Source organism: Canis lupus, chromosome 15, assembly GCF_003254725.2.
Source record: "Canis lupus dingo isolate Sandy chromosome 15, ASM325472v2, whole genome shotgun sequence".
Taxonomy (NCBI): Eukaryota; Metazoa; Chordata; class Mammalia; order Carnivora; family Canidae; genus Canis; species Canis lupus.
The window spans coordinates 37,669,527-37,741,615 of NC_064257.1; the positions used below are offsets into that span (position 1 = coordinate 37,669,527).

The following is a 72,089-nucleotide window of genomic DNA, read 5'->3' on the forward strand; positions in this document are numbered from 1 at the left end:
ATGGGAAATGTAAACAAATAAATAAAATAATTTATTCTGGCATAGCTACTAGTATACTCCTGATTTTTTTTTAAAAGTCCATATTTATACCATTGAAGGTCATCTCTTTAACCAAATGAACAACTTCTGGAAGAATAAGCATGGTATGATAGAAGTGGGCATACCACCAGCCAATTCTGTCTGCTAATGCTTAGTGATCCAGCTTGACCAGCCTTGCATTCCATCCCTGTAAGAAACAGATGATCCAAACCACTCAGCTCCAGCCAAGTAACTACTAAAATAGCCTGGGGACACTTAGTGTTGCCTGTCTTTCACACAAGGCTGAAGAATCCACCAGAACAAAGCTTAATTTCAATTATTCTATAGGATAAAAACTCAAGACTGATGTTATCTAGGTGTATAGATATAAAATTGTAATGGTTCACCTAAGAACATTGTTCTGGGTCAGCTGTGTGCGTGCCTATCTGACATGTCTTGCACACATAGTTTTAACTTGTCCCCATCTGATTGAAGGTAAACACAGTAGCCCTCGGCAACATTGAAAATCAAGACAAGTCTGTCTGTGATGCCTCGCCTCCTCTTTCTGTACCCTGCTATATTATGCTCACATACTCACTGTATCGGAAAGGATTTGTGCAGGAAAATGGAAACCACTCTAAGTATTTCAAGTAAACTGTATTGAAATTCAGAGAACTAGGTGTTTTTAAAATCCTCAGAAGGGTTTGAAGAATGGTTAGCAATGAGATCAACTAGAACACCAGAGAAAATGATTTGGGGGGTAAGAGGAAGGTTCAGGTTTAGACATTTAATTTTCAAATAGAGCCTGAATAAAGTAGCCCTTGTTTTCTCCAAGAACAAAAATTGCCTATCAAAAAGCTTCTGTTAAAGATCTTAACCCTTTCAAGAAATTGTGACCTCAAGAGTAAATTTCTAAAATGGTACATAAGCAAAGTCTATTCCATGGAAATAAATATTTACTCTAAAAACATCATTTGGAATTGGAAAATAAGTAAAGCTAATGTCCAGCATTTAAGGGGACTGCTATAAAAGAAGGAGCCTTCCAAAGATCAAAGATAATATAATAATTAATTCCAGCCTTTGTCTTTTGTTATAATAGTGTAGGTTTAGGTACTTTGGGGTTATCCCATCCCCTCTTACCTTTTCTAAGCCCTAGGAGTCTGTAGGTTGTTTATGGACCACAATTAGCAATGTTACTCATTACAGTAGCCCTAGATCTAACAGTCAACCTTCTCACATTCAAGAATTTGACAGTCATTCAAGGCAATGTATCCAGAATCACTTTATACTTTAAAAATAAAATTAAACTTGGAAGGGGAAAATTTTGACTATAATAAAGTTTAGAGTTTATGTGCTTCTAGAACCAAAACCTGTTCTATTTCTCTATTTTTGTTTGTAATAAATACTGATGGTTTCCAATTCTCTTTGAAGCTCTGCCCATGCTGGTATTCCCAGCCATTACAGGCACCTGTGGCAGTCCTTTGCTTCTTCAGAGCTGCACAAAGAATCTGCTCCCTCTTCACATGGTGCTTGGCCCTGACTGGCTAAGACCATGAGCATCTATAGAAGCAAAGCATCCTTGGGGGCTTTGATACTCTGCATCTTTTTTTGTGCCAAAAATTTTTAAAAAGATATCTTACTCTCCTGACTATTTATTGTCCCGCAAAAGGACTGGTTGCTCATTACGCAGAAGATTGGTTTTATACCTACCACCTAGTTTTTCTGTTTACCTTGCTTTATCAATATTTGTATACAAAATGGTGCAGTCCTTTGCTACTTCAATATATTCTGGATCAGTGTCCAAAGAACAGGGACATAGTGGACCATCCCTCTAATACAACAGTACTCTGAGTTTTTAATCCAGGTCCTACTTTCACAGAGGAAAAGACCCCATGACCTTCCTATCCTTAGCATCTCCACAGAAGAACAATGAGAATGAAGAATTAGAGCAGAACTAAATGACATTTAACATAATAATAACACAGTGATTTTCCAAAAGGACCAATCAAAGCAAAACCTTTTAAAAATCAGCCACCGGATGCTGTGACTCATCCCAGACCACACCAGTGAGGCACTGATAACAATGTATCTTGGCTACAAGTTCTTGAAGTTCAGAAATTCTACCCACATGTAAATATGTAAGACCAGAGTTTTATGACAATGGTAAACATCATGTAATGAATAGAGTTGTTATGACTTTGAACAACAGAAACAAATACTGGGTAACTTCAACACAAATTATCCAGAGAGAGGAAGAGAGGGAATTCACTGAAAGGGAAATGACAGAGAAATCAATGTGTTTGGAAAGAACAGGAACTGGGCAAACCTCTTGACACTTTGATCTTGGACTTCCAGCCTCCAGAACTATAAGAAATACATGTCTATTGTTTAAGCCTGTGGTATTTTGTTATGGTAGCCCTAGCAGATTAATATAGTCTAGAGATTGTTTTTTTTTAATAAAGTCTAGAGATTCATGTAACATTTTTATGTAAAAACTGATGAGAAGTCAAACTTCTTTTGATTGTGTCATGGCCCCATGTGCTCCAGGTGGTTTCAGACTGTGCCTTGGAGACCTGCTCCAAGAAGGCATGTTCAGCCAAGTTGACTTTCTCTTGGCAACTGTTCCAAAGTTGCTTTCATTTAAACCACAACACATCTTATAAACTAAAAAAGATGAACTGTCAACAATTATCACCAGAGTCATTTTCCTCAAAGATGCTCCCAGTCTAAATGAACATTTCACTGCCCAAGTATAAAATATGCCCTAATTTAATTCTATTTGGCAAACAAGTACCATATGCTATTGTTTGTGTTGCACTAAATTAGCCTCTGATAACACAGAGAAAAAATGAGATCCAGTCCCTGACTTCAAGGAACTCAGAATGTAATGGAGTAGACAATGTGAAAAAATAATTAAAGTTCACTATAATAATATTTATATAAGGTGTTACAGAACCATGTTTTTCAAACTAGAGTATTATTATTCTATAAGGGTACAAAAAATGATGCCAGAAAATACCCAAATTCATAGTGTACATATGGTTTGTTATCCCACAACTTCAATTGTAGTTGAAAGCTTGGAGATTAAAATTGTTATTTAACTCATGATAGATAAATATTATTTTTATAATTGAGTCTACGATGCAAAATTCAAGTTGGGATAGCAGACCCTGGGATCTACCATCCATCACTTCACCTTGCTATTGAAGCTTTTGTGGGTAGATGTTTGTGAAAAACATTCAAAGGGACCCAAAGCCTTCACTCCTTCCTCCCCCAGCTTCTCTGTATAAATTGATAATACAAATTTTTATGCTTTTTAATCTTTGTGGAATTAATGAGTGTAATACTATGTTGACTCTTTATGTTACCCTCAAGAGATTTTTTTTCTGTTATTCAATGTACCTTGAAAGAAGAAAAAAAGTCCCCCTGCCCTACTACATCTAGGTCCCCAAAAGAATATTAAGAACACATATACATATGAACATTCAAATCCTATTGAAAATTTACAAAATCTTCTTTGCAGAGTTTAGTTTTTAACAGAGAAAAAAAGTCTTCTCACTATAAGAGATATCTTTTGTATTTATAAGATTATATACCTAATAAGCATCTTAGCTACTGAGATAAAATTAATTTAGCTAGCATCTAAATGCATTTAGATACCTTCCCAGGTCAGAGACAAGTAAAACATTATTTAAAAGGAAGCGACTGGGCAGCCCGTGTGGCTTAGCAGTTTGGCGCTGCCTTCAGCCCAGGGTGTGATCCTGGAGACCCGTGATCAAGTCCCACGTTGGGCTCCCTGCATTGAGCCTGCTTCTCCCTCTCCCTGTGTCTCTGCCTCTCTCTCTCTCTCTCCCCTCTGTGTATTCTCATAAATAAATAAATAAATAAATAAATAAATAAATAAATAAAATCTTAAAAAAAAAAAAAAAGAACCCAGAGGGTGAAGGGAAAAGTATAAAAAATAATAAATAAATAAATAAATAAATAAATAAATAAATAAATAAATAAACGGAAACGACTAACATTTCCGAGTCTGAAAGTCTGTCAAAGACAGGTATTTATTAAATAGTAATTGGGTACAGAGGCCAGTTCCAAGAACAGTGGAGAAATAAGAAAAGCAATATAAGATCTGGTCCCAGCCCTATAAGAGGTTCTTTTGGAAAAACAAAACCCACACTCTGCTTCTTACAGTTTCTAATGGCAAAAACTCTTTTTAAGTTCAACGGCAGATCATGTCTTTGACTCTAGATGGAAAGCAGGTTAATGGAGTTTCAAAGAACCAGTCAAGATAAACCTAGTAAACCAACAAGGTGACAGGTGACATGATCTCAACCCCTAGCTTCTCTCTGCACAGAGTTTCATTAACTAATTTAAGGGAAGATATGTATCACAACAGTTTATATTTACAGTTAACAGTTTATATTTTTATAAACTGCACACTTTTTACTAAATAAACCAGCAAATTGTTCCAGGAATTCTCCTTTGTGGATTTAAGAGCAATGAGAGTAACTTCTATCTTTACATTATTCTTATTTGTGGCTCTTGTTTTCTTCTTTGTTACTTCCTTAGCTTGCTTTACTGGCATCATCAAACATCGTTTTCTTCCTGCAGTTGCACTCTAGAAATACCAGAGGAAGTGAAAACACAAAAGATAAACATAAGCCGGGTGACTGGGTGATGGGCATTGAGGGGGCACGTGGTGGGATGAGCACTGGGTGTTATGCTATATGTTGGCAAATTGAACTCCAATTAAAAAAGAAAGAGAAAAAAGAAAAACACAAGCCAAAAATGTGAGAGTCTTCTTAAAAATGAACTCAATAGTTTTGAGTACCAATAAGCCACGTGACACAGGCAGGCAATGATAAACTTTTTGCTATGGTATACACTGGTAACCATAAATTGATCCTTTTTTTTTTTAATGCATGTTGCTTTGTTCATTTCATATGGACATAAGTGATGTTGTAGATTATAAGATTATACCAAGATACAACTATGGGACTGGGCAAGATGAAGAAGCACACAAAGAGAAGAGAAATAAGAAATGAGCCATGATTTGAAGACTGGATGCTTATATTGGAGCTAGTATGTTCTTACAACATAATGAGTCATGAAAGATTCTCCTGAGAGGCAAGACATGTTTGGAGGGGGAATATTATAATCTTGAGCAAACAATAAACTGTGATGTGGCAAATTTCCTTCCTCATCTATATTTTAGGTCATTTTTGTACAATGTGAGAATAAATTTAGTGGATTCTATCTAGGGGTACACTTACTAATGCACCCACAAACCACAACTTGTCACAAGTGTAGAAGGAACATCAGATATCTATTGTACAGACTGTAAACTTTCTTTCAGAATTCACTGTCTTTCCCTAAAAGGATCCACATCCTCCCTATTACTGGGAGCACTTACAACAGTATCAACTATCTAGATATGATCCTTGACTTTCCCAAGATTATTAGTAATCTTGGGAAGGTTACTTAACCTCATAGGGTTTTTTTGTGAAGATTAAATATGATGTGGTATGTAGTGCACTTAACATACAGTAACTGCTCAATAAATGTTACAGAAAAAGACAAGGAGTGAGAGGTAGGTGATGACAGATAGATGATAGATTATAGATAGATGATAGATGATAGATAGATAGATAGATAGATAGATAAATAGAAGAGAGAGAGTGCTTTATTTAGTGTTTATTTTCAAAATAATGGTTTATATTACATGGAGTTACAAAGATGTTGCTACATGTGTGAAGTCACAGTCTAAATTTAGACATTTTAATTTAAAACCTTAGGGGTGTTGGTTAATTTCATAATTATGCCTGAAAATCCTATTGAGTAGCAATTCTATCTGATTGTCTTCTCTGTGTTCTTAGATTAGGGCATCCTCATTCTACAGTAGTTGAAACTTACAATTTGAAATCAGCATCTTTCATCATGTTGAGTATTTATTTTTCAAATCAAATTCACTTCCTTTTGGGTAGATTTTAGTAGTGATAGAAGACAAAGTCTCAGTGTATTAACACTGCCAGGAATAAATAACCTGTGTACAATTTAGAGCAAAATAACCTAGATAAAAACTTTTGCTTCAGTTATTACAGAATAACCAGTACCAGATTTGCTTCCTGCAAAAGACAATTCTACAACTGGGCAAAGTGTATAAAGTAGCTGTTTTAAGACATTGAACAGAAGGAAACACGCAACGTGAGGCTGAGTGGAGATTGGCAATCTCACTGAGCCGAGGAAGCAATGAGAAGAGTTCCAGGTGGCTAAAGTGACCGAAATTGGTAGGGCTACCTAATGGAAAGAGGAAGCCACACAGATAAGGTGAGGCTCCCAAAAAAGGTGAGGATTCATTGTAGGCTCTTGGCCCAGAATTTATATTTTACCATCTATCTGAGCATCCTTTAGCCCAGTCAGGTTGACACATAAAATTCACCATCATAGGCCTCCGCCGTGACTCCTCTACTCAGAGATAAACCTAGTCCATGTCAGGAAATCATCCAGGGTCTACAGAGGCCAACAGTTTAGAAGCCCCTCCAAGGTTTCACCTTATATACTCAGCAATCTTGTAACCTCCATTTTAGAGACAAGGGAACTGAGGCTGAGAGAGACTGATAGGGCTTTCAGCACAATCATAACTCTGCTGGTTCTGCTTCAGGGCTCTTCATGACACCACAGCTTTGGGTTGAGGAAAACAATGAGATTAGCCACCTGAGCTGGTAAAGGAGAAGGAGTTTTGGGGTGGATGATGACAATGTAACCATGAGCAGTTACTGGAATTCCCTATGTGAACTGTCGGGGGGAAAGAGAGTAGATGTGGTATTTCAGACATAGGATGGGAACCTGCATCTGGAACCACCAAGTCTCTTTTCTTTTAAAGTTCATTTAAATTTTCCTACTCACACAACAGAAGTAATATGTGTTAATTTTTTAACTTGCATAAATTGAGGAAAATTTTACAATATTCTATTAAACGCCAGGATCATCCTAAGCCAGAGCAAGGTATGTGAAAGTTCACCATATCTGGCTGAGTTTTAAAGATTTCAAGAGCACGTTCCTTGGGATTTGCTTGGTTATGCACTACCCATGCTTATCTAATATACTTGTGTAATTATTATACAAATTATTGATTTTGCAGGATTCATATTCTCTGCAATTTTTCATTGATTAGTCCAGGGTTGATTTTATTGAAGGCTAAACAAGGACCTCCAGGAATTGAAAAAGCACAAAAATGAATGCAATTCTGGATTTCATTGTATCTACTGAGCCTGATGTGGTAACTTTGCTAGCATTTGTGAGCTGAAACTCCTAAGTACCAGCAGAAGGCTAGGAAGCTTCTGGCAATTTTAAGAAAGATTTTTAAGTTCAATAATAAAAGTTTATTGAAAGCACCTCTGATTTTCTTGTCCTGCCCTTTTTTATGGGGTTGGTTGTTTTGCTAAATTAGGTTTGAGGTTCACTCGCTTTGTTATAGCACCACGTTAATGAGGCCAAGATGTCAGGCTCCATCTCTATAGTGACAAACTGTGCCCCTAACCTCCGGGAGTTTCCCTGGTAGATGAAAGCAGGGAGGATATTTCCACAAAACTGGAAAAACAACATTATGGCCTGAGCACTGAGACAGGCATTACTTTCATTTATACAAAATAGCAAATTGTTCCCCTCCATTAAAAAAGAAAACCCAAAGGAAATTATTAGTGTCATAGAAGAAATGAAGTTGCAAAAAAAAAAAAAAAATTAGAAGGTCCAAAAATGATTAAGAGAACCATACCCATAATTTAAAAGATGGAAATTTTCAGCCATTTGGCTTGAGATGCCCCAGTGATTACTCGGCATAAATGTGCTAAACAGTCCAGGTTGCACATCGAGTAATTAAAATCTGATTAATTCTTATCGGGTTAGAAAAGGGTGCTGCTTTTTACCCCCAAAACAAATTGGCAGTGCACCTGAACATTAAATTTAATTTGTCATTTTGCACATTTGACTGGCTCTATTATAATATACTTAAAAGCACATTTGCCGCTCTATCCTTTTTTGACATCAGTTCTTTCTACACTATGTACATTAGGTAAATACTAAAATGTAGATAGGACAAAGTACTTTTAAAATTCTCTCATTTAAGAACATCACAATGAGCTAATTGTAATTCAAGATATCAACATTGCTTCTTGGCAGTCACTACCAGAAAAAAAATAATAAAATGTGAATGAACAAATTACTGTTTAAACAGCAATACTTCTGATAATTAGCAGATATATGGAGGGGTAAATATGGGGGGGAAATTTGAAAAGGGAAAAAGGGGATTTAAATTTAAATAGGATTTTTTAATGTTTCCCCCATTGTGCAAAAGTCCATCTTTAATTCATATTACAGTGAGTAATTTGTAATGCTGTGTCAAAATAGATATGCAAAAAGGATATGCATTTGAATTTTAAATCTGATCCCTAAGTCTGAATTTAATATAGCGCCCTAACTGAGTCCTGTATGTAGAAGAGGAACTTTGAATCTGTTTTGAATGTCACAAGGATCAGCAATCATGCATAGTGTTATCATTGTTCATTATCTACCATGACTTGTGAAAGGAACATGAAATGGCATTAATCATTATTTTCTACTACTAATAATATACTTTCAATGCAAATTTCACCATTTTCTAAATATCTGGCAGGAGGAACTTCTCCTTCATTGCACCTACAAACCACCCCTTCTTTATTCTTGATTTGCGGCTAGAGGCTTTGGTGACTGATTGTTGTGATAAAATTCATCCCCCCACCCACAAGGAAAGATTTAGTCCTTCTGACATTAAAGAAAATTTGAACTCCTGATCCCAAGCCCAAATATCTAGAATCATAAAATCATTGAACCTCAAGAGACCCAGCCCTCATTTGTCAGAGACGGCAAAAAAGGCCCTTTCGGTAGACTGACTTGTCCAGGGTCACCTGGTTCATTAGAGGCAGATAGGGAAATAGAAGCCAGAGCTCCTGACTGTTCTTCCCTATGTACAAAATGAGCAGAATAACATCACCTTTACAAGCAAATGCTTTGGTATCAAACAGATGTAGGTTTGAATCCTGATTCTGCCAATTATTGTTTTAATTTCTACATGTCACATCATTGTGAGGATTCAAATGATATAATTCACAAAATGTACTTAGCCCTAGGGCTGGCAAAAAAAAAAGTAAATGTTCAATAAATATTAACAATGGGTGTTATTTTTTTAAAAATTTTATTTATTTATTCATGATAGACAGAGAGAGAGACAGAAACACAGGCAGAGGGAGAAGCAGGCTCCACACTGGGAGCGCAACATGGGACTCGATCCCGGGACCCCAGGATAGCGCCCAGGGCCAAAGGCAGGCACCAAACCACTGAGCCACCCAGGGATCTCCAGTGAATGTTATTATTAACTCATGTTGCCTTAAACAAGAACCTTTTTCCAGATAAATAATTTAATGTCTCCCGATATAAGTGTGTGTGTGTATGTGTGTGTGTGTGTGTGTGTGTGTATATATATATATATATATATATATATATATATATATATATATATATGCCTGATGGTGGACTAGGACCTTGCTGACTTACCTCTTGAATGCTGGTGATAACAAAACAAGTTCCATGTGAGATGTGAGGAAAACTGCCATAGCATGACAACAGTTTTCAGTTCCCTGCATTGATAGAGCAGCTTATAAACCACAGTGGAATGTATTATTGTGTTTCAACACTAAACAACCTTGTGGGATAGGCAGAGAAGACACTCTTAAATCCATTTAATAGTGAAGCAAATGGAGACTTAGGTAAGAAGTGATTTGCCTAAAGGTTATACTGTCAGTAAGGATGAAGCTTGGGTCAGGACCAATGCTCTGCCTCTGATATCTGCCTTTGGATGCTTGCATTATCTATCATCAACAGGGGAAAACAAGAAATTCAAAGAAGCCAACATCACTTAACGCAAGTGAGATCAATGTGTTTTCTACTGCCTAAAATGATCCTGGTGATCTTATTTGTCTGCCCATCCAACTCCCAGCATAAACCTATCCCCTGCAACACAACTGGAAAATAAACAAACAGGGTAATGAGATAAGGGACAGGAGCTGGTGGTCTTTACTCAATCCAGAGTTGCGTGTGTGTATATATGTGCATGTGCACACAAGTGTGAGTAGTCAAGGGAAAAGGAGAGGAGACAGGGAGAGAGAAAGATTGACTGGAAGTCTAATTGCTTAACTGGATACGTTCAGCTTGTCAGTACCAGGACAAGAGCACGAGAGCCCTAAGTACAGTTAAGTAGCTGTAGGCTAAAAGTCAGAAATGGAATAGAAGGGGGTCACTGTGGTAGGTACCATCTAGAAGGGGCCCTAAACCCTTGTTAGGGATGCAGACGAGTGTATCCACCAGAGCTCTGCCCAGTGAGAACACAGTATGTGAGTGAAATTTGAGAAGGCTTTGGGAGGTGGGACTCCACAAGGGTCTTCCTCCAGTGCTACTGTATTAATACAGACTTTGGGGTTTAAATAAGATGGCCATATAATTTATCCTCTCAATCAGGACATTTCTGAAAGTGAAATAGGGCACTATTTATAATTAGCTGAGACAACAGGTATAAACCAGGGCTGTCCCAAACAAACCAAGGCATATGCTAACCCTTGTTTCAGATGTTGGAAATTAAATCAAACTAGCTTAATCAAAAGGGCATTTATTGGTGCCAATGTTTGAAAAGTCCAGTGGTAAGTCTGACTTCAAGGATGCCAGGACCCAATGATTTCAAGATTCAGCCTCTCTCTCTCTCTCACTCCATTTCCTATCTCACAGTGACCCTAGCATCTGCAGGCTTACATCATGCATTCTAGCAACATCAGCTTTTCCTTCCCAATGCTCTACCGAAGTGCCGGGTCAGGGTTTCATTGGTCCATTCATCCAGTTGCTATGGCCATGAGGAAATGGAAGATTGATAGGTCAAATCCAGACCATAAATCCACCTCTGGAATTGGGGTAGGGGGTAAAAGAGAAGAAGAGTCATCTACCAAAATCACATGGACCAAGCTCAGGTAAGAGATTACTCCGCAACAGAAAAGCAAGGCATAAATTTACAAGAGGGAGGATTCTACTGGGCAGGACTTTTGTTTGGCTATTAATAATAGACAACATTTTTTTGTAGGATCCCTATGCGCTAGGACTCATGTTAATTGTGCCATATGGATTATCCACTTCTATAAACTAAATACTATTATTATAGACATAACTGCGGTACATAGAAATTAAGCAACTTGCACAAAGTCACAAACCAGGACATGAAGCCAAGATTGAAGTCTAGGCAGTTGGATTCCAGAGTCCACACTCTTAGCTCTTACCCAGGGTGCCATGCCTTACAGACATTGGGTTATGTCTTAGAACAAGAAAGAAAATGTTCAGAGCTACCACCAGTGGCCCTCTACTTTCAACATTTTCATAACTCTAAATAAATGTTGAACATTTATTTGATATTGCTAGTGTGAAGCTATGCTCAAAAATGCTCCTGCCCAGAGCCTTCCACGACACTTGTATGTTTTGGTCCAACTCTGAGTGGATTAGAAGAAAAAACCTAATACTGACACACAAACAGACACATAGATCAATGTATCAGAATAGAGAACCCAGAAATGGACCCTCAACTCTATGGTCACTTAATCTTCAACAAAGCAGGAAAGAATATGCAATTGAAAAAAAAACAATCTCTTCAATAAATGGTATTGAGAAAATTGGACAGCCACGTGCAGAAGAATGAAATGGACCACTTTCTTACACTAAAATAAAACTCAAAATGGATAAAATACCTAAATGTGATACAGGAATCCATCAATATCAAAGAGGAGAAAAAAGGCAGAAACCTCTTTGACCTTGGCTACAGCAACTTTTTGCTAGACCCATCTTCAAAGGCAAGGGAAAAATAAGCAAAAATGAACTATTTGGACTTCATCAAGATAAAAAAAGCTTTTGCACAGCAAAGAAAATAGTCAACAGAACTAAAAGGTAACCTATGGAATGGGAAAAGACATTTGCAAATGTCTTATCAGGTAAAGGGCTAGTATCCATACTATTCTATAAAGAATTTATCAAACTCAATACTACAAAATTTAAAAATCCTCTCAAGAAATGGGCAGAAGACATGAACAAACATTTCTCCAAAGAAGACATACAAATGACACATGAAAAAAGGCTCAACATCACTCAGTATCAGGGAAATACAAATCAAAACTGCAATGAGATACCACCTCACACCAGTCAGAATGGCTAAAATTAACAAGTCAGGAAACAACAGATGTTGGCAAGGATGCAGAGAAAGGGGAACTCTCTTTCAGTATTGGTGGGAATACAGACTGGTGCAGCCACTCTGGAAAACAGTGTGGAGGTTCCTCAAAAAGTTAAAAATATAGCTATCCTATGACCCAGCAATTGCACTACTAGATATTTATCCAAAGGACACAAACATAGTGATTTAAAGAGGCACCTGCACCCCAATGTTTATAACAGCAATAGTCAAACTATAGAAAGACCCCAGATGTCCATCAACAGATGAATGAATAAAGAAGATGTGGTGTATATATACATTACTCAGCCATCAAAAAAGAATGAAGTCTTGCCATTTGTCACAACATGGTTGGAACCAGAGGTAATTATGCTAAGCAAAAAAAAGTCAAACAGAGAAAGATATCATATGATCTCACTCATATATGGAATTTAAGAAACAAAACAGATGAATATAGAGGAAGGGAAGGAAAAATAAAATAAGATGAAATAAGAGAGGGAAACAAACCATAAGAGATTCTTTTTTTATATATAAATTTATTTTTTATTGGTGTTCAATTTGCCAACATATAGAATAACACCCAGTGCTCATCCCGTCAAGTGCCCACCTCAGTGCCCGTCACCCAGTCACCCCCACCCCCCCGCCCACCTCCCCTTCCACCACCCCTAGTTCGTTTCCCAGAGTTTGGAGTCTTTCATGTTCTGTCTCCCTTCCTGATATTTCCCACTTATTTTTTCTCCTTTCCCTCCTTTCCCCTTTATGCCCTTTCACTATTTTTTATATTCCCCAAATGAATGAGACCATATAATGTTTGTCCTTCTCCGATTGACTTACTTCACTCAGCATAATACCCTCCAGTTCCATCCACGTCGAAGCAAATGATGGGTATTTGTCATTTCTAATGGCTGAGTAATATTCCATTGTATACATAAACCGCTTCTTTATCCATTCATCTTTCGATGGACACCAAGGCTTCTTCCACAGTTTGGCTATCGTGGCCATTGCTGCTATAAACATCGGGGTGCAGGTGTCCTGGCGTTTCATTGCATCTGTATCTTTGGGGTAAATCCCCAACAGTGCAATCGCTGGGTGTAGGGCAGATCTATTTTTAACTCTTTGAGGAACCTCCACACAGTTTTCCAGAGTGGCTGTACCAGTTCACATTCCCACCAACAGTGCAAGAAGATTCCCCTTTCTCCACATCCTCTCCAACATTTGTGGTTTCCTGCCTTGTTAATTTTCCCCATTCTCATGGGTGTGAGGTGGTATCTCATTGTGGTTTTGATTTGTATTTCCCTGATGGCAAGTGATGTGGAGCATTTTCTCATGTGCTTGTTGACCATGTCTATGTCTTCCTCTGTGAGATTTCTGTTCATGTCTTTTGCCCATTTCATGATTGGATTGTTTTTTTCTTCGCTGTTGAGTTTAATAAGTTCTTTATAGATCTTGGAAACTAGCCCTTTATCTGTTACGTCATTTGCAAAATCTTCTCCCATTCTGTAGGTTGTCTTTTAGTTTTGTTGACTGTATCCTTTGCTGTGCAGAAGCTTCTTAATCACAGGAAATAAACTGAGGGTCACTGGAGGGAAGGTGGGGAGTGGGGTAACTGGGTGACAGGCATTAAGGAGGGCAGTTGATGTAATGAGCACTGGGTGTTATATATAACTGATGAGTCACTAAATTCTATCTCTGAAACTAATAACTAATTATACACTATATGTCAATTAAATTGAATTTAAATAAAAATTTAAATTTAAAAAGAAGAAAGAACATAAGAGCTCCTGGGTGGTTCAGTAGGTTCAGCATCTGACTCTTGATTTCAGCTCAGGTCATAATCTCACATAATGTGATCCAGCTCCACACTCAGTGGAGAGTCTTCTTGAGATTATCTGGGCCCCCATCCCCTCCCCCCACTTGTGTGTGCTTGTGTGCTCTCTCTTCAAATAAATAAATAAATCTGAAGGAAGAAGAAGAAGAAGAAGAAGAAGAAGAAGAAGAAGAAGAAGAAGAAGAAGAAGAAGAAGAAGAAGAGAAGAAGGAGGAGGAGGAGGAGGAGGAGGAGGAGGAGGAGGAGGAGGAAGAAGAAGAAGAAGAAGAAGAAGAAGAAGAAGAAGAAGAAGAAGAAGAAGAAGAAGAAGAAGAAAGAAGAAGAAGAAGAAGAAGAAAACAACTAGAACTAGTCAAGAAAAGCATCCTCTCTATTGATTTATGGCCCCAAAGTCCTGATACAAATTACCTCAGTACCTGACAGAGTCCCAAGGCCCTGCGGTCAGCCAGCTTCTTGGAATAAGGGAAACTGGAAGCAGCTTTATCTGTCTGGCTTCATCTGAATCTCTAGAATCCCAGGAGGAAAGTCACTCAACACAACTGAGAAGGTATGTTCCAAAGGCAGGTCCAAAGAATTCAAAAAGCCTTCTATTGACAAACAACAACAAAAATGTGACCTCAAAGAACGGGGTTTGGTGGGGGGTGGGCGTGGGGGATGAGGGAGGGATATCCTCATAGACTACTTTTTTATAGCAAAGAATTTCTAATTATAGTTATGCAAAAGGCACTTGAAAGATTCCAGAAATAATTTGCTTGTGTTGATGTGGAGCATTATTTGGCAACTTTTAATGCAAGTGTATTTAAATATATTTGGGCATGTTTACTTACACATTCCCAAATTAGACCTGAATAACTAGCTGATAGATATATAGAACAAAACAGCTTATTTGTATCAGAAAACCTGTTCAATCCATCTATCTTCCTTTATAACTGAGCCTCCATAGCCTTGATTTATTGGTATGTGGTTCAGGAAATTTGTCCCACATAGAGTTACAGGGAATCACTTTCATTTGTATGCTAACTGCTTTTGATTTTTTTTTTTTTTTTTTTTAGCATTGTCACTGGCCTTGATGATTGATTTTCATTCTAGCTAAACCAGTTGGTATTATACATATTCCCCAGTAGGAAAGAGATTAGCTTAGCAGACAGTATACTTCATGGCATGAAGAAAGTTCTGGTTCATTCCATTGACTTTTGAAAGTTTCCAAGGAATATGCCACATGAGCAAAGCTTCTGGACTTTTGAAGGAAATATTACAACAACACAAAAAAAAAACTAATTCTTTATTGAAATGATAGATATACTCACATAAAGGTACACACAATAGCCACACAATTACTCAAGAATTTAGGCTTGGGGGTCAAGACTCTGGGATTTGAATCCTGGTACCATCACTTACCAGTTATGTGACCCTAGGCAAATATATAACCTCCATAAATCTCTGTTTTCACACCCAAAAGTCAGCCACTAATGAAATGAACAATGTTAAGTTGTTTAAGGAATAAATAAAACAATGCCTGTGTAACATATTTAGCATGGTTCTTGGCTCATAAGAAACCCTCAGTAAATACTAGTTGTTGTCAATTGTTAAAGCTGCAAAGGAAACAAACACAAAGGTATCTCTCTGGCCACCAAACACCTCAGAATATAAAGGGAATGGAATGTAGAATCACCCAAACAAGATAGACAATTTCCATTTAGTCCTTTGTGATTTCTCTGGACACAGGCTAGAATTTATTCTGTTGACTATGTTCAACATACATTTATCACAGTAACCCAGTCAAGGAAGGAGGTGGGATCATTATTCCAAGCTCCTTTCAATTGATACAGTAGTCAATTTTCATTCATTTCAGAGATCACCTTCCTGACCCATATTATATCATACCCTGACCATGTAAACTAGGCCTTTGTCCTACGCATTGTCTTTCTGTCTGTATTTTTTGTCATCAATAATACCCCTAATTCTCCCACAAAAGACTGGTTACTACTTGTAATTTGGCAAAATCTGACGGTGGGCTTCACATTATACCTGAGGCTGGAGCTAGAGAACGCATTTCCCATCCTTGTCCCTCAGACTCCCCAGGGAAAATAGAAATTCAGGTTTATGGTATGTAATAGACATTGTGGTTTTTGTCCACTTATCCATGCTCTTTTCCTTGAGGAAAACCATTGGAGTTCTTTTGGGGAAGTCCCTCTAGCCCATTGCAAACAGTTACGAGGAGGCTTTCAATCAAGTCCCCTACCTCTCTGGACATAAAACCTGTACTAGTTTCCTAAAGGTATTGAAACAAATTACCGCAAACTTGGTGGCTTAAAACAAGAAAAACTTATTCTTTTATAGTTTAGGCAGACCTAGTCCAAAATCAAGAAGTCAGTAGGGTTGGTTCTTTCTGGGGAGTCTTGAGAGAGAAATTGTTGTCCCATGCCTCTCTTGCAACTTATGTTAATTGCTGACAAACCTTGGTATTCCTAAGTTTGTAGACACATCACTCCGACATCTGCCTCCATAGCACATTACTTCTTTCTCTGTGTGTCCATGTCTCCTTCTTTTCTGCCTCATATAAGACCACTCTCATTAGATGCAAAGTTCACTCCTTTCCTATATGGCCTCATCTCTACCCTACCTTAATTACATCTGCAAAGACCCTTATTCCAAATAAGGTCACACATTCTGAGGTCCTGACTGAACCTATTCCATGACATAGGCCAACCCAACTCTCTTTTTCTGGAAAATCAAAAGATTTGAAACTATTTGTAAGATGTTTATTCCACCAGCAGAATCCTAAAGAGATTGCCCCCTACAGTCCCTATTACCTACCTCCCAGAAACTTGCCTAATCCCCTATGTTGCATGGCTGAGCTATTCCAAGTCTCCTTCCTTCTGCTCATTACCCGACATCCTATCAATCAATTCCCATGTAGTTTAGCCAGGTAGAATCAGGTCCTGCTACTAGAAACCAAAAGAGTCTAAATCTGAGACTGCAACATCTAAACCACCTAAGTCCTGCAATGTAGAAATAAGAGCAATGGGATGTCAAGGCCTGTTTTTTTACACTTTCCACTAACTAAGTATTCCTTTGGTCATAACTCCTCCACTCATACAGTTTAGATTTTATTTTGGGGAGCTTTACCTGTTCTTCATAGTAATTTTTCTAGAAGTTTATGTGTAGGTGATAGTTCTTGGCATCCTTCCAAATCCTGAAAATGCTGACAGAGTGACTAAGCTAAGAAGTTATCTTGTAATCCTAGGGCAGACTAATTAAATCCTACACATTGACATTTTTGGCCAAAAAAAAAATGATAACTGCACTAATTAGCCCGTTAGAAAAATATTCATATTTCATTGTGCCAAATGAGAGGGGATTCCTTATAATTGTTCCTACAGGATTGCAAGCGACTGCTATGGACATGATTTAATTGCAGGAAACGTCATTACCTTCCAAGTCCCATCACCCACTTAAGTACCACAGAAGTTCCCACTTGAACCTGAGGAAGAATCAGAGCCGGATGGGCTTTCCAGAATCATGGCTCATTACCAGTGTGCTCCAAAGTTTTTAGGAATATAATGAGTCTTTGAAACTAAAATGAATGTGGCCTCTGACCTCCAATGGATCCCACCCTGCCTCAGGACACAAGGAAGCCAAATGCAAACAAACTAGTACAAAGAGTAAACAATAAAAACATTGTAAACTTTGGAAGACACCAAGGAAGTTGTATTGCCTGTTTATGAAGAACATTTGGAGCTTTTGGTAAAGTATTTATTTAAATAAAATCCCTAAGGATCTACTAAATGCCAGGCAGTGAAATTAAAATATCAGTATATGGCAGAGAGGTCAAAATAGAATTAATAACATGGAGGCAAATTACTCAATTTAACACAATTTAACCAATCTTTGGGGATGCCTACCATGTGCTAGGCACTGTAGTAGACCCAGCAGGGGATACAAACATGAACAAAAAAGAGGCTCTGGCCCCCAAAGAGTTTCTAATCCAGTAAGGAAGGTAAGAGAAGAACACAAATTCCAGAAATACGAGGGGGGGAAAAAGTAAATTCTGTAAGAAAACAACAAATAAAAATGCTAGCAAAAAAACAAAAAAGGATTTCATCGGTTGCAAAGATTAGGGAAGGTCTTCATAGGAGTAAGTAAAAATAGGGATGGTCTCTGACTGACACATATGTAAAAAAGATTAAACAGATGGAGAGCTAACCCAAGCAAAATCATACAGATAGGAAAACCCATGGTGTATTCAGAGGACAGAAATTATTTTCCCTAATATATAGGTCTCGGTCAAAAAGGAGACATGGTTGAAAAAGAAGATTGGAGCTACCCCAGGGAGGGCCTCAGAGTACAAGGTCTTTTTGATTCATGGAGGGCAAGGAGGAGCCACTGAAAGTTGCTGCAAGAGAGCAGTCTGTTCAGAACTGGTTTAGAAAGATTAATCTGCAGGCAAGGTACATGATAAATCAAAGAGAGATCAATCAGTTGAGAATTTGACTCTGTTTTAATCAGAAGAGTTGGAAAGAAAACAGGAAGGGTGGAGGGAGGACACACGTGCAAGAGAGAAGACAATGTCCACACCCAGAACAGAAGTTCCAAACCCTAGCTGCACAGTACAATCTCATGAGAACTTTGTTAAAATACCAAAAGCCAGATTTACCCCCCAAACCAATCAAATCAGAACCTCTGTGGTGGGGCCAGGCATTGGAATGCTTGAGAACTCACCAGTAGTCCAATATGCAGGCTGTGCTGACCCTCACATCAAGGTGTAGTCTAGGAACCAGCAGGCCCAGCATCACCCAGGATCGTGTTGGAAATGCAGATCCTCTGGGCACCCCACTCAGAATACACATGCAAGATGCCCAGGTGGGGGCCCGGGCACGTCAGACAGGCACAAGCAAGTGCTTCTGGGGCAGGCCCTGAGATGCTGCCATTAAAACCAGCACCCAAGTAAAGCCAAACCAGTTCACAGACCACACCTGAGAACAAATTAGCAATGCCAACTCTGTGCATGGCCAGGCCGCTGGCTGGGGCTTCTGCTGTGTCCCTGTGGTCCATTTTCCTCTTCTTTGCTCCACTTCCTAGTGTCAGACCTCATCCCCACCTCTGCACACCTGTCAGCAGCTTCACAGATCTCAAGAACAACTCCAGGAAAACAGTTTGGCTGTTCCTCAAAGAGCTAAACAGAACTACCATTTGACCCAGCAATTCCACTCCTGTGTATACACCCAAAAGAATTAAAAGCAGATTCTGACCCTTTAATGCTGATGTTCTTGCAGCATTATTCACAATCAGCAAAAAGAAAAGGTAGAAACAATCCAAATGTCCATTGACAGATATATATCTGTGAGTGGAACACCTGCACTTTTGCTGGACCAACAGACCTCATTAATCTGGAGTCCCGTCCGCCCCACCTGCCAGGGGCTTCGTTTTCCCCACTCACACTGTTCACACTGTTTTCAGAAGTGTGTTTAAACTATTCAGGGCTAGGAGTCCTTCTCTTTTCCTGTATAAATGTTTGTTCAGAAAAGGCAAGTGCAGTCTAAGCCATTGAAGTTCTCCACTGTCCAGCCAGAGAAAAACACAGGTTCTCCAGCCTCAATTGTACAGGTTCCATGTGTTTCCAGATTCTCCTGCTGTGTAAGACAGGCTAATCAAGAACACTACTGAATAGTTTCCTTTTTGTTTTCCTTGATAAACTATTAAAATAAAGCATCTATTAGTGTCTAATCTAATAATGTAAAATGAGGGGTGCCTGGGCGGCTCAGTGATTTAAGCATCAGGTCATGATCTCAGGATGGTGGGATCGCGCCCTGCATCTGGCTTTGTGTTGGGTGCGGAGCCTCCTTAAGATATTCTCTCTCTCTCTCTCTACCCCTTTGCCCCTCCCCACCACTCCACCCTCCTCTTTCTCCTCCTCCAAAAAAATAAAAATAATGTAAAATGATTCTGTATCCACGTAAATAAGATAGTCTATTGAAAAAAGATATTTAAAACCTAAAAAAAAAAAAAATACAATGGAGTATTATTTAACCTTAAAAACAAAGAAATTCTGACCCATGTTACAACATGGATGAACCTTGAAAACATTACGCTGTGTGAAATGACCCAGACACAAAAAGGTAAATATTGTAGGATTCCACCTATATGAAATACCCGAAATAGGCAAACTCACAGAGACAAAAAGTAGATTAGAGGTTATCAAAGGCTAATGGAGGAGAGAATGGAGAGTGATTGCATAAGGGTTACAGTTTCTGTTTGGGGTGATGAAAAAGTTTTGGGAATAGTGGTGATGGTTGCATAACACTATAAATGGGATTAATGACACTGAATTATGCACTGAAAATGGTTAAAGTGGTGAATTTTATGTTATATGGGGCTTTTTTCTACAACTAAAAAGAAGACAAACTTCATCCCTACCATTTACCTGGGGATTCTGAGCCTCCTGCTCCTGGTTCTGGACTCTACGCCTTACTTCTGGACTGCTCCCATCCTCCCAAATGGTAAACTCTCTGGTCTCCAACCTAAACTCACAATGACACCAAAGAGACAGAGTCTGTATTGTACCTTGATACCTCAAATCAAAACATCTGGCTTTTAGCCCCAGTCTCCAGGTACTTGGGTTGTCACATTCCCTTCAGTTTATTGTGAGACCACCATTCTCTCTGCGAGGCATGCTGCACTGTCCGTTCTACCCTCAAAACAATTCCAAATCAATCCAAGCTCTTCATTCCACCTTCCCAGAGGGTAATCAGAACACTCCAAATCCTAGCTTTTGTGATTTTGTCAAATAGACCCGCATTCAGTAAACTAACTCCTAAGGGAAGGAAACAAAAATTCTATTTCAAACATTAGAGCACTTTTAATACCTAGAACCCATGAGACCTAAAATGACCAATATGAAGGCAGTGAAAAAATGAGTCTTCCCAAGCACATTCTCTCCTTGAAACTGAGAGGATCCAGCTTGATGTTTGGTACAACGACAAATTGTTCTGGGCAGATTTTCCAGCATAATCCAATATCCCTGAGTCCCTCTACACAAATTGCCTACCGTGGTGACTTAATTTCATGTTTTTAGTTTTAAGGAGAAGGGATTTGGATAAATGTTCTAATGCAGTAATTAGCAGTTACATTAATAGCATTGATTTCCCATTATGTTGTCCCATTATTCTAATTCTATTTCTCTTTAAACAATTTTTCAGACTGTAATATTCTACTTAGATGAGCCTAATACCCTGAATAACCTCCCATCTCCATTGTTCACCAAAATTGATCATGAGTCCCATGCTATTTAACCTCACATCACACTTTAAAAAAAAAAAATCACTCTAAAGAGCTCTGGGTAAATATTCTCTCTTGAGAAATTTCCTCCAGGACCCAGAACCAACATTGCAATAATCAGAGCAGGTGGTCATTTGGCAGGGCTCTCTACACAAAGTTCCTTGACATCCCATTAATATGCCTGAAATCCTACCTTTGAAGAGCCCTTTTAGAGAATCTTTGGGGTTTTCTTTAGTATTCAATAATTGCTGAAAAGAATAAGCCATATCAAGCAACAACTTGGGGAAAATACCATTTATCAAGAGCATTTAAGATTAGAGTGAACAGTCACATGCCACTTACTCTACTTTATGTTTATGGCCACTATTCTAAGTGCCTTACATATATTACCTCATTTACTTCCCCAAACCTCTGGGTGGTAGATAATGTCATGATTCTTATTTTGCAGATGAGGAAACTGAAGCTCATCCAAGACCATCTAGCAGATAAGGAATACAGCCAGGATTCAAACACAAACAGGCTGGCTTCAGGATCTGTGCTCCTAACATCTGCTATTCTACTCTTTGATATGATTATTATTCAGTCATCTCATGAGGCAAGGATTTTATACCTGCTTGGACAGATGAAGCAGCTAATGATCAGAGAGGTTCAATAATTTACCCAAAGGCTAACAGTAAGTGCCCCAGTTATAAGGTAAACTCAGGATTGTCTGACTCCAGAGACTTGCTCTTTCCCTGCCAAGAATATAACACAACATCCAACTAGGATGGCTATTTAAGAGCAAGATCTAGACAACTGAGAAATGAGAAATAATGAAATAGGCCACATAGTCTACTCAGGGTAAAAGTGGTAGAAAGAAATGGCAAGTCTACTAGCTAATTGACAATCCTATTTGTTCCTCTTCCTAGGCACACACTGCATTTCTCAACATCCTCTGTTGTCAATGGGATCAAGTGACAGATTCCCAGTGGAATATGGACAGAAAATCTTGTAGCACCATCCTACCTCTTCTCTCACACTCTGGCTGCATGGAGAGGCTCCAAGAACCTAGAGGGAGGAGGAGCCTTAATAGTGAAGAAGCCTGGGTTCCTGACTGACCGTGTGGAAGGAACCCACTAGAAATAGACCCAACTAGAAATAGACCCAAAAGATTGTGGCAGCAAGGAGTAAACTTGTATTATTTAAGCCACAGAGATTTCAAATTCATCTCTTCTAACAACTGGTGTCAAAGTAACTAATAAGATATAGAAGCTGAATGCTGTTGTCAAAATCTTAAAATGTATGTTCTTGATTTACAATTGGGTTTGGGATAGAAGAGAAAAAAAAAAAACAACTCAATTTGCAAAGCTAGAGGTCATGTGATATGTATCCATGGAACATTTGGTAAAATTGTCCATGAAGTAACTTGGAAGTCAGCTTACATGCCTACTGACTTTCACTACAAATGAAATAAGCTGCCATTGGAGTTTTTGAGAGCAGCGTAACAGAATCTGACCTTAGTTGGTGGATCACTCTGTCTGCCGTGTGGAAAACAGACTGGGAATCAAGAATAGGAGCAGGATAATCAGTCAGGAGCTACTTCCACTGACCCAACACAAAGAGTGCATTCTTGGGATGAAGGCTCTCCTCCTACAGCCCAATGATGCTTGGTTCTCCTGAAGAAAGTTTCTGAACTGCCAGGCCAGAAAGAACCACTGAGAACACTATTGTTCCAGTCAATGACTAATTTCAAAAAATAAATTAAATATGAATAAAGAACATGTATCATGGTATTCAAATTCTTTCTTTGTTAAGATTTTTTCTCATACTTCCTTAACATTGTATTTACATTAAGAAGAAATTCTGCAGACGCCCAATCTACTGTAGGGGTCCTTAAATACCTAATATTTTGCCTGTAGAATTGTGACCTCTTTAACTCTAGGATGCACAAAAATATAAATATTCCTTAAAAGCCTGCCAACCACAACAGGGAGTGAGAGATTTACAGTTGACCTTCTTGAGTTCATTTCTACCACCAAAACTCCCCAGAGTATTAGCATGGTGTCCATAAAGCCAGATAGTAGGAAAAACTACCTTTAATAATGGAAGTTCAATACCTCTCTTTCCCAGCCCTCACACAGGCTCAGAAAACATGTTCCTACATGGACACAATACATTTATTTTTCAGTCACAAAGGCTGAATCGAGTTTATTGTCTCTCTGCCTGTGGTTGTTATCACATACTAGTAAAATTCTAAAAGATTCACAGGCCAAATTCCGATTCATCCAGTAGTTAGAACCACAGTGCCACATGCAACCACCACATGCACTGGATTCTGCTTAATTGCCTAAGTCAGAGGTGGACTAATTTGTTCACAACTTGTTTCCGATCCATGTCATTATCGATATTTACATCTTAGAAGTTCAGGTTCTTATGGTAGGAGTTGCTTGAAATTTTTTTAAAAAACTAGAATGGATGGCCCAGGAGCCACAGTTTTCCTCAAATGGAAAGAGGAAGAAGAGTCTGCCAAGTCAGTATTCAGATGCTGCTCACACTCACCAATGATGACATGATCCCTTGAAGGTACTGAGAAGCAAAAGGCAAAATGGGACACCTACTGTTTTCCTGTTTGCTGAGCATCATTCAAAGGTAGAGTCAGTCGTTATTGAAATAACTTAAACTGTGGAGAAAATATCAAAATAAGCCTATTACGCTGGGACCCAACCATTACAGCCAAGGAAATAATACAATAAATCCTTTGAAATGAAGAAATATAGCAAGAGGTACTTGAAAACGGAGAGGTGTTTTGTCACCAAATTGCAGCATTAATAGCGCTTTGATGCTCCTTGCTAAACTGTATATTTCTACACTCAAAATGAATATTAGGAAAATCATACTTATTTTATACAACTCGTTAGCGAAAAGGAGGAAAATAAGATGATGTTTTAAAACCACAAATCTCCTTTATAACCAACTATGAATCTGCAGATATTGGAAGAGGGAAGCAAATTGAAAGGGAAAGAGTAATTCTAAACTGTGTTACAATCTTGGGTGTAAATGAACTATTATCTCATCAGTAAAGGATGAGTCCTATTTGGAATATGATGCTGAAGGCTGGCAATAGTCCCTTCCTGATAATGAAACGAAACTAGGGATCACAGAAGAAGTTATTTCTTTTCGCATTATCAGCAGGATTCTGATGTCATTTCTATATACCTGTAGTATTTTTTTTAGCCAATCTTTCTTCCCTATAGATACACCCATTTATCTCAACTAATGAAATACCACTTGAATTTACTCTAATAAATACAACACATTCAAAGTATCAGAAGGAAATTGGCTACTCACAGGCACACTGCTCGCCAGGTAAGCTCTAGCTAATCACCTGCACCATTTTGAAACTCATAAATGCTTGCCTGGTGTTCTAGATGTCTGTTTACCCAATCTCATTTTAATTTGTTAAAGGATGTTGAAGTCATGACTCAGCCATAACATGGCAGCATTTGAGTATTAAACAAAAATGCAAATCTAGCAGCACACCCTAATGAGATGTAGCAAGCTCATTTTTCTTTATATCATTTCTAATTCAGTCTTGTTGGTATAGGAGAGCATTTGTGTGGCACATGGTCATGTTTAAACTTTATCACTCCTAAACTACTCCCACATTATTAGTGAACTTAAGGACTAATTCTGAAATCTGCTGGCTCAGAGACCAGATGTAAACACTTGGGAAAATATATTTTTTCCACATGACCACTGCATTGAAAAGGGAGAAATGTCTATGCCTGTGCTGTTCTAAAACTCCCTGCTCTGTCTGTGCACAAAAGTGACAGCTAGGTTTCAGAGTTCCCAGTGTCTTCAGACATATGCAATGAGTCTTTCTCATCTGTCTTAAGTTTTCATTGCAAATAATGCATAATTCTGTCATTAACCAGCAGGTGGAAGACCTCCCCAGGGGAACATAGTTGTCTTAATTTGGATCTTGGATAGCGGTAGTGTTTGGGAGGTGATCTCAGGAAACACCATGAGCAAATGAGGAGAGCAGGAGAGGAAGGGAGGAAGGAAGGAAGGAAGGAAGGAAGGAAGGAAGGAAGGAAGGAAGGAAGGAAGGAAGGATGGAAGGAAGGTAAAAGGTAGTTTAATGAGGGATTACTCTGTGGGCAACTGGGACTTTGTCCCATAGGGGACTCTGAGAGATTGTGGAGAAAACACCTCAGAACTGCTAAAGGGCAAGGAAACAGGATATTCATTTTTCTAAACCTCAGTGGTTGAGAACTGAGGGTTGCTCCTCATTAGCTCCTTAGTGCCTCCAGCCTGCCCTGTGTTCTAACTGAACACACGTCAGAAGCCAGAGAACGCCCTACGGCAGAGAGATGCACGAAACCACCAGTAGGTAAAAGAACTTCTATGCTGGTGGCATCCAAGAGAAGCAAGGAACATGCCCAGGGACTGCCAGGAAAGGTTTCCATGCTCTGAAGCAGGATGATGGCAGACTTGGCTTGAATCCCTGTTCCTTTACTCACGGTGTGACTTAGGTACATTACTCAAGATCTCTGAAGCTCACTTTTCTATAAAAGGAGGTCTCTGACGCTGATGTCTCAGGGTTATACTAGGGATCCAGTGTAATGAAGTGATACCTAATATAAACTCCCAGCATGGCCCTCGGCACACAGTAGGTGCTCGAGAAATACTAATTATGATGATTATAAGCTTTATTAATTACGATGCACAATAAATATCCTCCCAACTGCTGTACCTCTTCACAGAGTGGAAGAAACTCCAACCACAGAGCAGGGTATACAACAGAGAAATGAGTTCTCATTGAAACTCCTCATCTGAACTCACCTGTTACACCTGAAAGGAAAAAGATCATGCCATGAAGTCTGTGGGCTTCAGAGATCCATGTTATCTGAGGGACATGCTGACTCTGATTTCTATTAACCTTAACCCTGAGACCTACTCTTGCCCCTTTCCCTTGAGCAATGTTCTGATCCTCTTGGGCTAACGGTCCCACCAGACTGAATCACACCAGTCACCTTCGTCCCAACCCCTCGACCGTCGTTCCTGCGAGGTGAAAGAGACATAACAGTAGCTGTCATCAGGTAGCTTTAAATGTTCATTTAACAAAAGAAATAGAGCTCCTAGGTCCTAGCAAATGTCTGTTGATTTTGTATAATACCTAGCCTTTCATATTGTTTCCCCTCTCTATTAAAAGAAAATAGTAGAAAAAAACAAGTTCATGCTCCCAAGGTTACTCTAGCAAAGCAATGTCTCCCAAAATCTGGGTTCTATTACCATTTGCAATGTCAGTAAAGCCCTCATCTCCATAGACCCGTGGGAGATATGGCCCTTTTTCCTCATTGAATACATGGCTAAATGTCCCTAAACTAGTCCTCCTAATTCTGTACTCACAAATCAATGACCCTGTGAAGAATCAGAAATGAGATCAATGTGTCATCTTTTATCCCTGTGAGCCCTACTCCTGCCAGTTCAGAGAAACCATAGGTTGCAGAAGGAGAGAAAGAGGGCAAGGAAGAGAGAATCATATCGTCTATGAGTTTGCTGTATTATACATTTACTTGCATTGGAGTCAATCATCTTTCCATTACAACTGGTACATGAATAGTACACTTAATTATGCATATTATTTTACATAGAAAAGCCAAGGTGAAAGAATTATTTGTATGGCCCTCAACTTTACAAAGGGAAATGGAATGGTTAATGAAAACCTACCCACTTGGTGAACTTTCATATCTCATTCTGATGTGGCCGCATGTGTGAATGGCAGGCTGCATTATAAATAGTTGGTGCTCTGGCCTGATGCTGCAGCATCTAATGAATTGTTGCCTCCATAAACTTTTTATGTGTTGCACTGTAGAAGTGAACCAATTAAAAAGTTTTGCCAATTTGAATCTTCCACATAAAATATCTTTTGCAAGGAGATAAATGTCTTTGATGCCTTTGACTGCTTGGTGAGCTAAAACTTTATTCAAATTGGCTTTGTAATATCTTTAAATATACATTCCTGTGATGCTTTGCACTTACATTTGTACTAAATGAGTATTTGGACATCATTAAACAAGAACACTTGCTGAACTTTTTTGCTTCCCCTTTTGTAAAACAAAATTTCAGGACATACTTTTTCATTTGTTTGGGGCCTCCTTTTTATTAAATTTGTTTGTATCTCTAACTATCCCATTCTGACCTCTCTGGCATCATTGTGGAGAAATGCTTTGAGAAAAAGCTGATAGTTATGTTTCTGGAAGCCAAAGTTCTCTTTGCAAATTAAAATTACATTCCACTTTGCTGAACACTAAGAAAATCAGCTTTGGAAAATTACCTCGGCCCTAAAGATTGGGCTGCCACTTGCCAGTCAGACTCTGTTCCTTTAATGTACATCTATGAGCAAACATGCTTGGCTCTGACTCATGCTGGACTAAACAAAATCTCATTAATAGACTTGGCCTAAAGAAGCACTAGAAAAGACAGCTAATCATGTTCTACATGATGGGAAATGTCACACAAAATCAAAACAGAGGTGAATTTTTGGACCAGTACTTCCGTTAGAGGACTATACCCTCTTCCAAAAAAGAGTTTTGAATGTGTCAGAGCTGGTTTTCCAACTGTTCCGAGCACTTGACTGAAATTATTAACAAGCCATGTTTAAGATGAGGACCAAAAGAAGAAAGAAAGAGGGGCGGGTGGCAGCTTGCATGCAAAGACAGAAAAGAGGCACAGACAGCAGCAGGCACTGTAGTTAAGGCAGCGAAGGGGAAACCAATCCTACCTTCCAGGCACTCGCAGATTAGACGGGAGACAGATCAACAAAATAAAAGAAAACAAAACAAACAAACAAAAAAAAGCAATTGCAAGACAGTAGAAGTGTTGCTTGAATTGGGATTGAAGCAAGTAAGCAAAGGAACTCTGAAGTCAGCTTGGGGGAGGCAACATCTTCTGAGGATTAATATTTGAGATGAGGCTCCAAGAATGACTCATTCAGTAGACAGTTGTGGGAAGGACACATCAGGCTGAAGGAATACAGTTCTCAGGTTCAATATGACCAGAGCAGAGGTTCAAGAGGCTACAGGGAAGAGGTGAGGCTAAGTAAGTAACATGAGGCCATTTCAAGAAGGACATGAAGGCTTTGAAAAGGAACTTGGATTTTACTCTGGAGTTAGTCTAGAGCCAGTTAAGATCATTATGCAGGGAAATAGCATGATTTTACGTAATTATTAGAAAAATCTCAAAAAAAAAAAAAAAACAGGAAAGGAAAATAATCTACTTTGTTCATAGTATAGAGGAAAGATTTAAAAACTCCAAGAATATAATCAAGCAGATCTCTGGGAAGGACAGGATCCCTACCACAAATATAGTGATGCACATCCTAGGCCGTGACTTTTAACATTCCTCAAAAAAGGTCTATGGCAAAAATGCTATACCTATATCACTAAAAGCTAACATTAGGAAGGGGCCAACTGGTTCAACTTAAGGCTCTCTGATGGTCCAACTTAAACCTGGGAATAAATTCTAGGTGTAGACTTCCAACCAATTCTCACCAACATTATTTCTTAACTCAAGTTTTTGGTAAATTTTGCAAAGCTGTGAATCAAAGGGTATATACTCCTGACACCTTCCTGGCACATAAAGTTTCCCTATAGCTGATTAAGGACCTCACATGCTCTAACTTCGGTGCCATGCTATCTGTGACAAATGTATCCTTCCCAGTCATTTCAGACTGTGTAATTAAGTATGACTCAATACATTTAAAATGGTGAACTCTGGATTTCCTTCCCTACACAAATCCTGATTATCCAGGGTAGTCTTTCCTTTATCTGATCTCAACTTCTCAACAACCCAATCAATCCCAATTGCTTTCCTTGAGCACTTCCAGCAAGAAAAATTGAGAAAAAAAACATGAGGAGATAAAGCTCAGACTAGTAGGTCGTGTCCCTATTTATTCATGCTGAAAGAAAGTGATGTGAGGAAGAATTTAGAGTCTCCCTGGTACTTAGACATGGACATTACATTGGTGAGGTCTTCATTAATCAGATTATATTGTTGGTCTGTCTAGTAACATAATGCCTAAGACATCAGGTGGTTTATGTGCAATAGCCATGTAGTAGAAACAGAAGCTCAGAGAGGTTAATTAGCACCTTGTAAGCTGCAAAGTCAGAATTATTGCCCAGGTCTTCCTGAAGCTAAAGCCTGAGACATTCCCATAGCCCATTGCATCATCTTGGAAGTAATGCTCCTTCTTAATTCAGTTTTTGCTTTCATTCAGGAATATTACTGAATTTCATAAAAAATATAATATGAGCAAAAAACGGATTCAGACTTCTCAGGTGCATTCCCATACCCAGGTTTCCAAAGCTTGGGAACATGCTAAGCTTTTTGATATTCACATTTTTCATGTTTTTCCCAAAATCTTTTTTCCATTTCTCTAGATAAGTCAATTCCTATACCAATTTCTTATTTAAAGAGTTGGGCTTTATGTGTGTTATGACAGTTGAATATTCCATCTTCTTATAACTAAGTATAAAAACCAATAAATGGAAGTATGAATTTTCACAATTTCACATGAGAATGCACCTGCCTTTGCTTTCATCAGTTTATATGTGGTTATTAGTTCCTATCACAAATGGGTTCTGAGCTGTCAGAGTGATCCTTTTCTTCACACATACCCCAAACAAAAATTTTGCACAGAGCTATCGATACCCCCCAAGAAGCATGAAAAATACAGGTTTCCTGACAAGGAAGAAAACATGATAATTGATGACTGAGATAGGCTGCCCTTCTCTGGAGGTTTTTAATTACCACCTTTCATTTACATAACACTTGAAACTTCTCCAAGAGCTTTCAGGTACATCATCGCATTGTTTTCTCAGAACAACCCTGCAAGGAGAGAGCAAATATTACAATCATCACTTCCAAGAATAAGCCACCAAGAATGAGAGAGGTGAAGTGATTTGATGAGTCACACAGCTTGTTATGGATGGATCTAGTGCTAGAACTCAGGACATCTAACTCCTAGTCTATTATTTTTTTCTACCATGCTTCCATTATTCTACTGGCTAGAAAGATCTGCTCTGGCTTCTCGTAAAGGCCTAAGATGTATGCAGTGGTATCAAAATTAGTTTTATAAGCATTCCTAACATAAGCATTTGTCATTTTTCCATGAGACACATCAAAAAGGCTATGGTTTTTGCTAGAAAAGATACAACGGGTGGGATGGTGGGTCTCCATTCCAGCAAAGCCTGCTGGCTTTGGAGTCAACTCAATCATTTGCTAGCTAAGCATCCATTAACCTCATTTTCCTATAAAAACCTCATGTTCCTATAAAATAAGCATGATAATAGAAACTTTCTCGTGGAGTTACTGCAAGGATTGGAAGAAATGATGCATGTAAAGCATTTAGCATCATGCCTGGCACGTAGTAAGCGCTCAACAAATGGTTGCTGCTATTTTTAGAGTTGTTGGTATTGTCACCACCATCATCATCATTATTACTATAGATCATGGTGAGTGTAATTCTGAACTCTGTGGGTAAGAAGCTCCAAATACTGCCAAGATGTCATTTGGGGGTTATATTGGCCTGTACTTTTTGGCCCTGACTCAAATAATGAGGTTTGCAATTTCATTGACTGGGTGTGCTAATTAGAAGCTTTTTAGAGATTTCTCTTGTCCATTGAGACCACTAAATAATCTCCACATGGGTCAAGCTCTGTAATCACCCCGTTGCCTCATTGATTATACAAGTCAGCAGTTGGAGGCCATGATGGAAGATCTATGGCGAACGTAAGGAAAAGAGTCTAAAGACCCCAAATCGAGCTTGTCTGTGGGCTGGTGCATTCTTTCATCACACTCAAAACTCATCTTTTATCTACATGATAATTAAATAATAGGACATTTTCCTAACCAGCATCCTGCCCATTTTTAAATACATCTTTTATTAGATGGTAGAGCTTATAAAATATTCATCAACACAAGCTACTGCAGTTTTTTTTTTTTCTGCTGACCTAACCTCAGAGCTGCTCAAGTGGAAATTAGATTTTTTTTTTTTTTTTTGTTAAGTCGCTGAAACTGTCTGCATTTGCTAGATTTCCTAAGGAGCAGGAAAAAAGTAATTCCGTAGGTTTAATAAGGGCAACATACATTCTTATTCCAAAAAGACACACAAAAAGGGGGCAGAAATGCTATTGAGTGAGGATAATTGATATTGTAGCACAGTGTTCTGCCAAAGCTCATTGTGTTTTGAATGGGTGCACAGGTTCTTTGAATCCCTACCGAGAATAGCTTGTGTGTCTTTCACATCTTACCTTGAATTAAGGAAGACTTTTAGAGACCTTGTGAAATGTAAGATGCTTGTGATGTTAATCAGCAAAAACAGACATCTGATTGCACTTTCAAGAACAAGAGAGAGATTTTGTGGTTTTATGGTTTTTGCTCCTAACTTAAAAGTAGGAAAACCTAATAACTGTGCTTTGTCTGCACTGTTTTCAATTCATGCACATATTCCCTCTTCTTTTCCTTCTCTTTTTCTCTCACAACCTTTTGCTCCTTTATTTCTCTCTTAATTAAAAAGTTCAGGGTTCCAGAAGGTTATGAGTTTGTTACTGAAAGCTTTGCTTGTTTTTTTTGTGAGGATTATAACGCCAGGACCTCAATGTACCCTCTCCATAAATTCATGTCTTGCCTCAGTATCCGAACTTTGCTGCAGATACTTTTTAATGAGAATGTTCATCAAAACACTAAAAATAGACTCGCACACTCAATCTCACCAAGCAAGTCTCTGACTCCTCTACAGCGAGAGAGCAGCCTGCCCACCTCCGTGACACTCATCATACACGCCCAGCATCTCAACCACGATACAAGCCCAAGTTTAGTTTCCCTATTTTAATTAGGGTTTAAATTTCTCTCATTAAAGAAGAAGGAAATCGGCATAGCATTTATGTCACTGAAGGGAAGGCAACTTTTAGCTACACAAAAGAGCTTGAAACTCCTTTATGTTAACAATTACTGCACCAAGTTTTCTTGCAGAGATGTGTTTCCTCCCCACTCAGACACTAATTTTATGATAATTGAAATTTATATTATTGATTTTAAGAAAACTGAACCATGTGAAATTAAAGTGTACTACACTATTATCTTAATGGTCAAGTCTTCTGTTTGTAATTTGAGGTCCTGGGGGGCCCACACCAATAATCTGCTTGAAACTTTTCTATCTCTGAAGTAACCTTAGCAACAGGATAGTGTCCAAGTGGTCTTTCCACTGATATACTTTCCATTTGATTGGAATGTTTATCTCTGATTTGAGATAAAATAGAAGTGGTGGTAACTGCCATGCCCTATTGGTAAAGCTTTCCTTTACCTCTTCAGTCTCCTGTTCTCATGTCACTTTCTCTCCCTTTTCCCTCTAGAAGCTTCAGAAATGGAGAATCCATGCTCATGATTTCCACCTACAAGTATTTTGAACAGCTTCAGACTTACTACACTGGGTCAAAAACCCAGATGCCCTCCAAGCATTAGGTCTGATGTTTTGTCACCAGAAGCAACCTAAAACAACGGGCCTGCAGTGATTACACCATCCAGTTGTCTGAGTGGAACTGAGGAGATAAACCCACTTCTGTTCTGGAAGACCTCTGAACTTGACATATCAAGACTAAATTTGGTTCAGATTTTGTTCAGATGAGCTGGGACCATTAATCTTCACGCCCAAGAGCAAATTCTCCATCATATATGCCAAGTACATTGATAGTCATAATTCTTTTTTTTTCTAAAATGCTATCAAATCAATGGGTGTCTTATAATCTATGACATCTTAAATCACTGAAATCAGTTCCTTCCTCTGGTTAACTTCAGAGCCATCTGGAATTATCACTCAAAGGTCTGATTGTCTCCCAGGATTTTTAAGCCCTTTAAGCTTCTATGATGAAGACACTCAACCAATTCTGTAAATGAAGTCTCACTTTTGGACTCTGTGGCTAATCCAATTCCCTCTATTCTCTAAAATCTCAGCAAATACAAGCCACCCTGATTATATCCAACAATGGCAACTGAACTCTTATTAGTATTATTTCCTTTAGTAACATTGTCCCACCATTACCTGCTTGTTCCAAGGTTCCTGTAAGTCAATAAATGTTATCTCACCTCTACTGAGAATTCAGCAGGTGTTAGGTGTTTTCAGGCACAGGAAGAAAAAAGAACTTCATTGAACTTTTTTACATTTATTTTTAATGTTTCTCTCTCTTTTTTAAATTTTATTTATTTATTCATGAGAGACAGAGAGAGAGGCAGACACACAGGCAGAGGGAGAAGCAGGCTCCATGCAGGGAGCCCGACCGGGGACTCAATCCCAGATCTCCAGGATAATGCCATAGGCCGAAGGTGGCACCAAACTGCTGAGCCACCCGGGCTGCCCTATTTTTATTTTGAATTGATATGGCAGAGGATATTATAATCTCTTCAGCACTTATGTCCTCTTAACAACATAAGTCTTACCTGTCTTTTGCCTATTACTAGATCCTCATGGCATCCCAAGATACAGGTCTCTTGGGGCACTCCCTATTATCTATATCATTGCTACAGCAGCCCTCACGGAACTTGACTTAGGCTTTCTCCTATTTCTTGCTGATGACCATTGTCCCATCCTTTGCTTCACCCTTGGATGTCTGTTGGATTTTCAGGACCCACAATGGTCATTTGCTTTGGGCAGCCTTGGTTATTCATTGTTTCCCATCTAGACTGAGGGAAGGAGCTCATTGTAAAAGATAAAAGTATAATGTAATGTCATAGGGACCTTGGGGAGGTTATTTCATCATTTCTCTGAACTTCAACTTTATCTTAAAAAGAGGATAATAGTAGTAACTATCATTACTATTCTATGAGTATTAAATAAGAAAGTGCAAATAAATACCTGAACACAGTTTCTATCATATGAAGTATCCTATTATCGGTAGCAATTATTAACTAATATTATTAGGTGACTTGCCCAAAGACAGAGAGCATGTTGGTGACAAAATTCTAAGCCACTTACCTGCCTTGCTTTATTTCCAGAGATGAGCTAATGTTGTAGATCTGTTGTCCAAAGTAGGAAGTTCTCTGTCCTGAAGCTCTCTGGTCACTGAAAGGGCACAAAAGATACTTTGGAAGCACCAACTCTGGGTCTCCCTTCCCTTTCTCAGGGCAAAAATTGTTATGGGAGAGAGTGCTAAAACTTACTCTGTATTGGTCACACTGAGGAAAACTTGGATCTACTGGAGAAAATCATAATGTGGCTTACGGAAATAAAATTATTCTAATCACTTACGGTCTGTGACAATGAACCAGAACTGCATAAGATGACATGCCCCCATCACTGAAAGTGTTCAAGCTAGGATAAATGGTATAGCTTAATCTCTAAGCTTCTTTCCAACCCTGAGATTCTAACGATTAGGAAACAAGGCAGCCTCTCAGAGTTTATTCATTCATTCAACATTAACTATCAAAGAATATAGCATGACTCCAAGTTTTGTTTTGGTTTGGAGATGTCCAAAGCATTTCTTTAACCACTGTGGAAGAAAAACCAAGGGGAGAGTTTCTATCTTAAGCACCAGAAATGAAACTATAATTTGTATAGTTTTAAGGAACAAAGGAGCTCTTCTCTGGATTGCCAAAGAATTAAAATCTAATAAATTCACCATTGATGTATTTATTTCTGAGGTGAGCAACAATAAGTTCAATTTATGAACTACAACTATTTGCTACATTAGCCTTGTTTTATGAATTTCCTCATTATCAAAGTCAGACATGCTTTCTAAAACTTGGTGTCTGTACCAGTCTTCAGCTGGGTAAAGACAGAGTCTTAAGAAAACAGCTTAATAATGGAATTCATATATTTTTACATCGTGCAGAAAGAAATATAAAAAAGAAAATTATCACTCATGATAAAGGAGAAAAATAGCTCAACGCAATCCTACCTGAGCATTTCTCCTTAGTTAACTGGTAGCCCGACAAGGCTTTTGTTTAGTGTACCAGGTCATAAATAGAGCTTCCACAACAGGACAAGAAAGGATTCTCAGCACATTTCCCAAAAATAAAGTACTCTTACAGCTAAAATATTTGCACTATGTTTTCCTTTCATGGAAAGCTGGTTTCATTATTAAAGAGATAATCAAATTCCTAATTTCACATTTTATTTTTTCAAAGAATGAATTTGTAGCAGAAGTGGTTACTCTCTTCCGAGATCCCTCACCCCTACTTTTATGAACTAGAATCCCTGAGCTTCATCTGGATCCTTGGATGCCTAGAGAGAGACTCAGTTTCCAGACCTCCTCACAGCAAGGTGTCACCACGTGACTAATTTTGTTTAATGGAATGTGAGGGAAAATGATCACGGGTTCAACTTCCAGCTTGTGCTTTCAAGGGAAGGGTCATGCCCACCCATTCTCCTTCTCCTCTTGCCCTTGGCTAGAATGCCAGGAACTCATGCCACCATCTTGGACCACAAGTTACAAGTCATGAGCGAGCAGAACAGAGCAATAAGACAAAGTCTCTACAATGACCTACAAGGCCCTATGTGATCCAGTCTTGCATAACCTCTCTGGCCTCAGCTCCCTCTGCTCTCCCACTGATCACTCTGCCTTCTTTGCTGTTCCCAACAAACCAGACACTCTCTTGCCACAGGGCTTTTGTATTTGCTAAACATTCTCCCCAACTATCCTCATAGCTTGCTCCCTCACTCTCTGCAGGTCTTTACTCAAATACCACCTTTCTAGTGAGATTTTCTTAGGCTGTCTTACCTAGGATTTCAACAGAATCCACACCTCCAGACTCTTCCTCCCCTGCCCCTTCCTTTACTTTCCCCTATAGCCTTACATAGCCTGTTATACATGTTATTTTTCATTATGTTCAGGTACTTATCCACCCCACTAGAATATCAACTCTGAGGACAGGGATGTCCTCTGTTATGTTCATTACTGGTTCCTCAGTATCTGGAACAGTGCCTGGAATATAGCAGATGCCTAATGAATCTGCATTGAATGTATGAAAGGGATAGAAGGGGTACAAATCCCTGACACTGTGGAGCAGCCATATGACCTCAAGCTCAGACAAAGTAAACTACTGTTGTAAGTTCACTATTACTGTTGGGCAGACAGAGGTAGGGCCTCTCCAAAATGGATGACCTAAGGCTAATAGGTGGGGTCACCCTTTCCCCAGATGTCACCTCAGATAAGTTCCTAAAACTCAAGTCACAAACAACTCGCGACCTACCGAGACCCACCTAAAAGAAGAACACCAGAATCAGCCAAAAACAAGAACATGCACCCTGCCTCGCCTTCTCACATAAAACCACATGTCCCTAACCACCCCCTTTTTTTTTTTTTCTTAACTTGCACAGGCATAAAAAGCACACACCCTTCCCCTCCTGGGCGTGACTTCCCTGACTCGGGCCTCCTCTCTGAGTCATGGAACCTCGCTCGGGAGGGCTCCCCATTGAAGCACTCTCGAACTACTGCCTGGCTCTGCTGTCTTTAATTTTCTCCACCGGTCATTAAAGGAAAACCTAACAACTACCTTCTTTGTTACAACAGCCAAACCAACACTCAGTTAATACAGAGACAGTAATCCCCTCCTTCAGCAGAGATGAGATAATGCCTTACTATGGCATCGTGCCCAACGTCCTGGTGGTACTCTTCCCAAAGGGTACACTGCTGAGCTAAGACAGACGCAGCCCCTACTCTCAAGGACCTCATATTTTCATGAAGAGGAAGACATTAATCACAGAATCACACCAACAAATATCAAATTACAAGTGAGACAAAGGAGTGGTGGCAAGGAGAACCAAAAAAGGGCAAATTTGACCTGGAGGAGGAGCCATGATGAAAAGATACAGGAAGGGCTGATATTCAGAGGGGGAGAAGCCTGTCCTTGGGAAGGTGGTGTAGGAACAATCTAACCAGGCAGAGGAAGAGCAGATGTCAAATCCGTGTGGTGGGAGGAAGTGTAGCATATTACAGACTTGGGGAGTCCTGCTGCCTGGGTGCATTATTTAAAAGATCCTGAGAGGTCAGAGCTGAGGAGTTTTTACCTTTTCTCACAAACAACAGAAGCCCTGGACGTTTTTCAGGCGGGAAGGTAACATGAGTGATACCCGCCTCCTGGCTTTCAGAAACAACCCTGGAACCTCATTGCCTCTCTCCAGCAGAGTCACCCCAGTCCCCTCTGAGAAGAGGAAAGTCTAGAAACCTCCCGAATGGGAGCCTTGCTTCTGTCATAGCTCTTTTATTCAGCGCCTCACAAATGAGTTGCAAGAACTTGCCCTGGAGACAACAGGGATGCAAATGCAGACGACATAGAATTATAATAGCATAAACATTATGAACAATGCAAACCAGTTTGGCCCCCCATGGAGATATAATCCCCACGTTCCTTTCTGAATTGTCTTTATGGAAATTTCATAAAATGTGTCATTATTAAAACTGAGTGGCAATTATTTCTTTCTTTGGTTCATCAGTTGTGGGAGGAAAATTAATTGTGTTCCCCTTCTTTTCTGGAGTTCATCACATAGAAACAAGGCAACAAGGATTGACAGGCCTGGGGCCTCTGTTGATGGAAAGAAGGCAGGAGAACTTGGGGGACATTAGCACAGATGTGGCATTCGAGGTGGGAGCGGTTAAGAGAGTGGTAGCGGCAGATGCGGCCCCACTAACAAGTGTGCTCAGGAAGCCGAAGTCATTACGGTATGTTGACATAGCATTTGCCAGCTTCACAGGGGCCATCATTGTAAATTAGATTTAATATTGATCAGGCCGTTCACAATCAGGGCCAGGAGAAAATTGGACTCAGAGTTCTTAGTCAAAATTGGCTCTTAAGATCCTGCTTTCTAATTAACATAGAAGAGCAGAAATCCAGGGCCTGCCTGGCTGACCCAGTGTGGCAGTAACTGTTCTCCTAGTCCCTGAGGGCAGTGTGCAAGGGACAGCTATCCCCCTCTTCTGCTTTCCCTCTCTGGGGGGGGGGGGGGGGCAAGGGGAGGGCAGGGAGGGAATGGGTGGGTGGGCTGTGGGAAGGAGACCTGGGTTTCAGAGCACAGATGGCTGTGTTGCTCTTCTCAGTCTTCCTCAGAAAGCTGAGAGACTTTTTGGAGAAATCTGGTTTGCCTTTCTTCTAGTTTTTAAAATAAGCAATGTTTTGAAGTTCATTCAGGGTTAGGAATTCCGAGAAGTCATTCATAATGCCTCCCACCACCCCTGGCCTGGAGTCACCCTTTGAGGCAGCGTGGGGGACGAGCCTTGCACTATCTGACCTTGGACAAATGATTTGACGGCTCTGAACTCCAATTCGTTCTTCTATAAAATAAGAATAAGAATAATACCTCCCTCAAAGGGTTGCTGTGGGGACCAAATGGAATAATGCATTTATTATACATTCAGCAAGTATCAGCTCTATTTTGCAGCATTGTTGTTAGATGCTACTTATTACCATTCTTGGGATCTGGTTTGTCCTGTTAGACAATATTAATATCACCAAAAATAGGAGTATGACATCTAATTTTTTTACTTTAAAAACAACTGGCCAGGACAAGTCCAACGCAAGTATCAGAAAGCAGCCCCCAGGCCTGTGCTTCCCGCTCTGGACTCCAGCTCCAATCCAGAGGCTTTAAAGGTCCCTGAGCTTCAAGGTTCTCCTTTTTTTTTTTTTTTTTTTTTGCACCCTTTCCCTGTGAACATAGTCTTAACACTTCTCAAAGCTTTACGTCCCCTTTCATGGACTTCCCAGGCAGGAGCTTATTGGAATCAGAGATTCATCTCATTTATCTTTGGATCTCTGACATTTTGGATCTCTGACATTTTGGATCTCTGACACAGACTGAGCCAAAACATAGATGAGTCAAGGGAAGGTCCTGGGGCATGAAACCTAAGGTGGCAGTCACTCTTGGGCACCAACTCCACACTTCGACCAACCCAAGAGGGAACAAACACCTCCTTGACTTGTGTGCCCTACAAGCCTCACTTGTGTCACCTGGCTCCTGGCTATGCTAGTTTCTTAATCAAGATGACATGAATAAACGAATGAAATAGGAAAAGGATTCCCCCAACCATCCTCTTGCCCAAACTCCCCAGCCCTGGGCCCCTCCACACTGTTGCTCCTTCACCTGCGTGGATACACACTGGAAGGGAAGATTTTGAAGCAAGAAAGATTTTAAGAATCTACCTTGCCAACAATAACTGCAAAAAGGCCCATTTCTTAAAACCCAAACAGCAGTTCCAGATTTATCTCACTTGCCCAGAGTTCCTACTCTAAGCTTCACGGAGTTATGGGTCTTCAGAATTAATTGTAAAACTCAAGTCCGGCCAGAAGTATCTGCTGCCATTAAGTAAAAGGCTAACCAGGGAACTGAAAGAAAAAACAAGTCCCAGGGCTCAGCTCCCCATTTATTAATTTACAAAGCCTGCTTCCTCCTGCTCCCTCAAAAGATCTTCAGATCTACATTCCTGTGGGATTTTCTTTTCTGTCCCCCAGGACCGTTACTTGCACAACAGATACCTTTCTGTAGAGAAAAATATATATATATTTCTCCTTGAGTGTGACCCCTCATTCAATTCTAGTCTCTGCCTTCAACTTCAAGAGCTCTCTTTCCTTGGAGCCAGAAGGCACCCAATCCGTCCCTTGCACTTCCCATTTTAGTGAGCTTATCTACTCTTGGACACCAAACTGCAGCTATAAAATTTGTTTATGGAGTAAGACCATGTATCGAAAATTTTCAGAATTTTGTCGTAAGTATAATGCACACGATCAAATATGCATATATGAAAAGGTAGCTAGAGAATAATAAACCACTAAAATCTCAACTGTTTACCATGCATTTACCGTGTACCAAACCTTATTTCATTTTATCCTGATGCTAATTAACTCAGTTCTCTCAACTATAAAATGTGCTATGTGTGGGGCACCCAGGTGGCTCACTGGTTGAGTTTCTGCCTTTGGTTCAGGTCATGATCCAGGGATCCTTGGGTCCTGGAATCGAGTCGTGCATCAGGCTCTCCGCAGGGGGCCTGCTTCTCCCTCTGCCTGTGTCTCTGCCTCTCTCTGTGTGTCTTTCATGAATAAATAAATACAACCTTCTAAATAAAAATGTGCTATGTGAACTGCTTTTCTGCTATCTTCTTTAAATTTGAAGGTATCATTACAGTGTTTCTTGGGTTACTGGTGCTCTGAGAGACCCAGGGCCTGACAACACACTGGGATGGACATCTGTCATCTTTTTTTCTCACTCAACATCCATCCCCCTGTCTCTGGAAACCCCATCCCCATTTTCTTTTGGAAACCACCTCTCCCCTTCTCACAGACCATGTGCTTCTGGTGGGACTGACCCTTCACTTTAGTGGTTTCAGAGAACGGTTATGGATTTCCCGTCCGGCCCATCAGAATGGCACCATGTTTTCTTAGGTCCTGTGAGCACACCATCTGCAGGCATGCAGTTGAAGCCCAGATGATGAAATGCAGCAGACCCAGACTACTAGCTGGAATTTCAGAAAAAGAGATTCCTTTTCTGCCTGCAATGGCCATCAGCTGGGAATCACCAAGCAGCCACTTTGCCTTCATGCAGGAAGACCTTGCCCGCAGAAAGCAGACTTGGAGCTGGGGGAGAAATGTTCCCGAACATCCTGTGTGTCCTTCTGGAGCCATTTATACAAGAAGTTGGACTTTAGAGTTATGTAAACCAATTTGTTTTCACTCAAGCCAATATGTGATATATGAGATGCTCATCCACAGCAGTCACTAAAGCAATGATTCAAATCAATTGGAGAGCGGTGACTTCCATAATAATGCAGCCACTTGGCCCCAACTGGCTATGCCCCTGCCTTCACAATCAGATCTGTCGGGCACACGCTCCAGTGATCAGTCTAGACTGCCCCCCAAACAGGCTGCTGCACCACCTGCCCTGAGTACGCCAGGGTGAGGCGGAGTAGATCTGTCCCCTTCCAGAGAGAGGAATGTCAACTCAGGGAGTATCAGGCTTTTGATGATTCCCTCCTGATGGGACTGACCTGCACAAAACAAAACAAAAAACACAAACAAAAAGCAAGGGTTTTTTGGGGTTTTGTGGTTTTTTTTTTTTTTTTTTTTTTTTTTTTTTTTTTTTTTTTTTTGGCGGGGGGGATAGGTCCTCTAGTTAAATACTGGAGTGGCAAGAGCAAGAACCCAAACCCAGGGAGGTTTTGTTTTGCTCTCCGGGAGGGTGGAGATTAGGTGAGCTGCACCTTCACCCCCAGGGGCTGCAGAGGCTGAGGAAAGTCAAAATGAGCCAGGAGCCGGCGTGCTGGGCAGGGGGCAGCAGCCTGCCTGGGCAGGCGGCCACCTCGAACTGTACGAGCAATAAAGCTCACACTGCAGGCGACGGGACGCTTGGCACAAGTCGAAGGATGCCCAAATGAGATGCTGAGTTTTTCATCTTCTCACTGGATCAATAAGACAGAGGCCAAAGACAGAGGCGCTGCTGAAACAGCATCTACATAAATAAATCCTCAGCCCATGCAGCAGATTCCTCCAGAAGGTTCTGGAAGCACGGTGGTAGCAAAGGGCACAGTCGCACCCCTACGTGACCCGCAGGCAGAGGAGCTCAGCCCCCGCTCGTGTGTTTAGCAGACTGCTGGTTCTACTGAGGTCTTCCTCCAAAAGGGCGTCTTTTCTTTCCCTCTGCTTCCTCAGACTGAAGCATCTCCCACTGAACAGCAGCGGCATTAGGGAGAGAAGCAACGCTGGATCAAGTAACACATTTTTAATGATGTGAAACAAAGCTTTAATCACCATAGTTATTTACAAAATAATGTCTTCCTTGCATTTGGTTTAATAGCACTTTGTCCACGGCTTTCATCAAAACAACTACCCATCTGACTTACTGGAAGATTATATTAAATGTCAGAAGAGCTCCCCAGACTCATAAAGTGGTTCCTCGCCAATCAGGATTTTAATTTTGGAGGGGGAAATAATAAATACAATAATTATTGAACACTGTGACATTAACTGATAAAGATTCCTGCTTCCCTTGAATTATCAATTTCACGTTGGCATAAAAAATAGATTAGTGACAATTTAATCCCACATCTGGTGACCTTTAAGTAATGTTGTAACACTTCACAGCTTTGTCATTAGAATGTCATCAGCCTTCTCTCCAAAAGAAATGATACCTAAATGCTTCATTTCAGAACTGTCTCCAAAGTTTGCTAATGTTTAATATCTGGTAACAAGACCCAGATGCACCAGGCAACTTCGTCAGTAGCAATTTTTAAAATAATCCTATTACAATTTACCGTATGACAGAAATTAGGTAGAGTCAAAAACTCATAAAGCCATAATATCCACTGCAGCTGGGAGACAGACACACTGCCACACCTTCCAGGTGGGGGGGTTGCATTGGGATCAGCACTGGGGGTGTCAGTTGGCCAAACCCATCAAGACTTTAAATACCCATCCCTTTCTAATCAAAATCTCACTTCCAGAATCCCAATCTATAAAAATATTTATACAAAAGACTGTTCATTACAGCGTGGCTTATAGATAGTATCAACCACCAACAAAAATATTTCTTAAAAAAACTAAATTTCCATTAAAGAAGGAATGCTTAACTAGTTGGCTACCCCCACATAATGGTGTCTGGCATGGTCACTAAAAAAGTACAAGCTGCCAAACATATGGACAGTTTAAGTTCTCCTTGCTGTACTGTCAACGGCCCACAGCTGACCCATCGGGAACTCTGCTTGGCCTCGTTTCAGGTGCCCCCGAGAGCCCAGCTGCTGCGCCACCCGGCCCCTCCAAGCCCCCTGCCAAGCACCTCCCCCTCCCCGCACCGCTCACCTAAGGGACTGCAGCCACCTCCTGACAGGTCTCCCGCTGCCACCTCTTCTCCAGAAGGTCTATGAGGGCAGAGCTGCCAAAGTGATCTTTTCAGATAATTCAGATCGAGTCTCATCAAGCTTGATGGCGAAACCTTATAGTGACTCCCCTTCTACTCAACATAAAACCTAAAGTCCTCACAGCAGTGTAGAGGCCCTATAGGATCAACCATCCCCACCCCAACCATTACCCCTGGGTCTTCACACCCTCTTCCCGCCCCGCTCCCATCTTCCCTCGCTCTGCTCTAGTCTGACTTCCCCTCTGTGCCTCAATCACGCAGAATCCTCAGGACCTTTGCACTGTCCATTCCCTCTGCCTAGAGCACTCTTCCCAAGAGACGCAGGCGTCCTCCCTGACCTCGTTCAAATCTCGGTTCCAGCACCACTTTGTTAATAAGGCCTATCATGACCACTGTATATGAAATTGCACAGCGTCATCTCCCTGGCACCTCTAATCTTGTTTTCCTTGCTATCCGTTTTTTTCCTCACAGTGCTCACTGTGTTCTGATCTGCTGTGTAACTTACTTTCCTGCTCTATCAGTTCCTCATTGTCCACACCCCTCCTCTACCCTAGAATGCAAACACCACATTGGATCTTTGTTTTGCTCACAGATGCACCCCAAGTACCTGGCCTATAGCAGATGCTCAATAAACATTTGCTAAACAGATGCATGAATGACATAATGAATAATCTCCTCAGTGCTATCTCCTTCTGAGCCCTAAACTGGGTGCTTCACATATATTATCTCTTTTAACCCTTCCACCAATGCCAGATAAAGCAAAAAGGGCGGGAGGGAGAGGTGAGGTATCATAATTCCCATTCTGCAGCTGAAGAAAACTGAAAACCAGCAGAGTAATAACTCACCAAGGTCACATTATTTCTTTTTTTTTTATTTTTTATTTATTTATGATAGTCACAGAGAGAGAGAGAGAGAGAGAGAGAGAGAGAGAGGCAGAGACACAGGCAGAGGGAGAAGCAGGCTCCATGCACCGGGAGCCCAACGTGGGATTCGATCCCAGGTCTCCAGGATCGCGCCCTGGGCCAAAAGCAGGCGCCAAACCGCTGCGCCACCCAGGGATCCCTCACATTATTTCTAATAAGCAGCAGAGTGGGTGGAGGAGGGGGAGAAGACTGAATGCAAATCTGTCCACCTACCAAAGGGAGATCTTAACCACTTTGCCCTACCGCTTCTCCTAAAGCAGCGCCAACCAATTAAAAAGCTACCTATCCACTCAGCCTGTCGCCCCACTCTTCTTTGGACACTGACTATTTAGATGAATGTCACCAAATTGAGCAGTGTTTTATCTTCTATACATAAAAATTAAGTGTGGTCTGGGCGAAATGATGGATGAGGCCATAAGTCTTTAAGTTTCCTTTAAGCTTTTTGACTTTATTAAGTTCCAAACCACATCTTGCTTCTGGGAATGGTGTTTTGGTTTGTTTATTTTCACCGTGAGGAACTGTATGTCTCCCTCTTGCCCAGCTTATTAGCTTTAGTCATAAACAACAACCAGTGAAACAGGAGGCCACGTGGGGTTTTGTTTGTTTGTTTGTTTGTTTGTTCTTAATGAGATAGAATCCAGCACGGGACTCTTTGGTATTTTGGAAATTTTTTAATGTCAGCATATTTGCTTTCAGATCTGTGAATACAATTTTGTTCTGGAGGTTCTTGCTTTATGAGTGAGATTAATTTTAGTTAGGTCATTACTAAAAGAGTAGACCATCTTAAATTTAGTATAATATGTGAAGAAATAATTTATCTTCCATAAACTAAACAGGTTTTTTAAAAAACTGGTAAATTATCTAGGATCTAGGTAGTAAAATTAAACTGCAGTATTTTAAAGACAAAACCCTCACTGATTTTTTATAATTTGTGTAGGATCGGTGATGTTAATGCTAACCTCACAGTTCTCAGTGTTGATCTGGAGCCTCCATTGCGTGGGTAACAGAGCAGAATCTGTGGGTGCCCCATCCCTATCTTTCTGAACCATACCAGTTCCTACATGTCAGCCTGATTTCTAATGGCTAGCATCTGCGTCTTTTGCCTGAGACATTTCTTTGGCTTCCTGAGCCTCTTCTGTGCAAGCCCACAGACAAGAGCGTCAGGAAATTTGTACCCCTGGCAACAGCTCTCAGCTACTGGGGGGACTGGCATATAAATATCCCACTCCCTCACCCTATAGGATAACTCTGGGTTACTTACCCTATGCGGCTTCATTAGCTGCCCTCCTTTGCCTATCCTAATTCTCCACTCCACACCAGTGTCTCCTGGGATCACCTCCCAGGTAACCTTGTATCTGAATCCTTGTATCAGGATCTGCTTCTCTGAAACCAAAACCAAAATGGTTCCTTTATTTGAGGCTTAATTGTAAGTCTAATGAATTAGTAGTAGTAGTAGTAGTAGTAGTAGTATTTCCTTCTTCAGTGAATAATTATTGAGCACCTACTATGTTCCAGGCATTATTCTTAGCACTGGGCATTCGGCAATGATGAAATAAACAAAAACCTCTGTCTTCATGGAGTTTACATTCTTGTGAGGGAAAAACAATGACCAAAAAAAATTTTTTTAATGTCCTATAAGGCAGATTATGATGGGTACGGGAGGAACATAAAGAGAAGGACCATGACAGGGAATGCCAGCAGCCGAGGCATGCGGTGAGAACGGGAGGGCAGAGAATGGCCAGATAAAAGGGCAAATATAAACAAAGATCTGAGAGAAGCGGGGCACAACCAGGGAGGAAAAACGTTAGCCGAGGCAGGAGGAAACAGGTGCAGAGGGGACCAGACCTGGAACGTTCCAGAACCAGCAGGGCTCCTGGAGCAGGGTCAAGAAGGGAGAAGATGACAGAAGATGAATCATCTCTGCTACTGTTATTGTTACTGTTGCCATTACTGGCAGTACCGCAGCTTACTAGGTTTCTCTTGTTTCTACGTTTTATCGTGAAAATTACGGAAAAATTGGAAGATTTTATAGTGAACACCTGTGTACTCACTACCCGAATTTGCTATACTTGATTTTTCATACCTCTACCCTTCCATCCACCTATCAAGCCATCTTTTTAACGCATGTCAAAGGAACTGCAGACATTTAACATCTGGTCATTATATAGATACTGTTTGTGACTCTGACAACACCCTTGCAAGGTGGATGCTATACCCCCATTTTATGGATGAGGAGACTGAGCTTCAAAGAGGAAGAACAGCTCAACTGAGGCAGCACCACAAACACGTGGCTGAGTAGGGATTCCAGTCTGGGTTTGTTCAATGCCAATGCTCACATTTTTTTCCGCTATGACACATATGCTGCCCTTGGCCAATAGACTCATGTCGAAGAACAAATAAGGAGGCAAGCAGCTCTGCTCTTCTCTGAAGGAAGATGTTTCCCTTCACTATTTCCCCTTCACCTGAATGGCAGGGATCCAGTGATATGATGCTAAATGTTCACCAATCAGCTCTGTGGCTATGGGTGCAGAGAAGGGGGAAGCCTAGTATGCGACATTTGCCAATTTCTGGGGTATAAAGACTCCAACCATGGCTGATTTTAAGCTACCAACCTGACATCAGGTTGCAAGATCTTGTGAGCTAATACAAGGTGGCTCCCGCATACCCCTGCAGACCATAAAATAAAGTCTTTTTCTGTAGATGACAAATATCACTGGCCTTTGGGACCAGCACCAGATTCAGGATCAATGCCTGGTGCTCGTCCCCAATGAGTATTCAGTAAATACTGGTGCTGTTGGTAAGGTTAAGGATCTACAGCTCTCTACCCATGCCCACACATAGCAGCAAACCTCTACACACTCGTGCACGCACGTACACACAGACACATACAAGCATGTGTGTTTTCTCTCTAGCATGGATAATGATGCATTTAAATAATGAATATATAACATACTGTATAAAGCAAACTTCCCCCAAAAAAGTAAACATGGGGCAGCCCAGGTGGCTCAGTGGTTTAGCATAGCCTTCAGCCCAAGGCATGATCTTGGAGACCCAGATCGAGTCCCACCTCAGGCTCCCTGCATGGAGCCTGCTTCTCCCTCTGCCTGTGTCTCTGCCTCTTCTCTCTGTCTCTCATGAATAAATAAATAAATAAAATCTTTAAAAAAAAAAAAAAGTAAACATGCCCCTTTCTCCATGTCATTTCTAGCACTGGTCCATTTTTCCTGCTCTTCTCTTTGTCACATCACTTCTGCATCTCCTTGCACTGTTGACCACGCTCTTCCTTGGCAGGAGCAATCATGGCACACTCTGATGCCACAAAATACCTTCTTACATGGCTTGAGGTTATAAATCACATAGCAAACACTCTATACTTGGGAGGTTGCCTTTTCTCCTCCTTCTGTGCTTCCTCTTCACTTAAAAACCAAAAGATCTCTGACCTACAGAGCATTTCCCTCACTGCCCCCTGACGAGGTTCTGTGTGCTCATTTTCATCATGCCATCATTCCACCTGAAAGCTTGATCCTTTTTATCTCACCTTCTCCCACCCCTGACTACTCTCCACCTTCTTCACCCAAATTTCCCTCTGCACCTTTCCCCAGGGGCCCCATACCCCTAAGGTAACATTCCCAAACCCCAGAACGTGGTGAGGGCATTTACATCGACTTTGGTAGATGGTTCCAGGTTGAGCTTTGAAAACAGAGGCCTTTCTGTATGGCATCTGTATGGCATCTCCCCTTCCCCCACCATCCCCTCACTCCTTACACCACACATACATACATATTCCTGCCCAGTGCAGGCCACAGCCCCAGGCCCAGCAGGCTGTAGAGCAAATAACAATCATCTCTAACAGAATTGGCACGAATGAGGTCTGACACTTAACAACTTCAAAGCATTTTTTATAGTATGGCAAATCCCATTACCATGCAACAAAGAACAGCTAATTGTTAAGAATTAATAATAAGAAATAAGTATAGATAATGGTTTAGCTGACACTGTCATATTTTAGTACAATATGTTCTGAAATATTTGCTCCTTTGGGTTGTGAATGTGCTATTTTTGTCACTAATAGGCCTATAGAAGCCTAGTGGAAATTAGTTTTCTCAAAGAAAGTTGTGTATTCTGAGATTTCTCTGATAAGGGGAAGGGGTCAATGTGCCTGTAGTTTCTGTGCTTCATTAAAATTCTGCTTCCGTACTGCATAATGTGAGTAATATTAATTTTCTAAACATTCGTGTACAGCAGCTGCTAATTTCCATAACAGTGTTCCTATTCTACAGGCATTTTAAAAGGGGGAAAGGAGATGACTACTGACTTTCTGCCAAAACGAAAGGCTCATCCTAACCCACTTCTGAATCATTCCAGACAAAAAGAAGGACAATATTAGGAATGCTAGCTTCTCATTCATGAGGCTGTCTGGATTCAAACATCACCACCTTAGACCCAGGGCTGGTGCACCTGGAATGAAGTATGAGCTCATTTGCTGGGTCCACTTTACCTGTAAACACCTTTTAGATGGCCCAGTTCATGTGACCTAGACTGGCTAACAATCTGAGCATGTCTGCAGCCCTAAGTCATCCTAGGCACCAGCTGCTTCTCCTTCCCTCTGGTCCATGCCATTGAAGTCCCAGATAGAGAGGTTGCAGCTAAAGCTGTACACACTGCTTCTGGGAGGGCAGCACAGCTGGGAACTGTGGACGCCTTGTGCTTCAGAGGCTTGCTCTCAGAGTATCCTCCCTCTACCCTTCTCCAGAAAACACTGGGATGCCCGGGCTCGTGGTCAGAATATAATTTAAATGTTTTAGTTGTATACAATCTCAGGCTGGAGCTTCCCTTCTTCTTCCCTCTACTGAAAGGAAGAGGAAGGGTCACAAACTTGAACACCATTAGTCTCCCTTTAACTCTCCTGTAGTCATGTCCTTTGGACGATATTACCCAACTTTGTGTTCATTCACCTCCACAATCTACAATCCATCATTCTTACCTTCAAACTCTAGCCTCAATTTATCCCCCTAACCTTACCTTCCACTCTCCTTCCCAAGATCCCACCACATCTGTCTACATGGCCACTCCCCCAATAAATCATGTCAAGTCACTCCTCCAAGTCTTTACCCAAACTGTCACCTCTGGCTGGATAGCCCACCCACTTCAATACTGGTAAAACTGTACTCTTCATCCCTTTCTAATCTCACTGACTAAGTTAAACCCTCCTCAGCTTTTGCCCAACCCATCAACTGGGTTTTACTCATCTTTATATATGCTGTGCTCATGACATTGTAGGCACTCAATAAATCTTTGAGTGGAAGTTTCCCTCAAAATGTACCTACACAAGGATATGTAAAAATAGGTGATCATAAATTTTGTCAAGTCATATACACTCAAAGTTAGAGTCACTGTGGGTAAAACAAAGCATACTGCAGAAAAGAACAGGGGTTCATACAAGGATGGGTCAGACCCCAGAAGTGGCATCTAATTTCATGCTTGGCACTTTCCCCTACATTGTCCTCTCCTCCACCTTTCTGACTTCTCCCCAACTGAGTTGGTCCCAGTACTGTCATTCCATTCCCTTACCATGAAATCATTCCTTCTCCCTTTCATATTTCAAAGCTCACATAGCTGATCCCCAGAGTCACTGCCTTCTTAAAATCTGTCAAAATCATTCTAGATGCAAAGTGGAAAGAATAAACTAAGTAGATGTGACCCAATAGTGAAAACTCCACAGGTGGCAATAGTAAGAAATGCAAAAGTACTGTTCTCAGGTCTGCCTTTATGCAAGATTCCTTGACTAAATTATTTTTCCTTAACTCTAAACGTGCTACTAGCCTTAATACACACTAAAATTGGCAAGGACTCTCTACAAACAATATCCCTTGGAAGCCAACTAAGTAACTGAGGACATGTTAATATTAATATCAGAGCTTCAAATTCATCAATAGAGTCATGATAAAACTAGGTCCCAAGTAATAAAAGTAAGAGATGTACTTCATAATTTGTTTGGTGAAATCTCCATCAGTGTTGACTGTTAATGAGAGGTGATGGATTATTCTGTTTTTTAATTGACTACCGTTTCGTAATACACAGAATGTAAACACCCATTTAAAAAGCACTTACAGTATGAGTAAGAAAAAGTTGAGAGCTGAAGAATGAGGCTCCCAAAAAGCTAGATCTAAAGGATCAGACATTCACTTGGCTAAGAAGGTGCCTGAAGGAGAGATGGGTCAACTTCATGAAGACCGCGAAGGAAATGAGCCCAGCGACTATGGAAAGAATGTCCTCCACCCAAAGTGCTTCCCCCAGTAAGCACTTGCTTATGGTAATATGCATTTGCTGAATGAACAAATGAATCTAGGTTAAAAAAAATTCAAGCTTTTCAATGTATATAATTTAATCAGTTGTTTTAGTAATATTTTTCAAAATTTTGCAAGAAAAGTTTATTAAGCATTCATAAATACCTAGGTAGAAACAATATTAAGATGACAACTAATTACATTGTTTAAGTCCTGTTCAGCAAAAGACTTTTGAGAACTTACCGTGTCCCCAGGCTGTACACAACACTCTGAGGAATACTAAGGTAAACTGGAGGTGGTCCCTGCCATGTGGATAAGTATCTGGTGACAATCTCTCAAGCAGGCAGGGCAGTAATACCTCTTCGGTGACCAGAGAAACAGACCTGCCCAACATTATATCCCCAATACCCCTAACAGGGCCTTGAATTGCATTATTGAAGATTGTTTTCTTTGAGAGTTGAAGGTTAATTGAGTCTCTTAGCAAAAGTCAAAACCCCTGGGATGGGTACCTTCTTAATCCATTACCACCTGAGATTGGACCCAAGCGTTAGGCACAGAGGATGGAGATGCAATGAAGAAGGATTTCCAGGGCAGCCCCGGTGGCACAGCGGTTTAGCGCCGCCTGCAGCCCAGGGCGTGATCTGGAGACCCTGGATCAAGTCCCACGTCAGGCTCTCTGCATGGAGTCTGCTTCTCCCTCTGCCTGTGTCTCTGCCTCTCTCTCTCTCTCTCTCTCTCTCTCTCTCTCTGCATCTCTATGAATAAATAAATAAAATCTTTAAAAAAAAAAAGAAGGATTTCCAGAAATGAAGAAAGGAGGCACCTAAGAGCATCACTAATTCACTATATTTATAATTTTCCTCATTTTTTCCCATGTCTTAAACAAGGAGACTGGTACAGAAAATCCATACCAGATTGTATTAGCATCAGCAAATGCCTTTTCCAGTTCCTCATAATTGGGTTTCTGAGCTCAACACCTGCGTTTTCTATCCTGAGCCAGTTCTAACGGTAATAGGCAGTGCTACTTGGGTGCTTAGCCTGGATCAGCCAGTATTCTAAGAGCTTTACAAGCATTATCTCAGTTAGACTATACCCATCCTATTCCCATTGTACAGGTGATAACTAAGGATCAGAGAAGTTAACTAACCTGTTGCAATCACCTAGATCTAAACTGCAGAGCCAGGATTTTAATTTATTTAAATTCAACTCCAGAGCCCAAATTCTTAATTTCAATACTATAACACCCACAATTCAGGCTGAAATCTTACAATAGCCCTATAACACTGACCTAAGAAACAATGGTCCCATACTAACCTGGGTACAAGGTTCAGTTCAAACTTGGTCCAGTGGAAACTTGGACCTTAGTGTCTTCATTGAAAAATAGTTTAAAAAACACAAGATCATGTGAAATAGAGTTAATAAAATATATGAGATCATGTGAAAATCAGATAAGTTTATGAAGGAAGTGTTTGGCACAAAGTAAGGATGCCATAAGTAGTAGCTATAAACTAAAAATTTCCTCTGGATGCATCTTTGTTCTGTGATGCTCCTCTTGGCCTAGGGTCACTCAAACCTCCACTCCCTGCCTTTCACACCATCTAGTTGTCAATGGTTCTCAGCCTATACATTCAAATCTCCTGGGGATAAATACGTACATACATACATGTATATGTGTGTGTAATTTATATACACTATATGTATGTGTGTATACGTATGCATATATATGTACTGTGTGTGTGTATATATATAGATATACACATAAATGTCCAGGGGTGGAGCCTGGACATCTATTTTTTTACCACTTTCCTAGTGACTCTAATATGCAGCAGGGTTGAAATCCAACGCAAATGAAAAAATTTCTAGAAAGGGCCAAGGCCAAGGATCTTTGGAGTTAAAACAGCAAGGAAAAGGATATTTCTTAGTAAGTTAAAAGTTCTAGTGCCCAAGTGACACGGGATACAACTTTGGGATTTGAATTTGAATTTATGTAGGCTCCACACCCAACATGGAGCCCAACATGGGGCTTGAACTCAGGACCCTAAGATCAAGACCTGAGCTGAGATCATCAGCTGCTTAACCAACTGAACCATCCAGGTGTCCCACCCCCCTTGGCTTATTAATAAAAATTCCTAGCCATACTCAGGACCTGGACTCTGAGCTTGACTCTGCCCTCAGTTGCCACCTTTCCACAATCTAGAGCCCCTGACATGAGGCCTTGATTACCACTGGGACATGTCCCAGTCCCTCATGTTTTCACTAGCCCTGGTTAGAGGCTGAGGTAATCCTCTAATACCATGCCTTCACTCCCGTAGCTGACCTTCCAGCATCAGCCCCACATGCAGGACAGATGTCCCACTTCTATCCACCCCACAAGCATGGCAAGGAGCAGCAGCTCAGTCTTACATCAAGTAAAGTCGCCTTTAAGTTCTGGGCTGAGACAAGATTCCTAGAATGAGTCTCTTTCTCCAAAAGCAAAAATAAATTCATACTAAGCTTCGTTGAGGACTATACAGCTTGATCACACACTCACAATTCAAAACCCTGTCCTTGCCCACCCTGAGTTCAGCTGACAAGTCCATTAGCCTCCCCAGATGGGCCTGCTGCCCTCGAAACGCAGGAGTCAAATATTCCCTCCCCTGTTCTTCTCCAGGTTCTACAGTTCCTCATTCATTATTTTTCCAAACTATGAAAGACCCACAGAGAAAAACATGTTCACTACTCACCCCCTGCCTTGAATTGGTAATCCAAACAGTTAACAAATGGTCCAGATGCAAATAAGAGGTTTACATATTTTTCACAAGATGGCCTCATTTACACACTTGTCACTCAAAAGAGGCTGAGCATATATATTCACCAAACTTGGCAGCATTTCACTCTGTGACTGAAAACAAACATGATAAATTTCTCCTCCAGAGATAATTTTGGTGATGTGTATAGGCCACTGAAAATGAGAATGTTATGACTTTAGTGCTGTGATAATATATGGTAGTAATTATATTAACAAGGGAAATTACACCCTTTTTCCGCAATTTCAGCTTATACCACCCACATGAATAGTGGGCAACAGCAAAAAAAAATGCTGAAATGGTGCTAGCAAGAGAGGCGGAGCAATATTTGCTGAATTTAGAACCTACTTTAGTCACTTTTTAAAGATGTGTTGAGCGCCCAATATGTGCCAGGCACCATGTAAGCACAGTGGGTTAATGAATCCAACATGGCCCAGAACTTACAAAGGAAATAGGACATGTACATAAATTACTGTAATACCAGGTGGAAAGTGGGAGGTGACAAAAGAGAGGTGTAGATAGAGTTCTATGAGAATTGAAAGAAGAAGCTGTCACTTCTAGACAAAACTATGATGAACTCTGGCCTGTGCAGAAAGCAATCAGACACCCAAGAGGTGATGGGTCAGCAGCACTCTGAAGGTTTCCAGCATTGAGATAAACGACAGCCAATTAACACTGAAAATTCTGCCCAGTGACCTGGCTCCAGAGAACATCCCCCAGAATGCTACATAGATCAATAACCATGAAAGCAAACCCCATGTTCCATAGCTCCAGAAATCCTTCTAAAGAGTCTTTCACCAGAACTTATAACTGTATGGATTGATGAACTATAAGTAGAGATTAAATGCATGAGTAAAATTCCATAATTCATTTTGAGATTTTATTTGAAACCAAATCCAAGATATGCACTCTATTCTACCATTCGATCAGCTTTAGTTCCATTCCTCCCATGTGCAAGAAGATATAGGAGATTCCAAAGAGAATTAAGACGCGGGCAAGACCCTGAAGGCAACTGGAATTTCACAGAGGAAAGGGAAGCATATAAAATAATTGTAAAGGTGATCTGCTGCTTTATCAACATGATTTGTTGGAAGGAGTATGTAGTTTCAAATCACACAAACTTGAGCTGAATTCCTACTTTGCAGCCTATCGGCTCTGTAACCTAAAAAAGAATTAATGACTCTCCAGGTTAACATTCTTTTATTTGTATGGTATTTAAATCATGGGACTGTGTTAGGGATTAAATGATATAATACCATGAAAACATTTTGTCTAATGCCCACAGATGTCTACTGAATCTGCTGAATAATATAAGTCGGGGAAACAGGAAGGGTCAGGAGACAGTTATAAAGAAGAACATAAAGTTATTCTCAAGGGGGACGCCTGGGTGGCTCAGCGGTTGAGCATATGCCTTTGGCTCAGGACATGATCCTGGAGTCCCAGGATCAAGTCTCTCATCGGGCTCCCTGCATGGAGCCTGCTTCTCCTCCCTCTGCCTGTGTCTCTGCCTCTCTTTCTGTGTCTCTCATGAATAAACAAATTAAATCTTTAAAAAAAAAAAAGTTATTCTCAAGGAAAGAGCTTGTCTCCGAGTTAGAGGGGCCAGGTAGTCTTCATGAAGAAGGTCATTTGAACAGGATCCCAAAGGGAGTGGTTTCTCACAATGTGATCTACTTTGGCTGGTGGGGATGGAGTGAGCAAGCCTGTACAAAGAAATGACATTGGATTTTTAGATTTAAAATGTTGTATGTGAAAATACTTGGCTCACTGATTGACTCTAGGCAAATCAGTAACTTAACACATATAATCCCCCAAATACCAGACCACATCACTGAAAATCCAGTGGTGCCCAGGCCAACCAAGGAGCACTAGAAGAGGCAGAGTAGGACAATTCTTCCAGAACATTAAAAAAAAAAAAAAGGTTGAAAAAGCTGGCATAAAATTTATAAAATATTTTTTTATTTCAAACAAAAGACCTACCCTTCCTATAAATATTGAAGCGCGAATGCTATGACTCATTGGGAAACAGAACTCAGAAGCATAGTGAAAGAATAAAATACCACAGTCAAATGGAGTTTACTCTGGAATTGCAAGGACTTCAGGGATTAAATATTAGGAATCTATTTTTAAAATTCAGTTTAGCTAAAAGGATTAAAGAAGAAGCATATTATCATCTCTATGGATACTAAAAAGTTATTTGATAAAACATAATATCTCTTCCTAATTTTAAAAGCAAAATATATAGAACGTGGATAGATGCTTCATTAATATGTTAAATATATAAATACATACTTCAACCCAAAAGCTAATATCACAATTAATGGAGAGATATTAGAAGATTCCCATTCAAGTCTGCAACAAGTTCACTTGTGCCACTTCTATTTCATACTCTCCTGGAGCAAGCACCTGGCTAGTCAATGAATGTTGGCTCAAAACCTCAAGAGTTCCCTGGGTAAAAATTGAAACTGGCCCCAAGGTCCAGGAGAGGCCAAAGAAAGAGGCAGACCCATCTAGACTGGTAGGTGGCAGGTTTAATAACAAGGTAAACTTACATCCAAGGCTTTCCCGGAGGGCCACAAGATAGGCAGATCTCTATATCTGCCCACTAAATCTTAAAAGTATCTATGAAGGGCTTACCTGGGTTCAATCATGTATACCATCTCGATGGTCTCAACACATTACTGTCTCAAGGCTGTGTCTTTGGAGCAGCTTCTCATGCCTCCAGGGGAGGGGGTAAGGAGCCTCTGACTGTCCAGGTCCAGCTCAAAAGTCAACTGGCAGCCATGTCCTCTCAGTGACCTCCTCCAACAATGAAATTAGGTAACTGAAAGAAGAGAAAAATTATAAAAGAGAAAGTAAAATTATCATGATTTGCAAGTAAGATAATTACTTGGAAACCCACGAAAATCAACTGAGAATAATTGAGAGAATAGTGTTTGTAAGTAGAAAATGTAATAAAGTAATGCTCCCAAAAATTAATATATAGAAATCAACAACCTTTATCTACACACATAACAATTAGAAGAAATAATGGGAGGAAATTCTGCTATTTACAAAAGTAACACAAAAATGTAAAATACCTATGGATAAACTTAACAAGAAATGTACAGGAGCTATACAAAACAGTTTTAAAGTACTTAAAAAATAAGTTCCACAAAAACAATTTAAGCTAATAGAAAGGCATTCTACATTCTTGAAAGTCTTAATTATCATAAAGATGTTAATTCTCATCAAGTTAATTTAAAAATTTACACAAACCCAAAAACCCACCAAGGAGATTTATTTTGGAACTAATATAACTAGTTCTAAATTTAGTGAGAAAAAAATAGAATATTGGGGGGGGAGTAATTAAAAAAAAAAGGATATTTATCTCATAAATTCTACAAAAAAAAAAGTCCCAGAGATCAAAGATTTAAAGGGGGAAAATAGAGGCGCTTGTGTGGTTCAGTTGGTTAAGTGTATGACTCTTGATTTTGGCTCAGGTCATGATCACAGGGTCATGGTTGTGAGCACAAAGATTCTCCATGCTTGAGATTCTCTCTCCTCCTCCTCCCTCCACCCCTCCCCACTGTTTGTGTTCTCTCTCTCCCTCTTTTTACATAAATACATACATACATACATAATACAGGTGAAAAATAAAACCATAAAAGAAATAGAAGAGAAGATGGGAGGTATTTTATTTCTTAGTTTCTATTATCATCAAGTAGGGAAGGCCTTTTTAAGTATGATTTTTAAAATCCCAGGGGTCACAAATGATTAATGAGTTTGGCTACATAAGAATATTTGAAATCTTTATATGGAATAGGGAAAAAAAAAAAAGTAGAAAACAACCTGGGAAAAATTTTGCAACTCAGAACAAAATATGATTTTCCTAATATGTGAAAAGCATCAACAAATCAATAAGAAAGAGATGAATAACCCATAAGAAAAGTGGACAAAGGACATGAAGTAGTTGACTAGACCAAAAACATGGATAGCAATGTAAATATATGAAAAGCTGCTTATCTTGTCCATAATAAGAGAAATGTAAATTCAAAATACAATAGATATATTTCTTTACCTAACAGATTGGCAAAGATAGGTAATAAAAACACTCTGTTGACAAGGATGTGAGGGAACTGCTATTTTCTTATATTTCTGATACTATTGTAAATTGCCACAGTCACTGAGGAGAGGAATTTGGCAATCTCTATCAAAAATTAAAATGCCTGTGCCCTTTGATACAACAACTGAACCCCCAAGGAATGGATCCTGCAGACAGTATAAAGAAAGGGCTGTATGTTCAGAGGCATGTACTATAGTATGAAATCTTTAGCATGAGCAACGGGGGTCACTCTTGACTGCTTGAGAAGCCTCTGTTTATCACAACCACACAATGGAAGTGTTAACAAGTATGACAGCACCTTTGTCACACAGGATCTGACACTCAGGACCACAGGCATCCACTATAACTCTAGGCATCTGTCCCTATGCTTAACACAGTTCATGTCCCAGGGAAAAGCTTCTCCATGTTTCTCACCCCATCGCTTCAAAATAAAAGGCAAGTCCATCCAAATACAGTGGAAATTTATAGGTGGTCCTAACTGCCAGCCTCAGCATGACAGATTACGGGGTCAAATGTTCCCCTCAGATCGCAGGAATGCAGTAGATTCTTGCATTCTTCAACAAGGCTAGGCAAACACTTTCTTACTTTGCGTGTTTCGCTTTTTTTTTTTTTATTTTAACGTTCAAATTATGACAGTACCCAAAGAGTTTCTGGGTAACAGCTGATTGACATTGCCCAATATAAACAATTAATATTACTTCCAATCGTGGCGTGATATGGATTCCTCACAGTCAATACATACATGTCGAATGAATGAACAAACCAATCATAAAGGGGAAACTAGCCGATGAGTGTTTCACTAATTACCCCTTTGTATATATTGTATTTTTGAACCACATACATGTTCTAATTTGGCATGGGGCATGGGGGTGGCGAGGAGGGGTGTTGGGAAGGGTGGAAATCCAATGACAGATAAATGTTAGCATTTCAAGTAGTTCTGATATTAACATCTCAGAACCAAACACCATCCGATTTTGTCTGGCTCTTTACAGTTAATCATATTCTGTTGTATGCACAGCATAGCTCATTCAAGGTAAGTAGAGAAAATGTCATTATCTCTAACTTATATATTAAAAACCTGCCCGAAGTCAAATAACTGCTGCTAAAATCTGTCTACTTTTCAGAGGCCACACGGCTATTGTAAAAACACTTTCGTGGGTGACCCTTTCCTTTGTTCAGGACAGACAGCTCTCTTCTATGGGGCGGACAGCAGCCTTACTACTCGAAATGGTTGGAATCCATTATTACGGAATCCACCAATGTTGAGCTTGTGGCCAGTTCCAAATGCACAGTTTATGAAGAGAGAGAGGAAGCGAATCTTGTCTCTTCTGTTGTTTATTTTCAGAGTATCTTGTGTTTAGTAATAAACTGTTATATAATCATAGTGAAATGTAATAGGATTTGCCTGAAAATTCTCTTAGGTAACAAAATTTTCTGAAAAAAAATCTTGCTTTACTTTCTTTTTCTTTTTAACTCTTTAATCCACTTCCCTATGGCGTTTGTTTACCCTCATTCTGACTTTTTTTCCAATGTTACATTAGTCTCTGGTATACCACATAGTGGTTCAACAAGTCTCTATGATTATGCTATCCTCACCACAAGCACAGATACCATATACCATACAACTCCATTATAACACCATTTACTACATTCCCTGTGCGATACTTTCATCCCTGAGATTTATTCTTTCCCTGTCTAGAAGCCTGTACCTCTCACTCCCTGTGACCTTTTATTTTAAACATCGCATTTTTTTAAGACTACATTACCACATTTTCCTTAATTCCATAATCTTTTCAACTCCCTCATCCTTCATGCACTGTGCTTTTGTATCCTTTTATTTTCAAGTCCTTTTCATGTTTTCTACCTTTTGTTTTATTTCCCTGGGAGCTCTTATTGTCATCTTAGTCTTTATTTTTAGGTTTCTACACTGAACCGTAACCCAACCGTGAGGAAATAGAAAGGGCCACAGCCATGCTGAGTGGAAGTGGCAGACAGGGGTGAAGGAGGAGAAAAGGAAAAAGACTAGACAAAGTCCTGATTGTCTTTCTGGTCTCCAGGATATAATAATATCTTTGAAGATGAAAAATGGAACATTTACATCTATATAGGTACCTATATAAAAATGTGACTTGCAGAACATAGAAATGCCAAGAAAACAGGTTCCTTTAATTAGAATCTTAGTTCAATGTCCAATAGATTGAGTCAAATTTACTTTGAAGGCATGAGAGAGAGCATCTCCCTATAGAAGCCAAACTTGACAAATTAACTCTTTATCTTGAAACTACCTCACCAGTAAGTGAAATTCGGAATTGCTTTGTTAATGTTGATTTAGATGAAGCAAGCCCACGCTCCTTACAGATCTCCAAAGCAAGTTATCTATTTGATAAATCAGTAAGAATAGCCACAGTAGGACTCCCAGGCAGAAAGATCAACAAACAATCAATATTAAAAATTTTGACGAATAGCTGTTCCTATCTCTATTTAACAGGCATTTTCATGTTTCAGATCAAGCTATTTACTCTCCCTCTTTCCTTGGAGCTCATCCTGGTTGATTTATCTTTCAAGTGTCTGTCTCTAATCTATCTATAATTCTACCCCAACTATCCCATAACCCCCAGAGCATCGACATACAGATCAAAAATAAACAATTAAAATAAGAGATGAATTTCTATCGAATGGGAACATGTATATTTTATAAAGTTTTTAGTGGCTTTGCGGCAAACTAAAGTAAATCTGAAAGTTTCATCTTCCAAAAACATTAAGAGAAAAAGTGATGAAGTTGTGTGTATGTGTGTGGGTATCTGTGCATGTGGGCGTGATTGTGTGTATTCGTGTACATGTGTGTATGTGTGCCATGAAGGAGTAAAAAGGAGGAAAATCAGTGAAACAGACAATTTTCTACACAGCATTAAATGCCTGGTGACATGTAAATATGTATAATTAGATTTTTTATTTAAAAAATGAAAATCTGTATATAATGTATAGCAAATGTGAGCAGCTTCCCCTTGGCCTGAAACTTTTGTTTTCATTTACTCCTTTTCCTTTCCTTGCTTGCCAGCTTTTGCCTTCATTTTGCTTTGCCTATCTGGTATTTCCTAGATGTCTGTTCAGTTTAATTTATCCAAATGTCATACTCAATAAGTTGTTGAATTTCCACTCCATTCCTACTGAATTATTGTATTACTTTTAAATAACTTGCATCTGCTCTTGATTCTCCCATCTGCTTCTCTTCCTCTTCACTTTCTCATCAGGAGACCTGGCTCTAGGTTAGGGATGTTGGCCAGGCACTCCCGATTTTCCAATTTTGAACCACTGACACAAAGTTAGTCATCCTTTCTGAATCTCTCTGAAAAAAAGCTGGCCCTAGGCAAATTTGTAAAGTAGGTCAGGTATGAGTGCCACCACACACACTTTTAGTACTTTCTCAGTCGTGTTTGCCAGCCTCCTGCAGAGGCCCTCCACACTCTGAACCTTCTGGTTTTTTCCTTTTAACTCCCATCCATCAAAAAGTACATGCCCAGTGTCCCTTTCCCCATTGCGTCATTTCTAGGAGAAATCTGGTAGGAAAGTTCCACCAACATGTTACTCCTAGGCAATAAAAATGTAATATTTCATCCTCCACAGAATGAGTTTCAAGATTTATGTTTCTGTGTTCTGTTATTAATACAGGTATGTGGGGCAGGACCAGAAAAGGAACCAGCTGTAACTGATTTGAGGACTTATAAGCAGAGTTGGCTGCTCTCTTAAAGTCTAGAATTTGATGGAATTTTTTAAAAGTAAGAAAACTATCATTCCCCAAGCTTTTACTATGTGACAGATACAAGCTAAATTTCATGCCTATTTTAACCAATGAAAAGCTAGGATACTTGCCCAAGGTGAAAAAATCATATAGCTATAAGAAGGAGAGATGGGATATATGGCTGCAAGAGGTACAAATACTGGGTATAACCAAGCCACAGAGCCCAATGCTCTGCCCACTACACCATGACTCTGCTTGGGCTTAGGGTCATAGATTGTTAGCTCTCCTCTGTTTGGGGGTTCCAGTCATACAACATATGTGAAGTGAACACATTTTATGTGTTAAGACAAGGCTGGAAATGAGAAACAGTTCAGCATGGGTGGTGAGCTATTGCAAGAGCATAAAGTCTGGACCACAGACATGACCCAAGAATGATCACCAGGGACACTATCTTCAAGGTTTTGTAGTATATGCTATGGGACTCAGATTTGACATCAAAGATATTGGAGAGCCTTTAAGGGTTCTAAGGAAGGGATGACATGGACAGAGTTGAATTCTAGATTCATCATTTTAGAACAAGATACATTCAGGTGTTGTGAGAGACAAACCTGGACAGGGATGACTAGCTTGGAAGCTAGATTGCCGTCACCTAGGCAAGAGATGATAGTGGGCTCAAATACAGCACTGGAGAGAGAGAAACTATAGTCAAAAGGTAAAGTTGTAGGACATGGTGATCATTTGATAGAAGGAATAGAGGAGAGAAAGTAATCAAAGATGTCCCTTTTTCCTTTATATTTGTTCTGACGTCCCACATTCTTTTTCTAACTCGAAGGAAACTATTGTAATAAACTGGAGTGCCTGAGAGCAGATTCCCAAGCTGAATTTATAAATGTTTGAGGGTTGCAAGATTATGCCTAACTTAACCAGTAATGCATTTGGTAAGCATTGTTTATGACCACAAAATATTGCACCCACACAATTAAAGTATAGTTTAGCGTGAAGAAAGGCCTAAGATTCTCTTATTTGGAAAACTGTCTTTTCCTACCTCAAGAGGTGTTCCTGACAGACACAGTCTTCATAATTCTTGGTTATGTTTACAGCAATTTGATTTTAGAAATCATTCTAAAGACAGATATTTCCATAGTAAATATTCCCAGCTGCTGTCTTTGGAAGGAGTAATTTGATCAGTGGTACTGTGTTGAATTGCATTACAATTGGTTTCTTCAAATAATGTATATTACCTATATAAAGAAAAAAAGAAATAATAAACTAATGTCTACTTGATCTGCTTGGTACAAAAGTAATGGCAGGATGGGGTTAATAAGTTTTGTGGAGAAATAACAGGAACTGATGAGCTCTCAAGTTTTGATGTTTATTAAAGAGTTTATTGGAATCTCATAGAGCAGTAAAAAATGATCTAATAAAACAAATAAGATTAAGCAGTTCCAGTAAACAAAATTATAATAAAATTCCAGAAGCATAGATGCAAACCATTTTTATTTTTTTAATTCTTGCAAAAAAAACTCATATTAATATTTCTAAATCTTATAAAGAGTTTTAGAATTAGGATCCCATTTGGAATGGGCATAACTGCTCAAATCATGATCATGTTATTTATGAATTCATTTAATGGACCACTTAGCCACATTAGCAAACTTTTTAAAGGAAAATAACTTTTTCTGGCCTGAGATAAGGGGAAAACTACTGAAAATCGATCAACAAATAAATGATGTATGCCGGCACTGTTTTGTTGGAAAATGAAAAACAAGTAAACAGGCTAGAGTTGAAGAGAAGAGGTAGGGGTTGGGTTAGGGGAAAAAAAAAAAATTTTCCGAAGGAAGAAAAGCTTGCTGAACCAACTTATTAGACCTTGGGAGATGTTACCAGCAGCCTCCTTTCTTGCCAATCTTTCTAAAGTGAGCAAAAGGCAGCAGAGCAATTATAAGCAGACAGGGCCATGAACAGCCTCCAGGGATTCTCATAGCTAACATGGCCCAGAAGCAGAAAAATGATTATTTTGGCCAAAACAAGGTCCTAGGTAACAAAGCAACCATCCTGAAAGAAGAGCTAAATGGACAGGAACAAAGTACATCTCAGCGGCAAAGGTGTATGGCCATGTCCCCATAGGACACTACACGTGACAGTACAATCTTCTCTATGCACAGCTAAAATAAGAGATCAAACACTCCTCAAGTACTCTGGGGTTGTGTGAGGCCTCCCACCCCAGAACCTAGAGGACGATAATAATGTATTGACTAATATTGAGTTTCTACAACTCAGGCAAAATGGGGATTTTAGCAGAACTAAAATAAGTTGAAATACAGGAAAATGAAAGTGTTATGTCTTGCCCACCTCCATAGAGACCTAGGGTTCACACCGGCTACCTGTGGGAATCCTTGTGCAAACAGATCTGAGATCTGCACCAAGGTGCAGATCACCTCAGTCATCTCTGGTTGCTATAATGAGCACCAAGGGTTTAAAAGCCAAATTATTTTGAGATGTTCAGCCAGATGTGCAGCATGAGGTGCACTGGAGGCAACTATTGATTGGAAAACTACTGAGGGGCTCTGAGGAGAGGGAGTTTGAAAGAGTGCTACAGAATGTTTGAACTCTCCTGGGCAGACACACATGGATTGGTAGAAGGGAAGAAGAGAAGGTGACTGCAGCCTGGTAAGAGATCAAGGGAATTTCTTGAGACCCAGGGAAGAAAGTACCTAGAGAGGCAACAGCAGTGACAATAATTTTTAAAATCTCATCTAGGTCCCTAAATTTCTGAGCCTCTTTCTGGATGGGGAAAGGCGTTACAAATTAGTTGTTGGTTGCCCTCACACACACCAGATGAATAGATTGAAAACCTAACCCCCAGTGGGATAGTATTGGAAGGTGGAGCTTGAGAGTGGTAATTAGTTATAGATGAAGTCCTGAGGATGAAGCTCCATAATGGGATTACTGTCCTCATAAGAGGAGAACACAACTAGCACGTGCTCTTGGTCTCTCTGCCATTTGAGGATACAGTGAGAAAGCAGCCATCGATCAATGATGGACAGAATCTTCACCAAGAACTCAACCTTGCTGGAACCTCAAACTTGGACTTTCAGCCTCCAGAACTCTGAGAAATAAATGTCTGTTGTTTAAGCCACCCAGTACAATATTCTGTGATAGCAGCCCCAACTGAAACCAAGGGCAACTCCAGGCATGACACATGAGTCTTGCAGTTGGTGCAAATAAAAACTTAGACTGAGGTTCCTAACTGCTTTCCTAAAATTGAGCTTAGAATTCTTATCTCTGGGCTTCCTGGAACCCAAAAGAAATGAGAAATATGAGTAAATTATGGGGTTCACAAGGTTTTTTTTTAAAAAAAAAGCATATCTTTTAAATTATGGCAGTTTTACTAGATACCAATAAAAAATAAAGAAATATATTATTTATGTCCTCATTCTATGGATACTGCTCAGCATAAGACACAGTTCTCCCTATGACAGCTTCACAGAAAATATAGATGGGATTTCCATGATTTTTTCTTGTTTCAATCCTTAGTAAAATCTTAGATTTTAATATTGTCACTCATCTTCACTATGTTTATGTACCCATATTTTCTGTCAGGTTAAGCTTTCTGCTGGGATAAGGTCTGTGACTTACAGAAACCAAATTCCTAGCACAGTAGCACATGTGAAGCCTTCACTAATGTGTAATTCCTTTGACAAAGAGGGGATACCAACCCAAACTAATAAACCCCAAATATATAAACTTTAGGGATCTCAGTCATCTCAGGTTGCTATAACAAAAGGTGCCAGCAGACTCAGTTCTTGAAGAGGGCTCTCTTCCTGGCTTGTAGATGGCCACCTTCTCACTGTAGATTCATATGATGCAAAGAGGAAGCCCTGGCATCTTTTCTTCTACTTATAAGGGCACTGATCCCATCACAGGGGCTCTCTCCTCATAACCTCATCTAATTCTAATCATCTTCCAAAGGCCCACCTCCTTACACTATTACACTGGGAGTCAGGCCCTCAATATACGAATGTTGGAGCAGATATAAACATACAGCCAATAATGGGATCTAACTTGAACTATGGACAAAACCTAAACCACCTGGAGTCTTCTAAGGACATATTAATACATGCTAAACAAGCTTATCATATCTACAATTTCTTTTCTAGATATATAGGAATGTTTCCTTATTTTGCCCTAGAGCTATGAGAGTCTCCTTACATTTCTAGATTTTTTTTTTTTTAAGTTGTGACTCTCTGGTTCATTTACAGAATAAGATTTGTGGAGTCAGGGCAAAAGCATCTAAGTGTCTTTGAAATGAAGCCCAGTCTCTAAACCAAGGTTTGAATGTGTAAAGGACTCTATGTTCAAACTCCTATCAGTTACACAGCATGGACAGGGACCAGCCAGCATGGGTGTCAGCTGTAAGCAAGTGATAGAATTATCTGAGTGTATGTCAGTGAAATATCCATGGGTTACCAAAAGGTTTAAAACCCAAAGTGCTCAGGGTGCCTGGGCAGCTCAGTCGCTTGAGCGTCCGACTCTGATTTCAGCTCAGGTCATGATTTCAGGGTCTTGAGATTGAGCCCTGCATCAGGCTCCTCACTTGGCGTGGAGTCTGCTTGAGATTCTCTCTTTCCCTCTGCCTTTACCTCTCCTCTCTCTCTCTATTAAAATAAATAAATAAAATCTTTTTTTAAAAAAATTAAGTGCTCAATAGATGATGAATAAATAAATAAGTTAATCAATTGTGATTTTATTCATGCAGAGCTTTCTAAAAATAGCAGCTATAAGAACACTTTATGGGCAGCCTGGGTGGCTCAGCAGTTTAACACCGCCTTCAGCCCAGGGCCTGATCCTGGAGACCTGGGATCGAGTCCCACGTCAGGCTCCTGAAGCATGGAGCCTGCTTCTCCCCCTGCCTGTGTCTCTGCCTTTCTCTCTCTCTCCCTCTCTCTCTCTCTATGTCTTTCATGAAGAAATAAATAAAACCTTTAAAAAAACACTTTATGATAATTTAAGGTCTTTGTTCATGTAAAAATTGATGGGTTTTTTTTTTTTTTTTTTTTTTTTACTATTGAAACCACCTAGCCAATAAATTTATATGTGTAATTTGAACCTCAAAAGGCATTCGGATTTCCCCAATACAATTAAATGTAGGGACTAATGAGGCAGTGACAATATTTCCTTTATACAAATAATTTTTCAATTATACAGGACAGTGGCATCTAATGACTGCCACCGACACAAAATCACTGGGCAGCCCGCTTCTATTTTATGCAGCAAGGTTAGCAATTATTCTGTAACACTTAATTTCCTGTTACTAATGCTTTCCCAGAAGCACTTAAGCATGATGGCCTTATGAATATAGTTATTAGTGGAACTGCGTTTGGTGTTTGGATTCTTTTGGAAATCTGATAAAGATAATATTCCTCCAAAGGTTACTGTCCAGATTACAAGTCATTTTATCAGCAGGCCTGAGTTCTAGCCAGCTGTCATTAAGAGTGTCTCGTTAGCCAGTGAAGGACTTTGTAGCTGGGTCAGGGCTGTTGAAGACTGGGGCAAGGTTGCTAAGGTAACGAATCTGTCCAAAGACTTCTCTCAGCATCAACCTTTCATCTTGTTAAATTTATATAAGCAAAGAACTGTGAGGAGAATGCTAATAGACCAAATGACAGAAACAGTTGCACAAAGATATTTTTAAGCTTGATAGGTGTGTGTTTAAGCTCTTTTATAAAGATACAACAATAGTGTGGGTTTAGAGATGTTCATGGAAATGAGCTAAATCACCCTGGGTCCATATATTGTTTACATTAACATGTGAAATATGAGGCTCTACAAAGCAGAATTTAACTCAACAATGCACACGGGCTGGGAGACTGCTTGGAACCTGAATTTATTTTTCAGCATAATGTTTGAGTCTGAGAAGAATTAAATTCTAAGGAAAGTGAAGCTTAATATGTCTTCCAAAGAGTCCGGACTCCGTGAGCGAGAGAAACTTCAATTCTTGCATTAAGGAGTGATGGCTAGGTGGAGGGAGGCTGTTATATTAAAAATATATAGGACACCAAACACTAACAGGGTCATGTCAAAAGGATATAAAGAGGACAGCCCCGGTGGCTCAGCGGTTTAGCGCCGCCTTCAGCCCAGGGCGTGATTTTGGAGTCCGGGGATCGAATCCCACGCCCGGCTCCCTGCATGGAGCCTGCTTCTCCCTCTGCCTGTGTCTCTGCCTCTCTCTCTGTGCGTCTCTCATGAATAAATAAATAAAATCTTAAAAAAAAAGAATAAAGAATATAAAGAGCCAACTTAAAGGGCTCCCTCTGGCCTAACACGGGATATTCAAACATCAAAAAGAATAATAATAGCAATGGATCGAAACATCAAAATATACAAAATTCCCTAAGTTCATAATGATAATGGGGGAAAAAAAGCACATCTCACTGTGTATATTAGGGGTTGCTAAGACTCCAACTCATTACTGAAAATTGACAAATAATACGAAAGCATGAAATATATACCCTCACCTTTCCTGCATGAATTGTATTTCTATATAACCAAATAGCCAATGAGAATAGTTTTTAAAAATAATTCCAGGGGCACCTGGGTGGCTCAACCAGTTAAGCCTCTGACTCTTGATTTTGGCTCAGGTCATGATCTCAAGGTCATGACATGAAGCCTGCCTAAGATTCTTTTTTCCCTCTCCCTCTGCCCCTCTGCCCACCCTGTTCAAGTATGTTCTGTCTCTAAAAATAAATAAATAAATAAATCCAGAAAAAATAGGGTTAAAAATCATCACTCTGCAACTCTTAATGAATGATGGGGCTTGACAACATATACCAACGAATCCCAAAATTATTAGGTGAAATGTTGGTGGAGAACTTAACAATGGAAGAATTATGTTGACAACCCCTGAACTCACTAATCAATCACAACATCATTAGCGATGGGACAATCAGACATGAGGTGTCTCACAATGTCATGTAATAGGAAGTACACACATCACCTATGAAATAGTCTTGCTTCAGGATATTGAACCTGAACCTAATCAACCCTCTAGTTCTAACCACAAGGAATAGAAAAAGAAGGATTCTTTAAAAACACTCCAAAAATTGGAACATCTTAAAGAAAAATGACCCAGTTTCTCTAACCAATGAATAATATGAAAAGAAAGTGGGGAGGAGAGCCACTTTAGAATAAAAGAGCTTTAAGAGGGGCAGTTAAGTGACCTACTCTTGGTTTCATTTTAGGCCGTGATCTCAGAGTCGTGAGATTAAGCCCCAAGTGGGGCTCTGCACTAAGCACAGAGTCTGCTTGAGTTTCTCTACCCTTCCCCTTTGTGTGCGCGCTCTCTCTCTCTCAATCAAATAAATAAATAAACCTAAAAAAAACAAAAAGCCTTAAGAGATATAACAAATAGAAAAGGTAGATCTTTTTTAAATTCTGAGTTAAACAAATCAAATATAAAACCACATCTTTGAGAATATTAGAAGAAATTGGATGTAACTGAGAATTATATATAAAATTATTGTTATTTCTGTTATGTATGATAATATTTGCTGGTTATGTCTGGAAATGTTCTTAGCAGTTAAAGATGTACATAAGTGAAATAAAATGGTGTCCAAAATTTGCCTTAAAATTCCAGAGAGAAAAAGTGGGTAAGCTGGATAAAACAGGTTGGCAAAATGTCAAAATTCTGAAAACAAAACACCTATGGAAAACTGGGTGCCTGAATTACAGTGTTGGAACTGATAGACTAATATTTTTTTAAAACTCCAACAATGGGAGAACCAGTAGCACTGTCTGTTGTTTATGCAAAATAATCTTACTTCTGGCAACACTCTGTGTTGAATAGAGAGTCAGCCAAACCATCAAGTTTAAAAGTTTATGTTTATCCTAGCCTTTATTCTGAAAGACGGGTTAGTCCCTAAGGATAGTCTGAACTCTGAAAATTGTCCCTATGTAAAATATGAACAAAAGATGAAATTGATATCTTAAAAATACTATCCTCAGAAAAAGTTAAATGATTTGGTAAAATTCAGGAAAGCATAGCATCTAACTACTGGCAGTTATCTCTGAGGATCCTAAGCTAGTTTGAGCTGCTAGTTTCAGCTGCTACCAAGCAACTAAGACAACATCCACACCATGGCAGACTTTTAGGTTTCTGTCAACAGCAGGAAGACTTGAAGAATGGAAGGCTAGAACTACATGGCCACTCTTCCTATTAAGATAAACTGAAATTACATAATAAGTATTTATGAGATATTATTTAAGAACAAAAGAGCTTTTAAAGAATTAAGGAATTATTTATAATGCAAGAGTGATAATATATAAGGAGTTCCTAGACATCAATAAAAAGATGAAGAGTCCAAAAGAAAAATAAGCCAAGGACACCAAATCAACTGGGCGAAATATAAATGGCCAATAAATGTTTCAAAAATCATTTTAAGCATTTGAAACCAACCTCAACAATAATCAACGAATGCAGATTAAGACAAGAAAATACCACTTTTGTCTATAAAATTGGCAAATGTTCTCAATGAGAAACAGTATTGACATTTTTTTAGGAAGCAATAATAAAAAGTGGTTCACCACTTCTGAAGGTTAACTTGGTAAAATATATCAACGCCACTGTCCTTGAATCAACAATTCTACTTCCTGGAATTAATCCAAAAGAAATATGTATGAATATGGACAAAAATTTAGATAAGAGAAAGTCCATTCTATTGATGTTTATAATGGTAAAATTTGAAAATAACCTGGATATCCAATAATAAGAACTGGTTAATTCAATGATACAAACTATGAGTAGAAAATGACTATGTTGTCATTAAAGCTACCCAGACAAGTATGAAATGATTCAAAATGTGTTTATATTATACTAAGCAGATAAAGTTATTATAGTAGTATGCATTATATGTGCATATGTAAATGAATGCAAAATATCTACCAATAAAATATACTTTCAAATGGAAACTGATATGCTCTTTGATTAATGGGATTTAAGTTATTTCTATTACTTTCTTTTTTTATTAGTCAATATTCTCTAAAGTTTTTAGGGTGAACACGTAAGGATAGGAGCTATTTTTTAAGCATGAAAAGAAAGAACTTTCTAAGCACTAACTTCTACTACTCCAACTGTGCTCAATTGTTCTCTCACTCAATCTAGGTTTATTGTACCCTGTTTCCTCACTGATAGAACATAACAGGGAAACCACAGCCCTGTCATTTCTACCTGCTGGCCCCACCAAGAGCCCTAGGGAGGAGACTTATTGGTAGCTGGCCACTAAGTGTGGAAAACCTTATCACTCAAGTTGCTATACTTAGCATTTCATTTTGCCTCACAACCATTCCAGCAGTACCAACACCTCTATCTTTACCCCCTTGCTAAAACTAAAACTCAAGCAACATGGCGCTCCTGTGCCCTTCTCTTCTCTATCAATGGTCCCCCATCAGAAATATCCTGCCACTGAAAGACTCATTCATCTAGCCTGACTTCCATTCTAATAAGTGCTTAATCTACTGGGTTACAATTCTTCCATAACCTTAGGCTCCTATTTCCAGGACAAATCTACATTACTTCTTAGCTGCATCCATTTGGGGCTCTTAAAGGCATAATGTCTTTTCTCCCCTTTGGTAAATTTGTTTTAAATATTGGAGTTTAATAAACAGTTTTTAAACATAGAAAATAATTGTTTTCTCATTGAGGTTATTCTATATTCAAGTAAAGACATAATTTTAAACCTCTATCCTGCTAATGAAAAAGCTGTTATTAAGGTCATAGAAATCAGCCAAATTGGACATTGTACAAAGTGGATTAAGGAAATTGAATCATTGCCTTCTGGGATCTTATAATTTCAGGCAAATCATTTACATTTGTATACTGTGAATGTACCACTTCATACATTCATTCAATAAGCATTTGTTGAGTGGCTACTAACGGCCAGGGACACATCTTCTATCCAAGTTCTGGGCATACAAAAATGAATAGGCATGGACACAATTTGAGGAGTCTGTGGATTAGACAGGGGCATAGACAGGTAAGTAAGTGATACAATCCAGCGGATGAGTACATTAATGGAAATGTGGAATGTTTCCCCCACAGGGACTAGAAATCACTTAATACTCAGGGGACTTTTTCAAATGAGGTGTTACTCTGAGTGTTAGTAGATAATAGACAATAAAATGGTTCCTGAATCTTGAAACAGGCTAGGTTAAATGGAGTTAAATATGCTTCTTTGCTACATAACTTATCAAAGCTTTAAATATCTAATGTTTATTGTGGATTTCCAAGAATGAATTTCTAAGAGTACAATATTTCCCAAACGTATCTGACCACATATCCCTTTCTTCACAGATCATCTTCATTAAGAGCTTTAAAGTTTACAAAGGGCTTTTCCATAATTTATGGTTGCATGTGTCCAAAGCTGTAAGTTTCTTGGAAGGAGAAACCAGAGACATCTGTGAGACCAGAAATGGAAGCATATCATATTCATCTTTGTATCTCCAAAGTCCATCACAGAATCCAACATCTAATGGCTGATAAATTTATGACTCAGTGCACCTTTCAAGTTGAGACATCACAACCTAGGGGGAGTGGTATAAACATATCTTATCCTCATTTTATAGAAAAGAAAATACATCCCAGGGACATTAAGTGACTCAACCAAGATTATAGAGTAAACTAGTGATACAACCAGGATTAGAAGCCAGATCCACTCCCAAGTCCAGTGCCCCTTTTCTTATAATTGTATGACTATATCATTTAGATTTTCTAGATAGTCTAAATTTCAGATATTCTGTCCCACTTTTAAACCAGGCCAGGTAATATCCTGGGTTTTGTTTGGAAAACATCCTCCATAAGTACAATTCTTTGTGTTTTATAAACATAAAAGAATAAACATATATCTAATAATTGCAGAAATATAAAATAGTCATGACATTAGTGAAATCCACATGATCTTGAGTAAGTAT

General features: G+C 39.6%; 1 long non-coding RNA gene across 1 annotated transcript; it reads right to left on the reverse strand.

Annotated features, from left to right (window-relative positions):
- Positions 1 to 26,362: 26,362 nt before the first annotated feature.
- On the reverse strand, positions 26,363 to 53,368 carry LOC125752561 (uncharacterized). The gene is made up of 5 exons (XR_007402404.1): positions 53,218 to 53,368; positions 45,469 to 45,590; positions 34,423 to 34,509; positions 30,207 to 30,281; positions 26,363 to 26,453 (listed from the first exon to the last, which is right to left on the reverse strand). It is a non-coding gene; the product is annotated as an uncharacterized LOC125752561 (long non-coding RNA).
- Between the last annotated feature and the right edge of the window lie 18,721 nt (positions 53,369 to 72,089).